Genomic DNA, 72,089 nt, shown 5'->3' on the forward strand with positions numbered 1-72,089 from the left:
GCCAGCCAGTTGGTTCCCATATAATTACCAGTACTTCACTAAGAATCCGCCGCACCATGGCACGACTGCCTGCTTAGAGTTTTACCTTGTCCGTAAACGTATTATCGTATCCTCAATACGGGATCACAGCAGAGGCATACAGCAGGAACAAAGCTGGTAGCGACATTCTTTGCGGCGCATCGTGTATACATAGAGGACATAAAACTGCATTGATTTTGCATATTGTACTTATGTACTGGCGTAAAATATTCGTTAGCGGCATACTCACTAACATGCAATGTTTTAAGTATAATGGAAACACGGAGCTAAAAGCGGTGTCTGCGTCGGAACAGCGGTAGCAGGAACTGGACGGGCGCGGGCAGCGGTGCAGCAAACGCAGGCTATGCAGCTCCAGCTCGTGCATTGCGCAAGGCTGGCGATGTGGCTTCAGAGCTCGGCATTCCTCTTCACTACAATTCGTCCCCGTCAGAAAGGAGCCACCCTGGCGACTCGCGGTGAACATATTACGAGCGGAGCGTAATAAGGCTTCAGACGCTGTACGTGAACAGTTTCACAATCCCGAAAGCGTTGGTATGTAGATGGCGTAACTGGTTCGACGATGTAGTTCACATGTGGCGTCTGCGCAAAACCGCGGTAGGGTCCCTGATATTTGGAAAGAAGGTTGGAGGAGAGTCCAGTTGGAAAAACTGGAACCCAAAGCCAAGCAACGGAGTCTGGAAGAAAGCGGCGATGGGGGTGGTCATCGTCACGCCAAGATTTTCGTCTCCATTGGTCGACGGTTGTGAACGACCCTGCGAGCTGACGGCATTCCTCGGCGCTGCGGACAGCTTCAGAGATAGGCGTAGATGAGGATGCATCGGGTTGGTAGGGCAGAATGGTATCGACTGTGGTCGAAGGTTCTCGGCCATATACGAGAAAAAATGGCGAAAAGCCTGTAGTCGCCTGTGGAACAGTGTTGTAGGCGTACGTCACGAAGGGCAAACTTCATGCGAAGCAGGCAGTTAGTAGCTCTATGCTGCATTTTTTCGCTTTGAGTCAAGCGTTACGAGGTGTATCGGCGTGTTTTTGTAAATTGAGGAGTTTTGTGCCCATCGTAGACTTACCAGGCACGCCGACTACACTCACGCTTAAATCGTAAATGATGTGTGGCGCAGTATCAGCGCTCATGCTAGAGCGCAGACGTCTATGTTATCCAAATGAAGTGCACGCTACGGTTCGATGATGTGAATTTGACATGTAACTTTCGTAGCGTATTCCTCGGGTCGAGCAACGCTTGCATATAGCTTGTTGAATCACAGGCATACAAATGTAATGTGTATTATACTGGTATAAAAGCGGAGCCAATATTGGAACCACAAGTGACGTTAACCCGACATGACACCTGTATCATAGGAGTATATATTTAGTGTTTCTTGCTTTGTTATAAAATTCGATAGCCAACACTACCACCAGACTTCACGTTGCATGGACATTACGCCTGCATAGGGTCTTCTTCAGAAGCAGTTTCTGGAGCTGGCGTAACTCTGTGGTAGGATATCGGACTGCCACGCAGAATCCATGCGTCCGATTCCTGCTGGGATCCTAATTTTCATTCTTTGCATTCGTCGGGTGAACGCTGGCGGTGTCATGATGAATCTCCTTCTGATGTCGAGGGGAACGGTATCAGGATCGTGGCCCGATGGGAATATATGCAGGGACGTTGGCACCAGCAGTATTCCTTGTTCAATGACTTCTCATCGCTTCAAGCTTCTATCGTACCATGAGCTTCTGTCTTGTTTGGATTACTATTAGGTAAGAAATTTCAGCGGTCCTTGGTGCGGTAAATGAATAATTAAAATGCACGTATGTTGAACACATCGTGATAGCGAGTTACTATGTAGGTCACCATTGGAGAAGCTGTCCAACCCAGAGGACGCACCGACAGAACCACTAAGCTACAACGCGAGGCTGGAGTACTACCGACAGAGCCGTTACACATATCCTCCTCCTCATCCCTTACTTAACAGAGCAGATGCTGTTGCTTGGCGGCAACTGCAGACTAACTCATTTCCTTGCCTCTACATGCTCCATCTTTTTCATCCAACTCTATACCCCTCTTCAAAGTAAACAAGGAGAGGCGCAAAATAAAACAGGGACATAAAGAGGAGACCGACAACACATGTCCCTCGTTATATCCCTGTTTTATTTTGCGCCTCCCCTTCTTTACTTTCAAGACGAATCGATACCAACTAGCCCAAATGGTGGTTTTGCCTCTATACCCCTCCTACGGCCCCTCATATGGATCCGTACCAACAGTGTACCGCTCCACGTGGGAATGCCCTGGCCCACGGGGCGTCCCTCCCATCCCCAATCCGACCCCTTCCTCTTGGAAGTATGCACTGCTCAGCTTACGCCGGCACGAACAGCAGCAGCTGGTCCAGCGGGCTCGCAGGATCGCGCAAGGCAATGGAGCCCTGGACTGAGGGCCCCACCCAACGATGGTTTTCTGTAAATTCAATGATAATAAACGTTTATTCTGTCTCTATTTCTATGTAGGTAAAAAATTTTGATACTTCCACTGAGTAAAAGAGCCCTTATGAGCCAACCCAGTGAAAAGGATTTATAGGCATGTCGCGGTGGCAGGAACGGTGATCGCTGACTGTTTTAATTTATTCGCTGAGGCGCAGCTGTATGAGTGACACTTCACCCAAGAGAATTCGTATTCCTTTGGTTTACTGACTTGTGTAATTCTCAGGACTGTATTCTTTTTTTTAAATAGGAGCGACAGCTATAAGACATCGATTCGAGTATTGGAACGCGGATGAAAAGTGCGGAATTTTCACGCACAAACGTAAGTGGTGAATTCAAAAATATTTTTGAATTGAGCTCCATATATGCTTCGTCTGCTATTATTTTCCACAATGTGCACTGGCCGCACGTTGCTCTCTCCGCCAGGGTTGTCAGCAGAAGTTTTTTTTTTTCGGGGATGGGAGGGGGGGGACACCTGCTTGATCTGACGTGGAGGCCGGGCAGGCAGACGTGGTTGATTGCCAGTTTTTGCTGCGTTTGCCACGGCAAATATAAATTTCGCGGAGGGCACGGGCCCGGCGTGCCACCCCTTTGCTACGCCACTGCTCCCTGCACTGCTGTGGCCTTGTGCAACTGCGCACTTCCGTTCGAAAGACTCCTTGCAAAGCCGCACTGCTTATTTTAATGAAATAATTATAAATCAAGGAGCTGTCATTTCTTGGCAACTGCTATCCCTGTTTCACTGGGTTATTAGGTTCGGTGGCGCTCAAGAGCCCTCATTTTAACACAGCTCGCTATTAACTGGCACACGCAAGCACTCGTCGCAAATAACGGTGCCATCTAGGAAGCGTTGGAAGTCTTTAATCGCTTGATGGTGAACGTTTGATAGCACAGGGCCAGTATTTTGGATAGTGAAGATTTCATTGTGAGTCAAGTAAATGGAGCTCGTGGTAGCGTTGCTGTCTGTGTGCTGTCCGTGGGACAGTCGAGCAACATATGATAAACATTCTAGTCGACATGACCGCATGGTCATCTTGCCACGGGTTCAGGCTCTACTCTGGATAATCAATTGTTCGAGTAAGCATTTCCGAGGCGTAGACGATGCATGTAGGTGCTGATGCACAGCGGGAGCTGAGGATATAGTTGATACTCAAAATCGGGGCGGACTGCGCATAGGATTCATTCTTCTGTACTGTCTGTGAACCGTTTGACAAACACAGCGCGTGTTTAGTTCCTCGTAATATGTGGCGTGTACCATATTGTGACATGAAAATTGCACAGGTTGCGGAATAATTATGAGCAGTTTTCGTCAACACATCTGCCCTTTCACTTTCTTTAATTCGTCACTGGCTTGGAACCCACTAGAACGCCGCTTGATGGCTTGACCCGGCAGCTTGCCAAAGATTTTCTTGACATAGCTTGTATTACAGGTGAGTTCATTTTTACCAGATTCGCATTCTGAATACACTTAAGAGCAGCTAGATAATCACTGATGAAAAATCTTTTTCTAGGAGTCTCTGACAATTCGATGTAGCTAAAGGCTACAAACTCCGGTGTCGTTGAGGTGGAAGATGAACTTGTTGACACGTATATTGTTAATGCAACTTGGCAATCACGAATGCTGATATTGACCTCGTTTTGGTGACAGAGCTGTCGCTATACATTGAATGTAGCCTTCGTGCCTCTCAAATAGATGAAGTAAGGCCAACTTCAATGCTGATACGGCTGGCGCATCATGATAGTGTAAAGACCTTCTATTGATGTTTTACTAGGCGTTTAGTTTACAGGAACAAGGGCGGGTGCCATAAATACGGCTGCCTATCTGTCGATATTGGAAGCTGTAGAATATATTGTTGGTACACATAATGAATATGCGTTCCGGGGTGGCTTTCAATTCGTAAAATGAGGGGGTGTGAATGGCTTGTGTGACCACACGGTAAAGCTGGCGACAGGTCTCTACACACCGAATGAGGTAAAATGTGACTTCTCGTGCTTCTTTTAGTCTCAGCGAACTTCACATTACCTGTGGAACTTCCAGACATTGTGCAGGGTGCGTGCTTGGAGCAATTAAAGTCGGTGCAGCCATTTCTTTGATATGCTGTGCAGAAACGGCGCAGAGTTCGCAGGTATCTGTCTGAAGAGAGCGCAGTTTACGTAGAGCAGTCACGTTGATGTTCCGCCCCCATTGTCCCCTCCTTGGGACGTAGAATATTTATAGTGTCGGTGAGTTGGCCTTCGAGGCCAGGTATATGTTGGGTCCATCTGAACTGGCGGTGTCGAGTACACGAAGGAGGCGACGCTTGAGCACCGTGTCTCTTTCCTGACCGTCCAGAAGAAGGTTCAAGCTCTTCACTTTCAATCTCCTGAATGGCCGAACCACTGACTTGGCATGAGAAATCTGCATGCCTCGCTCCTCGAAGTAATCGCTTCTGCACTCAGTCCCTGCTCGAGGCGATGTTTGGTGATTTTCAGAGACCTGTGAGACTTCTGGCACTAATAATACCTCTAATAATAGTCACCACTAATAATAGGCACTTCTGGCCTATTATTAGTAGTGAACGTTACCTTTAAGAATAAGTGCGCAAAAAACTTGGAGCTGACTTAGGCTCACTCATAATATCTATTTTGCCCTTAGGGTTCACTCGGACTCAGACCTAGCAATATTTTACTCAACCGGACTCACTTGGACTCAGACTCACTAAAATTTTCTTCAGCGGGACTCACTCAGACTCAAACCCACCAAAATATAACTCACCCGGAATCACTCAGATTCAGGCTCACGGCCCGATCTGAGCCAGAGAGTCTGAGTGAGTCGACTCATGAGTGAGTTTGCCGATCTATGCCTTTAAGATATTTTAATTTTGTTTTAAAGTAAGCGTGAGTGCACATTTGAGTTGGCAGCACCTCGCGACATCACCACTCGTATGACGTAGACGGAGGCCCCATGTGGCGTTCCACGAGAAATGCGATTACTGTCGACCTCGCAGAGTATTCTCGGGTTGCACACAATACCACAACTGGCACCCCACAAGGGCTCTTGTGAGCTGCCCCTCTCGCTCTACTGTCGGGCTGCTCTCAAGGTGATTTTGGCTGCTTTCGCCAGGAACGCTTTTCTTTTTCCTGAGGGGACATGCTCTTAACATGCCTAACTCATATCGAAGCACTCACAGCGTTGTCACGTTTGAGTTGTGGACGCCACCGCCAGCGAACTGCGGAGCCGGTGATGCCCGAAAAAATAGGCGTTGAGTGGGTTCTTTGCATTTGCGGCAGAAGACCACGGCTGTCGGAATGCCGGCGTTTGGTTTGGAACCAGCTCGGCGAAGAGAAGCCGAGGCCCCTCGCTGTGGTCAACCAGAGATGACCGGTCGTCCGCCGGTATCGCACGTCTTCGTTCACTGGCTAAATACGGCGGGAATCCTTCAAAAGAAGAGAACAGCTTTAGAAATTTTCAGGGCGGACGCAACGAGGTTTTTCCTCCTGGACATGGCACCCACTCGGCTACGCTCCGGACACGCTCGTCAAGACGCTCCTTCGGCTGTGCTCCGAAGGCTCCTAGCGGAAGCCTCTCAGCGATCCTCCTGCTTTCGAAACATTGCTGTTCTCCATTAGATAGATTGGACTTTTCCGACAAAATTAAGGAATTGCCATTGTTAGTGCATACCTCATATGCCTGTTTGTTTGTGTCAGGAGCATTTCGCAGCTTGTGTACGTTTTTGTGTGCTGTCGTAAGGCAGTATTAAAAGTGTTTGTGTGTGCAAAAGGGTTTTGCATCCTTCTGGCCTAATTCACGGTACGAACATTCACGAAATGGTGACAATTGTTTCATTCTTTAACACACGCGGGGCCCCGATTTGAAATGTGCACTGTCGACGTCGCCAAAGTTTGAGCGCACGTGGTTTTAAGCGTTCCCCTGCTGTGGGGCGCTAGTTTCCTACAATTTTAGGCGTGCGCTTCGAAGTTACGCAAAAAGTGGACACAATTAGCGACTCTAGCATTAAATATACGATACGTTAAAGCATTTACGATTCAATTTCCGCATTAACAAACACAAGGCTACAAACACTATTTAAAAAGTCACAAACAAAAATTTTGTTGCCAGGGGTTCTTTAAAGTACGAAAAAGACGAAGCGAAGCGGTGTTGAAGAGTAGGCGCGTGTGAGGCAGGAACAAAGTGATGTAGGTCGAGTAAAACATTTGCGCACTAAGCGAATTCACAAGCAGTCTGAACGCACAGGCAAAAACGAGTACATTTCACTCGAGGACCCCGAACATTAACCCGAGCTGGGGTTATTAATAACGAGAGAAGCGAGTAAGCCCGTTCAGTTTTTTCCCGCTCCGTTGGCATATTTGGAAACGAAATTTGTTCCTATACGGTCCCCAGGTCCGCGCAAACTCACGTTTCTGCTACCCCTCCTGCGAGCTCGGAGCGATCCCCGCTCACCGTAACCCGACACCGCAGTGCAAATGCCGGGCCCGTCAGCCCAAGGAAGACAGGCAAATGCCCGTGTAGGCGAAGGCATTCCGTAGATTTCTCTAGCAGTTGCTGCGACCACGGTATACTTGTGCGTCGCCAGATTCATAGGAATGAGACGTCACTGCGATTTTATTTCGATAGCAATTTTATGCTGCTCAGCACAACACAAGACACATTTACATGGCATGTATTGCACGCATTGCATAAGCACGAAACTCAGCAAAGGTGATTAAAGCCCGATGCATACAGAATGTTACCTAAGGTCGCGCAAAATTCTGAATGATTTGTTTATTTTTATCGCTTTCAACAGGGAATCCGTAATTGAAAAGAACAGAGTACGCCTTGATATCCTGTATACAGCCGTTCTTGTGTGATCAGACGTCAGTTCAACGTGACAAGTGCAAAATAGGTTCTCTTTGACCAATCGAAATCGGTAAAAATTTTTTGATAAGTCGACGGCTGTATGGTATTTCATATTTTAAAAAGTCTAGAAGATTTTCAAACATTTTCTAGTGTGCCTTTCTTGTGTGTTTAAACGACCTGCTCTAGCTCTCAACTTTACGCCGAAGATGCTTACCGAGGAGTACTTGCAGTTTCTTTGCCTCATTCCTTTTCTGAGAAAAACGCATTTGCTGCAAGTTATCAACCGAGATAAAAAAAAACTACAAGGAATGCTTAGAAATGTCTAATACTGTGAAGGTGAAAGCTTGGTTGGACCAATTGCTATGTGGAATGAAGCTCTGAATCCACGCGGCAATGTATGGGCATTGTGCAATGAAGATTCTGAAATACGATAGCAACACAAGACCCTCAGTCTAGCGAGCATAAGCAGCCTTATCGAACAAGCGGGGTGTCTCAAGAGCGACGATGCTCTGCGCCATTCCAAAGCTATCGTGACCAGTCGAATCCTCTACTCGACACCCTACCTGCATCTACGCAAATGCGATGGGAACGCGCTCCAAGTCATTGTTCGCAAGTTATACAAACGCGCCCTCGACGTCCCGATCTGGACGTCTAAGCAGCGTCTTGCAGATTTGGCCAACACGTACGGGGAACTCAAAGACGCCCATCTCATCAACCAGTACCTACGGCTTAACAAGTCGCACGCCAGTCGCACGGTGGGAGATGTCTCCTACACCGCCTGCATATCTCCTTCACCAATCAGGCGGAAGAGTGGACCACGAACCCAGAGGACTGGCGCGATGTGTTGCTTATCCAGCCTCTGCCGCAAAGCATGGCTTGGGGGACTCTCGAAGGCAGGCGGACTGCGCGGGTTACGGCCTTGCAAGAACGCTATGGGTCCTGTCTTGGAGTCTTCTACACGGACGCGTCCGGCCCTCACCACGGGGTGGGGTGCACGGCAGCCGTAGTTCATCAAAACGTGCCCGTTCAAGGGCTCACTTTTCGAGCCCCGGACATCTTAAAATAAATAAAAGTGTCATTGAGCTACCGGAATTCAAAAGAAGCCGTGATGCAGTTTTGCAATATTTGTTCTACTACTATCTGGGTTATAGCAAGTGAATTTCTTTAACCCTTGATTGAAAGTCACGAAGTTGAAATCGTTAATATAATGATTTAAGTTTGCAGCACATTTTCGGCAGAACATGTGCCTTAATCAACCACAACACTACATTGCCCAATCAACTTGGACCTTTCAAGTGACATCTTGCCGCTCTGGTTACAACTGCTAGGAAATCGTTCGTACACACACCTCACTAGTAAAGTGAAGTGCCATTGCGCTCTCACTGTTCTACAAAGAAGTGCATTCCTCTCTCTCGCATTTCATGGTGAGTCTACAATTGTTTTTTTTTTATATTGTCATTTGGGTCCACAACGTTCCTTATTTGTAAATAGAATGCGCAACCTGGGCTAATTCTGCTAATTCTAACCAGACTTGAAACATTGCGTACACATTTGAGAGTACTAAAAATGTGGCTTCAGCGCGCTTTTTTGTTGCATACTGAATTATAAATAACATAACTTGTTTGTCTTGTATCTCTCATCTTTTCTCGAAGTATGTGTTTTGTCTTATAAATTCGCGCCTGATGTACAAACCCACACGTTCTCACTATGCGTAATTTAGCGGTATTTTTATGCTGTCATCGTAGAGAGAGAGAGAAACATTGTAAATAAAAACCTGAATATGTTTGCCTGGCTATTCGCCTGACATGCTACTCCAGGTGCTGGGTGACGATTATGATATATACACTGATAAACGCATAACACATACAGCCACACACAGGTAGACTACACTGTTTACAAGGTTTCGTTCAGGCCCGTGACCCGCAAGAAAGTCAACAGCGTTGTTGGTTTGTCACCTATATTCACTAGCGTACGCACTCGCTCTCTTATCGTCTTTATTTTTATTTCTTTATTTATGTAGTATTCCTAACATCGAGAGGTTACAAGCAGAATTGAGGGTACAAGCGTGGTACGTGATTGTTCATTGAAACATGTAGTGAGTATTGAAACACATTAATGAATACAGCACGCACTGCCGCTTCTACGCAAAAAACACAGGTACAAAAGACAAGCTGTGCTGTGCTACATCCTAATACATTGCTAAATAATGGTATTTTGTTTCGTGCCCGCTACTGACACCCCCAATTCACTCATGAACGCTTTGTGCTTCATTGAATTTAGGTGAAGTTCGAATATCTTTCAAACGTATTTTATGCTCATTCTTTCAGGTGGTTGCGAGCAGTATGTCTGGGATTCCTGTGTTATCAGCGACGTTCCGGCTTGTGACTGCGCGTATGAGCAAATTTGTGGCAGAAAGCAGTACTACCCAGCTTGCAAGCCCTATGTGCCAAACATGAAAGCTTTCTCTCCGAAATCCCGTGAAACATCGTTTACCGATTCTCCACAGTCAAGAAAATCAATTTTTTAGTGTTCTGGAAATGTGTTTCTTTTGACGCGTAAACAATTTTACTACGTTGATGTATATTAAGTTTATATATACACCGTGCTTTATAGGCAATACAGATTTCTTTGAGAAGCTAAGACAGTGAGGCACGTGCGGCCTATTCAAACTGCTCCTCGAGGTAGAAATGCTTTACATTACCTAAATGAACACAGGAATGAATAATTCACAAAAATGTCTTGATCTTTATATTTACCAACTTCGTGGCTGTTGTTGGCTGTCACAATATGTGGAAGAGTAATATTTAAGCGATTCATGAAGTCGTTCATAATTGGAGATATTAAAAGCTCACATCTTCCCTCATGCATCCGCCTCCGTGGACTCGAAGGCGAAAGCCATGTCCTTATTTTTCTTCTAAGTCAATGTATTGAACCTCCGGCGCGCCTGTCCGAAAGCTTTCTGCAACTAACGTGGTTTCTCAATGCCTCCAGAGTCGGAGGCATTATAAGCTTTCTGTACCTCACCTTGTACTGCAATGCCTCCGGGATCGGCCAACCTTTTACCAGATTCTTGTGCATTTTTAGTAGAACGCCATCGATTCTTCCAAGGATAGTTCAGATGTGCAAAATCAGAAGCAGAATATTAGCGACCTTTTTCAGCGTGGCAAACTTTTCCAATCACGCCGCTATGACAATCGCCGATGGCGGCAACATATACGAGAGGGCTATACTCTTTGTTCTTCAATGTCCCAATCAGTCATGAAGTGAAATAGCCATAGTACACATCAAGGCTATTTTACTTGGAGTAGTTATATACACTTTTCAACTACATCCATACATCGCTGCCGCTCTGTTTGAGATATTTTCTTTCGTAGTGCGGTACCAACTTTCCTGTATCCTTGTTACGGAAGTCAGTAGGCTGGGCTTTCAGACTTTTGTGTACGCTGATCTGCAGCTCGTTCTCTGAGTCAGCCTCTTGTACTCCTAGTCAGTGTTGCGCACAAAAAAGAGATGGTAATCAGAGGGAGCCAAATCCGACTCTGAAAATAACTGAGGAGAGCGTCAATATAACTCTCAGAGAGATATACTCTTCTGTATTTAGCACCTTTTTAGAAAGTGTGGCAATGTGAGGGGCGCCAGGAACAGTCCCAACGGAGAAACCAAAAAAAATAGTTATATATTTGATACTCCTCGCAACCTCATCCATAGTACAGAACATGGAAGTAGAGTGTTTTTAAAGACGATAGTCTTTCTTGGGGAACTTAAACGCAGAAATTTTGGTCTGTCTTTCTGTCTGTCTGTCTTTCTGTTTGTCGGCACGTCCCTCGATTCAGCCACTCGGCCAAAGTTGAACCACTTGCCCAAGGGCCAGCCTTCTTGAACTGGTAGGGCTGTTCATACTTGTGAACGTTGTCGATCAAAAAGTAAATATCATGCATATCTGAGGTGCAACATCACTAGGTAAGTATTAGGTGGCGTGTTCCTTTAATAGAAAATGCATACATACGTAATTTTAAGGACCCTAGTTTCTTAAGCTGCGCTGAAAATCCATAAGAATGGAAGCTTGAGCGAGTTGGTATGCGTTCATCTTTGTTGAAACAGCGCTCACTAGACGACGACGAAGGAAAAGAAGGCACAGGACAGGCGCTGCCTGTCGTGTGCCTTCTTTTACTTCGTCGTCGTCTAGTGAGCGCTGTTTCAACAAAGCTGAAAATGCTACTGCGCTGAAATTTGCCTTCCTCCGTGCCCTTCGCACGAGTTCATTGTTGTGTTTCGGTTTCGGTTCTGTATTGCACTGTACGAATGCCATGGGTTGGTGTTGAAAAACTTTAGTTTCGAGAAGGCCAAGAAGGTGAAAAAAAATATTTAAAAAATGAAAAAGCAGCGTTGTGGGCGGCCTTCAGGCTGCCGGTTGGCGTTCCTGTTTTACCCAGGCGACGTGTAAATAAAAGAGTGTGTGGAGAGTACTCGTTGAGTGCGGACGTTTCTCTGCTTCAGCGCTTCGCGCCAAACCGCGTTTTCGGGCTGGCTGGCGTCCCCGCGCGGTCGCGTTGGTCACCGCCGGTCTTCGCCTGCTGCTGCGCCGGGACTACCAGCACGCAACGCAGCACTCATGTTTCCCGACGTATTGCCAGATGGCGTCCATATCTCACACAGCGCCTCTTCTATCGTCTTTACACGACATTTGCAGCGAAGCACGCAGATACGCGGCCAGTTTTCTATGAGGGTTATCGTCCCAAAGTGGCTCAGGCTACAAATAATTTGCGGAGGTCCCCAAATAATTTCCAATACCTAGGGCTCTGTAACGTCCACCTAAATCTAAGCACACGCGCATCTACACTCAAAGAAAAAAGGTGTCCTTTGACTCTTTTATGCTGCACGTGTGACTGACATGTATCTCTCTCTTTAGAGAGAAATGTTGACTCTCTTTAGGAGAGTCGTGGGATGTGCAACTCTCTCCTAAAAAAACTCGCTAACTCTCTTTTGTAAAGTCGAGCGTCCCACGACTCTCCTAAACAGAGTCAACGTGCCTCTCTAAAAAGTCATACATGTGAGAGTCACGTGTGTTGCAAAGAAAAGTCAAAGGACACCTTTTTCTCAGAGTGTAGCATTACGGCCCCATGGAAATGCTACCGTCTCAGCCGGGATCAAGCCGTGCATTTCAGGTAAGCAGCCGAGGACCATAACCAGTGAGCCACCTCGACGGCACAAAAGTCGTAAATTTTGCTGATCATCTACAATGGTAATGGCGAGGAACTCTCTCAGCCAGAAGAGAAGAACGCAATTATTATAAATAAAAAAACAAACTAGGCTAACTCTAGCCAGAGTAAAAGCTGATTATTCCAGAATTCCGCTTGCGAGGAAATAAGATTTCCGAAAAAGAAGAAAATCCCGACACTAAGGGAATGAACGAAACCGTAACTAGACGGATCTATGAAGCAGAAATTAAAGTTGAATGTGAAGTATGAAGGCAACAAGTAAGCAAGCTCTCAAAAGCAACGAAAGCCCTACCAACGAAACGACAAGTGAAATTCACTCTCTGCAGATAAAATGGGAATTGCTTAACTATAAAAGGTGATCAGCAAGAAGTGCAATAACATTCAGAATCACAAAGCCTAAGGGATGTGCATTAGTGAACGTACAAGCGAAACAATGTTATTTCGGGATTTCAATTAGAGTGAAATTGGTAGAACATTTCTATTCCGGAATGTACAACTCCCAGGTGAGAGAAGACAGACGTAGAAGACCTATTGAAACGTAATAGGCACAGGCTATCACTTTCTATAATATAGAAAATTTTCGCGTAGGTAATCTCCAGTACGGAGCAAACACTTGACTCTAATCAGTCCGTGTTATGATCATGATGTACAAGACAAGCGTTATGAAAGCCTGCGCGCCATTCACGAGAGCCTTCACGATAGATTCGTATAAGGCAGTGCAATGTTTCACCCTACAACCCCGCTAGCAGCTCTTTTCGTGGAGATTTCAATTTTGTCTTTGACTCCGCGAGATGTACTAGAGTACTGCGTTTCCTGGCTCTGAATGTCACGCAGAGAGCCTGGCAAATTTGTTGCGCACTTGCCGTCGGTCGACACTTGTGTTGCTTGCAACTGGTTTTCAGCCACCGTGCATGTGCAATCTATTACAGCTTATGGGGTCGAGTATACTTCACGAAAGATAGACTACAGTTGGGCAAATGCTACCACCACCTCACAAAACCATTACCAAAGCTGAATAGGTTAGGTGGTGACAACTCGAAGCCAACGCTCTCCCAAATCCGGTAAGGAAACATCACATGAACCCACATGAATTCAAACCCGATTGCCCAAGATGTGAACATGAAACCACAATGGAGCACATCTTTTGGGATTGCCCGGCAGACCCTCCACCCGAAGGAATCAAGACGCTTGTAGGCTCGCAAAACTACTGGGAGACCCTTCTGACCAGCCCTGCTCCGGACGTGCAAGTCCGGGTCACAGCAAGAACCCAAGAGGTCGCCTTCAGCACCGACGGAGGGCCATCTGGTGGGGTCGCAGAGCCCATCACTCCCAGTACCTATATTAAAGTTTTGTACTGCTACTCGCCCTGCGCTCGTGACATGCGAAGTCGAGCAAATGTTTCAACGCTGCTCGGATATCCGTGAAACAAAACTAGTAGTGTTCAGCATGCTGGTGCACACTGAGCGTTATTGTCTGTGATAGGAATTTAGAAGATTTGAAGTGCGCGGCCGATTGCGCGTATGCGCCGTCTGATCGGGAGAAGAAGAGGACGAGGAGCATCGCTCGCACGGGAGCGGTCGGCGGAGTGCTAGCCTGAGCTGCATGGGCGGGACCCGCGTTCCCGACCAAGTGTGCGGCCACTGAAGACTTGTGCCTGGGTCTTGTGTACCACGGGCGTCAACGGGTTCCGGTGCGGTCAAGCCGTATCCTGGGCCCCTACCGTGCTGGGCGACGTTCCAGACCAACCGGCGCCGGGCCTTCGTTCCGACGCACGCCTGGACCGTCGGTGACAGCATCGCCGCGCCGATAGACGCTACTCACTAAACGCATAGACCGAAGTGTGTGTTATGTGTATGTGCTTGTTCAACGTGCTCGTCAGTTCCGTCCCGCGTCCACATTAAAGCCTCGACGTTTCTGTGAGACCTTCTTTGTGTGCAAGAGGCCTGAGCCCACTAACATCACAATTTTGGCGAGCCTGCCAGGATACTCAAGCACACAAGAGGGAATGATCGAGTTTGAGAGGCTATACGCCATAGGCAAGGATCTCGGAATGACGGGAGCGGAGCTCAAGCGCTGGGTCGACGCGGAAATCGCGAGGGAACGGGAGCAGCGTGCCCAAACTCGCGAGGACGCGAAAGCGCAGGCCGAGCAAGACCGCCTGAGGTTGGAGGCCGAAGAACGCGTGCTCAAGCTCAAGATCGAGCTCCAGGAAAAGACTGGCAGTACGCAAGGCGCGGCGACGGATGCCAGTGCGGGACAGGCGCTTGCTAGGGCAGCACCCGACATCTTCAGCCCCCACAAATTGATTCCGCCGTTCAACGAGGAACGGGATGACCTAGACGCTTACTTGAAGCGTTTCGAGCGAGTTGCGACAAGCCAAGACTGGCCCCGCACGAAATGGGCACTCTCCCTCAGCCTGTGTCTGACCGGAGAGGCCTTGACGGTCATAGGGCGACTCGACTCTAACGCAGCCACAGATTACGACCAGCTGAAGGCTACCTTGCTCCAGCGTTTTCGGTACACGGCTGAGGGGTACCGCGAAAAGTTCCGAAACGCGAGACCCGAAGACAACGAGACCGCCATGCAATACGCCGGAAGGATATCTGGCTACTTCGACCACTGGATTGAAATGAGCCAAACAGACAAGAGTTTCGACTCCCTTCGCGACGCCATGATTGGCGAGCAGTTCTTGGAAAGCTGTTCTATGCCTCTACGAGTATTTTTGAAGGAAAGGAATTGCAAGACCCTCGACGCGCTGGCGAAGAATGCCGACTGCTTCATAGAGGCACAACACCTCACCAATATGAGCAAGGAGAAGACCCTCAAAGAGGCCACGGTGGAGCATTCCGACAAGGCGGAAATACCGAAGACGTCTAGGTCAACTGACCAATGCTTCCTCTGCGACAAGGCGGGTCATCGAGCTTCGGAGTGCTGGTCTCAGAGTAAAGGACATCCTGCAGAACGCGGATGGTCCCGCAGAAGCGGTCCAGGGGTAGGACCCTCAAAACAAGAGACAGGACAGGCTTCGTGTATGATGGCACCATCGCCGCCCAAAAATCCGACAGACGAAGGGGATGGGTACGTCGTACTGCAAAGCGGCGAAACGATTCCCATCGTCAATACGACATTAATGCCACCAACCCCCGGATGCGACGTCGCAAAGCTGCCAGTGCGTAGGGGCTTCCTTGAATCGCAACCGGTATCGGTCCTACGAGACACTGGTTGCAACACGGTAGTTGTGCGCCATTCGTTGATACCTCGGGAGAAAATGACAGGCACAACAAGCCCGGTGTTCCTGTTGGATCGCACGATTCATTATCTACCGGAAGCCGTGGTATTTCTAGACACGCCATTCTTTACAGGCCTTGCGCGGGTTAAATGCATGCGGGACCCCTTGTATGACGTGGTGCTGGGGAACATTGAAGGAGCCCGGCCACCTAATGACCCGGCCAGTTTGTTGTCGCCAAACAGAACGCGGAGCGATACGAGTCCCCCTTCCATGCGGGGGCCACCTACTTCGCAATTAGGGCGGCCAGACATAAAGGACAAAGGGACGAACGAGGCTGGAAACGTAGCCTCAAGCCAGACACAGAAGCTGGCCGTGTGCGGTGCCGTGTTCATCGCGGCTGAAAAGGGTACTGAGACACCGTCACTGCCAGCGTTGCCAGTGCTGCAACCCACAATCACCGGGGTAGATCGATGCAAATTAAAGGACTTGCAGAAGAACGACGGATCTCTCAGGCGCTGCTTCGAAAAGGTCGGCAAGATGCTGATATCGGGTGGCAACGAAAATGAATATTACTTGCAAGATGGCATTCTATACAGGAAACACAAGACGACACGAGGGGAAATATTCGACCAGTTGGTGGTGCCCAAGGACCTTAGAATGAACGTAATGAGGATAGCTCATGAAGGGAGCCACGCTTGTCATCAGGGAGTGACGCAAACGCTCAGTCGAGTCGTCACTGAGTTTTACTGGCCCGGAATGCAGTCGGAGACCAGACGATTTACCAGGTTGTGTGGCACGTGCCTAGGAGCAAAGAGTCCCACGCCACCTATTCGGACGTGCTCCATCACACAAAGACCTCAGACTTGCGCGAACTGTTTGCATCATCAATTTATGCCTCGCCGAGAAGTCTCGGAGAAGTGTTTCTGCAAGGACACGAAGAACTTGGAGTAATGGCGTGATCCTCGACGAATAACGTGCGGCGACTTGTGCTACGTGTCATCTACGTCGCTTACGTCGTGTGGTGCTGCGTCGCCTTTGTGCTCCTCCTCGACTTCTTGAAATTGGGGGGAAATGTGATAGGAATTTAGAAGATTTGAAGTGCGCGGCCGATTGCGCGTATGCGCCGTCTGATCGGGAGAAGAAGAGGATGAGGAGCATCGCTCGCACGGGAGCGGTCGGCGGAGTGCTAGCCTGAGCTGCATGGGCGGGACCCGCGTTCCCGACCAAGTGTGCGGCCACTGAAGACTTGTGCCTGGGTCTTGTGTACCACGGGCGTCAACGGGTTCCGGTGCGGTCAAGCCGTATCCTGGGCCCCTACCGTGCTGGGCGACGTTCCAGACCAACCGGCGCCGGGCCTTCGTTCCGACGCACGCCTGGACCGTCGGTGACAGCATCGCCGCGCCGATAGACGCTACTCACTAAACGCATAGACCGAAGTGTGTGTTATGTGTATGTGCTTGTTCAACGTGCTCGTCAGTTCCGTCCCGCGTCCACATTAAAGCCTCGACGTTTCTGTGAGACCTTCTTTGTGTGCAAGAGGCCTGAGCCCACTAACATCACATTGTCACTTCTAATGGACGGATCCCACTGTTTTGCATGATGACGAACGTGGTAAATACGTGGGAATAAAAGCATGCGTGTTTTAGACCCAACTACGAGAGGTACACTTAAAGGTCGGAAGTGGACGATTAGGCAATGATCGGGAAAGAAGAGGCACGTGCGCGTACTGAAATGATACTCGTCCCTTTATTCATATTGCATAGAGGGTGACGAAACTTTGTTATATTCGCGTAAAATTGAAAATCGACAGTAAACCAAGGCAAGCTACACCAGCATCTCTGTTAAGCGACAAGAGTGGACTTACTCGCCAGCAAGAGATATTTCTGAAGAAGGTTACGGCCAATGCAGCATACACGCTACATGTACTTGACGAATGGATTGGACCCAAAAGAGCAATTGCAAACACTTCTGCTCGATGCCCACACTATCAAGAATTATGCAGAGCATATTTACACCCCTCATTTCGATTTTCTCAGCTTTCTCGTGACGAAGAACATACATATAACACTTGCCACGCGACAACACAAGAACTTTAGGAACCGTACTACAGTCGAATGAGGAAGCACAAACAGCACTTGCGAACTATGCTAATATAAGTGGCCTGTTTCGAGTGGTGTAGAAGGGGTCGACCATCTCGCTGGAGAGCGACTCCACTGACCCTCTACCGAAAACGGATTCACACTAGCTGATGTTAGCCTATTGTGCTTATGCTGTTCACCCAACAATCCCTTCCCCACATATTCCCTAACTGTGGCCGAGAACCTCCCTCTCCTGCGAATTAAAGGTTCAATTCATTCATTTTACAGCGAAAGCTGTGATGAAATCACAACAAGGGCCGTTTTTGGCGCCGTAGTTGTCCGCCGCCACCCATGTCCGTATCCACTAGGGCCCTCAGTGTGTGGGCCCAGTATTCAACCTCAGAGGAATGCCGGCTTTTTTTTAAGCCAGTCCCGTAATTTATTTTTATTATTGTATTTCATTTATTTTTTCATCTTGACACATTCTTGTAGCAATGTGTATTATTACGGTAAGTGGTGTCTGTTATTGATTTACATGTGACATTAATAAACCGGCAATAAAGAAAAAAAATCAGAGCAATGCCGGTGCTTGCAAAATGACCCTATACAAGCTTCATGTCGGGAAGGAACCACAATAACATATGTAATGTGGCGTGGTAGAAGAATAAAATAACAACCAAGTGTCACACAACGCGAATTCTGTAAGTAGGCGTCACACAATGCGAATTGCGCAACGAGTGGGTTGTTGAATGCTTCCAACCCATTACAAAGGGCTCTGCCATAATTCTTCATCGTCATCAGCCACAGCATCAACAAAGTGCACATAACGCCTTACATGTGTTTAGCAGGTACTACGGTTCTGCGCAGAATGAAGAAAAATTGCATGGTGGCTTCTTCCCTACTTCACAAAAATTATGATGATTTATAGCGTAGTGGGTTCCTCGCAAGTGCACTTCTATTGTTTGCCAAGGAAACCCATGAGGCCGCCATGGTCCATTTGCTCAGGGTCTCAACAAGGTTAATTCCTTCTCTCTATCTCTTTCTCGCGTTAGCGTATGTTATAAAACGTGGTGGGAGAATGAAATAACGACCGGGCGTCACATAATGCGAATTACGTAACTAGTGGGTCTTTTAAAGCTTCCAACCCATTACAATGGGATCAGCCGTAATTCATCGTCATACCGTCGAATCAACAAAGTGAACATAATGCCTTACAGATGGCACTTCGCTTCTCCGCAGAATGACGAGTAATGTCGTGGTGGGTGCTTCTCAACTTCACAAAAATTATGATTTGTGACGTAGTGGGTACGTTCCTAGTGTACCTGTATCAGTAGACACAAGAGAGTTTATAACGGGCTCTAGAAATGCCGCTCTTCGAGCTTTCGCTGTGACTGTGCTGTGCTTTCAGCGCAGGCCAGGCGTTTTTTTTTTTTTTTGTCCTTGCAGGGGTCCAGGTAGCGGGGGGGGGGGGGGGGGGGCGCCTTTCTTCCTACCGCCCTAACTTCCGCCATACCGGAGCCCCCTTCCTCAGGCGGCGGTCAGACCTTGAGTCTTGGTGGAGCCTTCGCGCAGCCGGACTGCCCCGAGTTGGTCCTTCGGGCAGTGGCAGCATAGCCTCCGACTGCTCGGGCGTGGTTATCTTAAAGGTAGGGTTGGTGCTGTGTGTTCTCGCATCGGGACATAACCAAACGCGAAAGACAGAATGGTCACGCATAGTACCCACCTCCTGACAAGTCACTAAATAAGCATCAGTCGACAACATGGCGATTATTACAGACACGGACATTCTCCACCCCACCCTGTGTAGTCGCAGACGTTTATACACCACAATGCAAAGCTTGCAAAAGGGCTCGCACCAACCTCGATCATATTGCATAGAGTACAGCTACGCCTACACAAGTGAAGTGTGATGAAGTTTACGCGCTAAACAACTGTATTTAAAATTATAACGTAAGAAGGCGAAGGCCTCTAGAATAGCAGACAACGCCTTCCTAAAGAAGCAACAGCGCTGCAAGATGCGACGCAAGAGAAGAGCAACAAGCACACTGGGCTCAAAAACGAGTTCTCGTATTCAGTTTAGATTTGAATATTATGCCGTCCCTAGCGCTTGTCTGCGCAGGTTTTCAGCGTGTGATTGTATTTTTCATGGGCAGCCCTGCTGGGGCAATGTGCCACACCGTCTTCGGTCTCCTTTGCAGCATGTGCAAAAAAGGACCCTCTCGTGCAACTTCATAAGAAAGGTTGTCCATTTGTGTTAAGGCATCATCATCATTTGTGATGATGTTTGTGATGCGTTTGATGATGCATCATTTGTGATGCATCATCAAACGCGAGAAATGACCGTCGACGTAGGAGGCGTCGGCATTAAGGTGAGTGATGCAAAACAATTATCACGTGATGACGTCACCATGACGTCACACATCGTGAAAATTTGTGATGTCATCATTGTGTAACTACGACGTCACATGACGCGGTATCGCATGACGTTTTCCCTTGGTTTAAGGTCGGCCGATAGCAGAGGCAGTACAAAGCCACGTTATGTGCAGAAAGCTCTCTCATTCGAATACATCGACTGAGAAGAAAAAGAAGATGGCTTTCTGTCGTTTTACGCGTATTGATAAGGGACCCTGCGAGTCTTTTGCTGTGGCACATCCCGCCCCGACTGTTAGACCTACCTGCAGGACCTCGCATTACCGACGGCTCTACATTTCAACACTGCACTACACAGCTGCGTGTTTATTACCTTGCAGAGCCTTTCACAAAAAGACACTGAACTCCCCTAAAGTACCGCCAGCCTCGTGGTGACACCACGTAGTGGGTTGCGCCATAGCACGTCGGACTGAACAGCCAAGCGGAAGAAGACGAAACAAAAGAAGCCTAAATATGGCGGCGAGCGTCATACCGATCATTCAGCTGCTCTTCAAATTCCTGCTGTCCACTCTGTTGAGCCCGGACAGCCAAGAGGTTCCGCTGCTGACCCGTCGCGCTGCGGTGCGGCTGTCGGCGCTTCGGAAAGTGGGTCCCCTTGACCCCGTCTGCGACCAGCGAGGCCGCGAGCGGAAGTTCTGCCGTCCCGAACTCCAGCAACCCTGGCAACTAGTGGGGGGCAACGTTCGCGGCGGTCCTCAACCGAAATGCGCTCTCGTGCCGGCTGATCCAGGCTCACCGGAGATGCACGCGGCGAAAAACGAGTCCTCATTTTCGACGGTTCACTTCGACGCCGGTGACGCGACGTTCACTGACCCATCGCCGACGTGTCCTAAGGTAGGTGTAGCGCACGTATGGTATCGCGAACATCCGAAAAAGGGGCATCTGCCTGGCGACTACTATACAGCAAACAAGCTTACACAACTATGCGTCCTACACAAACGCGGTACTTCAAACAATGTTTAACACGTCCTCTGTTTGTAGGAAATGCGCTACATTTTATGGTACTACCTTGGTCTGCCGTGCAGTCTGGCGGTTCCCGCCATTCCGATTAGTCGTCAGTGAGTGATGCACTGGTCGTTTCTAGCCAGGATGACTAGGCGGAAAATAGCTTTTGTAGTTCCCCATTGACGGCGGAAGGGAACTTCAATGAGGAAGCTTCCATATGACCATATGGGAAGACAGTCGTCAATGGGGAACTTCAACAAGAAAAAGATGTTATAAAACTTCACATATTAAGACCTATTTATTTCCTTTCGACTCAAGTATAAAGCCGATTTTTAAACATCACATGGTGTAAATTGCGTCTTAGTGTGGACCAAAACAATGATTTTCTCGAATTTGTGATTTTTTTTTCTCGCAGAATTTAGTAACTTCATTCGTTTGAAAAAAAATTTAAGGCAAAATTTACCTTTCGTAGAGACAGAATCTACCTTTCGCAATATTACAATGGAAAAAAAGGTGGACATTGAACATTTTTTGGAAAAAAATTTCTGGATGCGCACATGGCAGGAAAATTGCAGTAATATTATTGAGCTTCTAACAATCTACAAAACCGCCTTTGTTAAATATGCCAACCAAAGTTGGCACTGAAACGAAACATAATACTCTCATAATAAATTTTCTCACAAAGCTCAAACAGACGATATTTTACAAAATTCGGAAGGCTCCCGCGTGACCAGAAATCTTTGTCCGCGAAATATTCCAGCAATTCACTGTTTTCGGGGCAATAAAGCCGCACGATTTTTTTCGAGCGCAGTTGAGGTGGTCGCCAAAGTGGCTGGGACGTTCCTCATGGAAATACTCTCCTGCGAAAAGCCCAGCCAAATCTTGCAGTCATGCGTAGCAAGGACAGTTCAGAAGTGGAGCGCGAAGTTGCGAATTTCTCAAGCGCCATCTCATCATACTGAAAACCGCAGACGCTCTCTTAGAAGAGCTGTCTTTGTCACACAAGATATTACTGCTATATGTCGTTAGCTGGAAAACCAAGTGCAGAATTTCGATTAGATGAGCTTTATAGTGTGCTAAAACTACACAGCTGCAATACTAGCCCACTCCGGAATCACACCTGGAGAGAGCAATCAATTGTTTCCTGACCCGCGCGTGACGCTGCTTCTTTCCCCCGTGTCATCTCTCCCAGTCTATCTTTGAGCGGCTTCGTCGAGACAAAAGAAAGTGTTTAAGCGTACGACGAATCCCGGTAACTGCGTTTCTTGACGAATTCGCAAAATTTTGCAGCGATAGATTCGTGAAACAATAGACTCCGATACAAAGGCCACTGGATGATAACCTGAAAAAGTGGTTTAGGACCCTTTTAAACGCCATTGGTGTATTGTTACGAGTGACGTAATGTTCGCCTTCATTTTATATAATGTATAGGTAATACCACCTTACGCATTTCCAACTTTTACAGGAAGTGCGACCAAACATCTAAATCCACATTACCCTGACTACTTAATCCGAGGTTCTTTTGACATTGAGTACGACGTCCATGCGGGCTATTGGGTTCATGCTTTGAGTGACGTTTAAACTGCGCAAAAATGCGATAACAGGCGAAAGGAACGAGCAAGACATCACGGGCCCAGACTGCCAACTGTTTGTGTCAAACAAACTGTCGGCAGTCCGCAACCGTGGTGTCTCGCTCGTTCCTTCTGCCTGTTCTTGCCTGTTCGTGTAGTTTCAACTTCTTTTGACAGTTCTTTACTTTAGCGCCTCCACCCGCACGTTTATAGCGAACAAGTATACAGAAAGTTGCGGATTAACAAAATGGAGATACTTGTATGTATACAAAGAGTTTAAGCACTTTAAATATTTATACAAAGCTTCTTCTGAGATCCTGTCCAATACAGGCCAGTTAGTTCAAGTCAACGTGCTCTTATAACAGGACCAGCCGCCTCACTGCGATAAGGATTTCCTGGACGTTGGAATGAGAGTGGCGATGGACGAGGACTGCCTCAACGGCCCGCAGAGAGTAGTCGCCGATGGAATGATGAGCCAGGAGGAGTGTGACGCCCTGATAAAATTTGGCGTGAGTATTTCTTAATGCGCCATAACGGCACCCTTCAATAGCTTTTGAGGAATGACGTGTGATAAGGGCTACTGAAATTAACCACAGAATTGAATTTGGTGCGTATGAGTATGCACACGTGCGTTAGAAATATAATATGTGAGCGTGGTCCATAATGCGCCTAAAGAAGCATGACTAATAACCTCATGAAATCTCGGCTTATGGGAGAGGCAGAAGTATGGAGGCTTAAGAAGAGGCTTCAGCTTAAATTATGGACGACGCAGTGAGCCATGCATAGAAAATCGACAGCTGCAACCTTACGTGACAGGAAGAGAGCAGAGTAGGTCAGGGACAACACCTTAGTCAATATCAAGAAGTGGGAATGTTAGGGCATGTAACGCGAAGGCAAGATAACCGCTGGTCATTGAGAGTAACAGAGTGGATTTCAAGAGAAGGCTAGCGCCTGAAGGGGGAAGCAGAAAGTTAGGTGGGCGGATGAGATTCAGAAGTCTGCGGACATAGCGCGGACGCACCGGGCACAGGGCTGGCCTAATTGGCGAAACATGGGAAACGCCCTTGTCCTGTAGTGGACGTAGTCAGGCTTGTGGTGATGATGATGAATAAATACAGCACTTCGAAACTACACTAGTGGTAGGAATTCTAGGAGTGTTTAAAACTGCCGATCTTACGCGCACAGACGTTCTTTTGCCCAAAACGCGGTTCAGCTGCCCACCGAGAAGGCAAGTGTGGCAAGGGATGAAAAGAGAAAGCACGAACGGAGCCCGATCATGCTCCCAATTAGGGTTGCAGAAGTTGCGCCTTTTCCTTTCCTCAACCTCTCCTCCTCCTCCTCCTCCTCCTCCTCCTCCTCCTCCTCCTCCTCCTGCTATCGAGTTTTATTCTTGAAGGCAAAGCTCGAGCGTCCTCTATATTTTTAACAGCGAAACTCTAAGTCGGCCGTAAAAAGTTTGGTGGGTACAAAAAAAACTATCATCATCATCATGAACGGGTATGGGTCAGAAATTGGGCAAATCCAACTATTCACCACTGGTCCGATAAAAAATGAAGAAAAGGCAACAGACGGGCATTATCATGAACGAGGATACCACGAAGCTGCGAGGACAACCCGAAGCGATGGAAGCCCTACGAGAACGACGACGTGCCCGTAAATCTATGGAAGGATTAGACGCTCGCTTGCAGCGCGAGTTTGTCTCTGGAGTTTGCACACCCGTGTCGTGTCTGTGGCTGTTGTTTAACTCCTACCTCTCTGCGCTTAGAAGCAATCTAGAAACAACCTAGCATCACCTAGCTACAGCCTATCAGCAACCTAGAAGCAACCGGATTAGAATACAGAATCGTTCAGTTTCGCTGTTTCAAGCCTTCCGTGACTTAGTGCAAGCTTCGCCGTATTTCCATCTTGTGCTCGGTTTTCCTAACTACTGAGTTTATTTGACGAATAAGCTAAGAAGAGTCCATGCTGCTTGCAGCAGTTCTTTGAGTCTGCCTCATTTTTGGTGCCACTTGCTGTTCCTTATTCTTTTTCTGCCAATGCTTCCATGTTTGAGTACTACATAAAAATGAAAGCTCCAATCATCTGCAAATATGCGTATCACAAGAATCTATGTTATTGAGTACCAGACATTCATTTCAGACTACTGTAATATCGCTCAGCGCAGTATGGCCGATAGGGTGCACGAGATGCAAACGTGGCTGAATATTCAAGTGTTTTACTCATGCGGCATTACTCCCAGCAAATGATCAGACGTCGTAATAGTTTTTTTTATAAAAATCGAACATTTATTTCTAATATTTCATTTAGGCGTACCGTGGGACAACAACCTGGATAAAGTACTAAAGCCACAGTAAGACGCGGCGTATGGAGCCTCAGGCGAGCACAATGAGCTTTGTGCAGAGCTTTACGCAAAAGTAACACAATACGTGAAGCATCTGTCCTTTTTTTTCTTGATAACATCGCAGCTCCTATTACTTTTGATGCCAGAACACTTATGGCATCTTCATGAAATCGCATCGGTGCGCACCGGGGCGCCCCGGTGCACCGTTTCATCCAATCATCGTAGCGCCTCGGTGCCCCGATGCGCACCGGGGCGATTTGCCGAAGATGGCACTAGAAATGTCACTTACACAGCACATTTCTTTCTCGCAGGGAGCCGGTATTCCTGGTAACGGTTATTACAATGGCCCCCATCCGATGACCAAGAACGAACTTTTTGTTGGCTTCCGCGCCGGCGACGTCATGGAGGTACATGCGAAAAAAAATCGCAGTCGCTTCAATGTGCACAACAATTTATACCGATTTAAAGATAACTTGAAGCATGCATATTAGATGCGAAGTATCTCTTGCTCGGGGGTATATAACGCGGCGTGGTCATCGCACGCAGCGTTGTAGTCCGCACTCACACTACGCATGCGCGACTCTCCTCCATCCCTCTCCCCAACAGCTGCGCGTCACTCTGTCCACTTCTCTACCAGCACCTGCTTGCGCTTCTCCTGTGTTCTCGCTTCTGCTCTCACGGCGCATACGCTACTCTCCTCCTGTAGTCTCATCTCCTTCAAGTAGGAGAGCGCTGCGCGCGTTCAGTCCAGCACTTGCCTCGGTTGACTCCTCTGAAATGCGGGCTCGACATGCCGAAATTCTCTCCTGCGTAGCGCCGCGATGAGCGCCAGCGCATGCGCGTCCCCTCCCCCTCTCTTTCCTTTCCTACGCTACCTCTCGCGCGCCTGTCGACGTTCCCCGCACGCCCTGTGAGAATTAACGGCCAGGCTAGAGGGAAGACACGACGCGCGTAGTGTTCCTCTTCGCGTTCCACGACGCGATGTCGGTAGCATGCCCAGCGACCGCCACCGGAACGTCATCGTGCAAGTGCTCCGGCTTCGCATCGCCTCATTGTCCCCTTTAGCGGGAGAGGGTGTAATGTTTTTTTTAGTGAGCTGCCTGTCCTGCCTGAAAGGACATGAAGGAAAGGAGAGCTGCATAAAGCAGAACACACATCGCCCAGGGGCGTAGCCAGGGGGGGGGGATGGGGGGTTCAACCCCCCCCCCCGAAATTTTCCAGTTTTGCTTGCGTGTATATACATGCGCACATACAAACGCACGCACGAACATACATAAAGTATGGTTGAACCCCCCCCCCCCCCCCGAAAAAGATTTCTGGCTACGCCCCTGATGTCGCCCGACAGTGAAGCAAGGCTTCTTTAGCAGCTCATCCTAGGTAATAACAAGAAGGCTTTTTTATGAATATTTGGCAAACCGGAAGTAAACGCTCAACCGGACGTGCTTGGAAGAGAATCAAGAGTGTCCCTCGGTACTCCTGCTACTAAACAGTACATAGCGGGCGTTTCAAGAAATGTGTCCAAAATCGTCCAAAATCAGGAAAATGCGGTATTTGCCCGCTGCCTTCACAAATAGCTTTTCTGTAGTGGCGGGCATGTTAAAGGGACGCCAAAGAGAAGAACAATTTTTTGTGTATTAGTAAATTACAATTTTACAATACCGAAAACACCACTCTAACCGCGAGAAGACGCTTCGTGAGCGAGAAAACCCGCGAAAAGAACATGCGGTTGGCGACGCCGCTTTGAAATTCCCGCACCAAACGCCGTGACGTCATAGATTTTGACAGCGTCAACTAGGCTATACGTAGTTTCTCGTCGGTAAAAATTAGGTACGTTGTCCTTCGATGAGGCCATATAAATATACCGGGTTTCAGGAGATTCCATTGAGCCACTGTCGCCGAAACACAAAAAAAATTGAATTTGAAATCCGTGACGTCATGCGCGGAGATTTAGGCGCGAAATTTAAAAATGAAATCTTGACCTTGATTTTTTCCTCTATTAGTAAACGTATGATGGTGAAACTAACGCCATTAGAGTTCCCAGAAAACAAAGTATCAATCTAAAGCGACTCTTTGTTTCACTATAGTGTCCCTTTAAGATGGTAAAAGACATCATTTGCGGCAGTAAATAAGAAAGTTAATTAACTTTTTATTACTGGAGTTCGGCGGTTATGTCAAATGGGAGAATTTAATTTCTTCATGCGAAGAACCCATCGCAGCCTTGGGATATAGAAAAAGCGGTTTCCAGTAATTATTGTAGCGTAATGAAATTCAACCAAATGCAACGACGAAGCCAAAACCGAAGCACCGATGAGCGGAACCAAGCCAACGCCTCCTAGAAAAAAAAATTAAGGCCTGCTCAGTGCCACCGTGACGTCACGCGTCTTGACCGAGCGAGCGAACGCGCAGGAGACAGTGAAGCCATTGCCACAATCGTCTCCTATTGTAAAGATAAAGCGTTCGCGGCGAGTTTGACAAGCGTAACAGCTTTATTTTGCCTTTTGCGTTGGCGCTGGTTTAAGGAATGTGTTACGCTTTAGAGTCTTTCGTGATTTGTCTGTAAGCGATTTATTATTCCACTTAAAAATAAGAAAACGACTGTGCGCTATTTAACGTGCGACCGATTTATAAATGCAAAGGTTTACTGCCCCAAAAGTGACAAAATAAATAAGGTAACTTCGATTCATACTTCATTCTTTATTTGCACACACGTCACACCGTCCATAAGATGCGCAAAAACAGTTCCTATTCTTTTGGCAAATTGGTAAAAATTGTCGGCACTGCGTCCAGAGTAAGCCGAGTCAGCGACGCTCAGCTAAATGTGCCTAATGTCAAGGCTTACGCTAACAAGCCAGAAGCACACACGACATCATTATTTTATCGAAAGAAACGAACGTGTTAGAGGTGGTGCCTTTAAGACATCTGAAAAGCTATAGACATACGCATACCTTCGAATCACGGAGAGAATGCATATCGATGTCATCCCGATGAACGGCACGCTCTCATTTCTCTTTTTGGTCACCTTGGGAGAATGAAAACACTGGAACCTTCGGTACATTGTCAATATCAGCCACACTTGGGCACACAGCACTGCTATATTGGGAGAGCTTGCAGGTGTACAACGCGAACATTCACTGAACGAAGCACGTCACCACGCAGCGCTTCACAAGCGCAGAGCACGGTCTTCATGAAGACGTCAAAAGTAACACCAGTATGGCGCGACAGGCTTCGTCAGGCTTAGAAATCCTGCTCTCTCGAACGGCGTGAGCATGCATGCGCACGTATACTCGGCAGGAGACGAGGGTCAAAAAAGAGTGACGTCAGAGGCCATGCCCGGAGTAGTGAGCAGGCCTGAAAATATTCTAGAGGGCGCTGAACAAGCAGGCAACCAATATGACCTCACTATTCAAGACAACGATTACAGAGGTGTAGGATGCTTACTCATTCTGGGCGTCTCAAAAGAATATGGCAGTGACGCAGTTCCATATTTCGCTTGCGGTTTCGCAGCTGAACTTGGGCGAATTTCATTACTTCGCAATTATTACTAGAGGCCGCTTTTTCGAAATTTCGTAGCTGCAACGGGCTCTTCGCAAAAAGGCCTTCAATTCTCCTATTTGACATAACCGCTAACCCTGTAAGTTAGAAGGTTGACTAATTTAACTTTCTTAATTACTGCCCAAAATGATGTCTTTAGCCATCTTAATATGCCTGCGGCTACAGAAGAAGCAGTTGTGAAGGCGTCGTAGAAATATCGCTTTTCCCTGATTTTGGGGAATTTTGGAACACATTTCTTGAAACACCCTTATAATGAGAAAAGTTGTCAATGCAGATTTGCAGTCATGAAAACACATAGAGAAATATGAGGAATTAGAATGCCTGTGTCACTGGACATACATGACCATCCTTGCACGTTGTCCAACAAGCTATTGGCACTCTTATGCAAGTGTCAATAGCTTGATTGATTGACACCCCGTGTGTGTTCACACGAGGTGTCAAACATTCGTGGGTAGCGCTTAATTTGCCCGCATTTTGCCATTCTGCATTCATACAATTTTGCCACATAGCGAACTCCTGATTTCAGAGTGAACGTAGCGTCGAATATCAAAACTTTCAACAAATGTGCAAGTTCGCATAAACCTATACTTGCTTCTCGTGCCCACATAAATGTCACTTTTTAACACGATAATGTTTTATGCCGGGGTCCACCAAGACTTCAGTGAAGTATTTCCGTCACGGAAATGACGTCGAAAAAATATACACAATCAGACAACAAAGAAAAGTTCCCGTCAACGGGCATCGAACCCACGATCGCTCGGTCCGCAACAACAGATGCCGGGCACGCTACCGACTGCGCCACGGTCACAGACTCTAGCCACTTTACACAAGCGCCTTTTATATCTACCACTCTCCCGGTTGGCGGGGTGGCGTTGCCCTCTGGGAGCGGTAAAGTAATTCGTCATTTGTCACTGCCTTAACACTCAAGTAAGTAATTCAATTTTGTCACTGCCTTAACACTCCGCGAGGTGGCAACCTTAGCCAAGCGTCGTAGAAGTGTCGGCCTCGCTCATAGCATCACGCTAATCAAAACCAAAAAAACTTGGACCATCTCCCCGAAGGCAACCCTGATGGGATGCGAAGCAGCAGCGGTGCGGACGCCGTTGACCCGGTTGAAACGGGCGTCGACGCGGGTGCTGGAAGAACGGTTTGAAGCGAAACTCGGTGTAGCGTTTACTCGAGTAAACGTTTGTTTGAAACGAAAAGACACGGGAGGCGGATTGGGTTTCCTGTAAGTTTCATTAAAGCATTTGGCAAGACTTCGTAGTCGTTGTTTCTTCGTAGTCGAGACACGGGCGCTGGACCGGAGCAGGCGCGCGTTTCGCCTTGACTACCGCGGCCTTGTGATCGGTGAAGTGCACGCTGAGAGGTTCCTGCAGACACGCGACGTCGAAGTTGGCAAAGACCAGATCGATGCAAGTACCCCTTATTGTGGTGGGTAGTTTCCATTCCGCCGCCGACACGCACTTGAGCGAGTACACATCACGCATGTAATCGACGAGCCATTCTCCTCCTGCTCCTCCGCTGACGTCATCGTTGAATCCTCCCGCGACTATAAGAGGCGCGCGCGGACACGCCTCGCCGCGATCAGTCAGCGTCTCCTCCAGGCAGCGCCGAACCTGTTTCTGCGACAGGTTTGGAGCGAGGTGAAGCGCGATGATCGCGACGTCGCCGACGCGCACGGCAATGCACCCGGGAGCAGGAGCTTCGAGATGTTCCCGATCGTTTTTCCAGGTCGACGTTAGACGCGCGTAGCGCACGCCGGCTCCGAACGTAAACAGCGACTCCTCCCGCCGCGGAACGTTCGGAGGCGCCGTGCGTTACGCCGTCGAAACCTTCGATCTTCGGGGCGACAGCATTTCACGTTTCCACGAGACACAGCACGTCGATCTCGGCTAGGACGACGTCCCTTTCGACGTCCCGGGTGTGAGCTGTTTCCACTCGACGTGCGGTCGAGCGTTGCGGGTGGTGGAGAGGGTGAAGCGAGAGAGAAGTGACACGTTCAGAGGTGTTGCGAGCGGGCGGAGCAGTCGGCAGCTGCGGGTGCTTCGGCGAGCATGCTGCGGATGAGGAAGAGAGTGACGTCAGCGCACACCTGCGAGGGAAGCGTGCGAGGGGAGCGTGACGTCAACGCCGAGCTGTGGCGTGACCTACTTGGCAACGCTCCAACACCTACGGCGAGGGGAACGCGTTGCGGCGCATTCGTACGGACGCACGTAACGTACGGCGTTACACACGTGAGTCAGCTGCTTCGCATCTAAAATAGCCATGCGACGCGCGCGTGCCTCACCTGACTGTAACACCGCGTTCCCCGCTCACGCGCTCCCCCTAGAAAAATCGCGACCGGGCTACCGGGGCGGCACGACGCGCTTTGCGTTTCCCTCTAGTCCGGCCGTTGTGTTCAATCACATTTTAACATGCCGCGGGAAGTTCTGCATGCAATATGCGTCGCTCTTCTCGCTATCACACCTAGTTCTCTGATTACACTTTCACCGTTAACTACTACAGCTACCAAAAGGGTTTCTTTATTCATTTAGCAGGGACGTTAGTCGTCGGGATGGAGATGTACCACCAATAATCAAAGTGGGCACATTAAGCGGCGCTATAGCTACCAGACATCAATATACATTGTGCAAACTGTCTTATATCAATGTAAGGTAAACGTTCAGTTACTTCGGTAAGGGCACCCTTTACTTTCGTGTTATTCCAATTCCTAAGACGGAGGGATCAACCATGTTTTTTTACAGCGAAAGCTGTTATGAGATCATTTCACCGGCCGTTTTTGGCGCCGTAGTTGTCCGCCGCCGCCGCCGCCGCCGGTGTCCGTAACCAGTATCGCTCGAAATAAGAAAAAAATACGAAATAAGAAAAATTCCAGGATGGAACGAGGTTCGAACCTGGGAACTCTGCGTGGGAGCCCAGTATTCAACCTCTGAGCCATGCCGGTGCTTGAAACTGCTTTGCGAAAAGGTCCTATACAGGCTTCATGTCGGGAAGGAACCATATTAGCATATGCACTATAGCGTGTTGGAAGAGTAAAATAAGCACCAAGCGTCGCACAACGCGAATTCTGTAACCAGGCGTCACAGAATGCGAATTGCGCAACGAGTAGGTTGTTGAATGCTTCCAACCCATTACAAAGGGCTCTGCCATAATTCTTCTTCGTCATCAGGCACAGCATCAACAAAGTGTGCATAATGCCTTACATGCGTTTAGCAGGTACCAACGCTTTCCGTAGAATGACGAAAAATGGCACAGTGCCTGCTGCCCTACTTCTCAAAAATTACAATGATAGCGTGATAGATAGGAGATAGCGTAGCGTAGTTTATAGCGTAGTGGGTTCCTCGCAAGTGCACTTGTTTCCTCGCAAGTGCACTTGTATTGGTTTCCAAGGAAGCCCATAAGCGCATGATCCACTTCCTCGGGGCCTCAGTAAAATTACAATGATTTATAGAGTAGTGGGTTCCTCGCAAGTGAACATGTATTGGTTGCCAAGGAAGACCATAAGCGCATGATCCATTTCCTCGGGGTCTCAGTAAAATTACAATGATTTATAGCGTAGTGGGTTCCTCGCAAGTGAACTTGTATTGGTTGCCAAGGAAGCCCATAAGCGCATGATCCACTTCCTCGGGGTCTCAGTAAAATTACAATGATTTATAGCGTAGTAGGTTCCTCGCAAGTGCACTTGTATTGGTTGCCAAGGATGCCCATAAGCGCATGATCCACTTCCTCGGGGTCTCAGTAAAATTACAATGATTTATAGCGTAGTGGGTTCCTCGCAAGTGAACTTGTATTGGTTGCCAAGGAAGCCCATAAGCGCATGATCCACTTCCTCGGGGTCTCAGTAAAATTACAATGATTTATAGCGTAGTGGGTTCCTCGCAAGTGAACTTGTATTGGTTGCCAAGGAAGCCCATAAGCGCATGATCCACTTCCTCGGGGTCTCAGTAAAATTACAATGATTTATAGCGTAGTAGGTTCCTCGCAAGTGCACTTGTATTGGTTGCCAAAGAAGCCCATAAGCGCATGATCCACTTCCTCGGGGTCTCAGTAAAATTGCAATGATTTATTGCGTAGTGGGTTCCTCGCAAGTGAACTTGTATTGGTTGCCAAGGAAGCCCATAAGCGCATGATCCACTTCCTCGGGGTCTCAGTAAAATTACAATGATTTATAGCGTAGTGGGTTCCTGGCAAGTGCACTTATATTGGTTGCCAAGGAAGCCCATAAGCGCCATTCATTTCCTCGGGGTCTGAGTAAAGTTCTTCGCCACCCACCCCCCGTTTCTCTCCCACGTCAACGTATGTTATACAGCATGACGGGAGAGGGAAATAGTGACCGGGCGTCACCCAATGCAAATTACATAACTGGTGGGCCGTTTAAAGATTCCAACTCATTACAAAGGGCTGAGCCATAATTCTTCATCGTCATCAGTCGGCGCGTCAACGAAGTACACATAATGCCTTAGAGACGTGTAGCTGGTGCCTCGCTTCACCGCAGAAGGCCGAATAATGGCTTAGTAGGTGCTTCCCAACTTCACAAAAATTGTGGTTAATGGCGTAGTGGGTACCTTTCTAATGTACTTGTATTGTAGCCCCAGGAGAGCTTAACGGGCTCTAGAAACGCCGCTCTTCCAGCTTTCGCTGTGACTGTGCTGCGGTTTCATCGCAGGCCTGCGTTTTTTCTTTTGTATCTTTCGAGATACAAAACAAAATTTTAGCCGCAAATATTTATCAAGTCTTTGTTGCATCTATGACTGAAACAGTAGCTGAATAACGGAACATACAAATTTTTACGAGAAATGCTGTGGTAATTTTGTAGAATCCCTTTGCGGGGCTCACAGACACATCTTTCTGCTGCGCTCCAGTCTCTCAAAAATGTTTAACAGTTCGAGAGCGGCTTGATTACAACACTAATGTATTTTCTTGCTGTCTGACGACATGCATTTTCCGAAAGTGATGCTAGTTATACGTACTTCAAGGAACAGGGAAAAAAATGACAAGGCATATACAAGGCCGCACACAGCACTGACGCACACAGCACTGAATTTCATTGTGAAAAACAATGAACAGCGTATATACAGGTCATGCGAGTGCTCACCCTTGTTTGATAGATGTACTATTGTGAGCAAGCATAGGCGAAAGAATGGAAGCTACAGAGATTGCGCAGCTGGGTGACACCTGTGTCAGCGCCCCGTCAGTAGCGCTATCATCGAAGGAGCTAGAATTCTAGGGTAGGAATTTTTCGTAATCTGTCTCGCCATATTAGGTACCGCTGGTGGCTGTTAGTATGAACGTGAAGCACTTCCTAACTGCGGTAACCTTCGTCATTCGGTACTTTATGACTGGTTACCTTGAGTGAACATGGTATACGCAGTGCGTTTCAAGAAATCCGTGTCCAAGATCCTCAACAATCAGGGAAAGGCAATGTTTGTTCGATGGCTTCACAGTTGCTTCTTCTGTAGCCGCAGGCATATTAAGCTGGCTAAAGACATCATTTGGGGCTGTCATTAAGAAAGTCAGATTAATGAACTTTCTAATTACTGGAGTTAGGTAACTATGTCAAAATGCGAGAATTGAAGTCCTTCATGCGATGAACCCGTTCCAGCTTTGAGATTTTAAAAAAGCGGCCTCAAGTAATGCTTGCGAAGTAATGAAATTCACCCAAAAATTTCAGTGGCGCGTGCGCGCGTCTCTGTGTGCGTGTGCGTGTGTGTCCGTGTGTGTGCGTGTGCGTGTGCGTGTGTGTGTGTGTGTGTGTGTGTGTGTGTGTGTGTGTGTGTGTGTGTGTGTGTGTGTGTGTGTGTGTGTGTGTGTGTGTGTGTGTGTGTGTGTGTGTGTGTGTGTGTGTGTGTGTGTGTGTCATTTCTGCTACCCAGCTGCTAGCTCGACATAAAACAGGGTGTGCAAAAAAGTATAGCTGTGACGAGATATTCAAGTTCAGAGCGCTACTGCAGCGATGCGATTGCTCTTGGCATCAATTCGCGTCGTTTTAGATGTTGCACTTCTGACTAAACAATGCAGCTTTCACTGATCACAATTTGTTTCTGTTCGCAGGAATTGCAAAGCTCGCTGAGGTCGCGACGGCCATGAGGGTCATGCTGGCGGTTTCGGACAGGGCTCGTCTTTATACCGAAGCCTATTTCCGACTTAAAAGAAGGCTCTACATGCATCTAGTCCAGGTGAATTGCAGAACTGCGGAAGAAGGTTGGTCCCAGTATAGATCATTCTAAATTCAAAGTATAATGCCGTAGACTCAGGCCAGAAACATATTTCCATTGGCGGTTTTGGGCATACCTTGTTTTAGCACAACTAAACTATTGCACAAAAGCTTAGTTGATTAAAAATGGGGGCTGGTGTTCTTTTCTTTTGAAAGTGCTGCGTGGGAATTTAAGACACTGTCATTAACACCCTTTCATGAGCCTAAAATCAACCCATTGGGTAGCTCTTTCGAGACATAATGCTATTAAAGATAAGTTGAGATTCAGCAACTTTAGTTTGGTGACTCGGAAGGGCCCTGCTGCATCAAAGCAGAGTTTAAACGCAGAATGGAGGTTGTGAACAACATGGTGCATACAACGAGTGTCTTCATAATAATTCGTTTCTTTTATGTCCTCGGCGTTTTTAAGTTACTTCACGCATTAAGGCATATTCTGGTCCATACACACCTCTATTAATACTATCAATAACAATTCTGGTTTTCTGCGTGCAGAAGCCGTGATATGATCATGCGACACGTCGTAGTGGACAGCTCCCAGAAATTTTGGCATTCTTCTGTCTTTTAACGTGCACTGACATCGCACAGTATACGGGCCTCTAGCATTCCGCGCCCATCTAATTGGGACTGTCGCGAATAGGATCGAACCCGCGATCCTACAGGACAGCAGCCGAGCACCGAAACCACTGCTCTAACAAGTGACCCACTCATTAGTTTATCAAATGGCCTGTTTCGCATACATATCCGTATAAACTTTCTTGTCACAAATGTATTGTATATTGGCACCCATTCTCTGCACTGCCTAAACGATATATCTTTAAAAATTGATGGAATATGCTGACAAGGCCTGTTGAGACTGTATTCAAGAAACACGTTATTTGAACACCTGATTGAGGCGGGCATACAGGAGGTGGAACGACCGCCGCGGTTGTACGGTTGTTACGGTACTCTATTGCTGACCCGAAGGTCGCGGGTTCGATCCCGGCTGCAGCGGCCTCATTTCGATGGAGACGAAACGCTACAGGCCCTTGTACTGCGCCAAGTCAGTGCACGTTGAACGACACAAGGCGGTCAAAATTTCAAGAGCTCTCCATCACGGCACGCCTCATAATCATACAATGGTTTTGGCGCGTGAAACTCAAAAATCATCATCAGGATACGGAACATAGGCAAGTACAAAAGAAGGCTTACTTTGTCGTGTCTCGTATAACCATATATAACCAATTACCGTAACACCTGCTAATGCTTACGCAGATTCGACCATAAACAGGACCGACATGAGCCATCAGATACACGCGGACAACTGTCAGTACCAGGACAACGCCAGCTGCCCAGTGTTGATCTTGGATTTCGGGTGGCGCGACTTCAGCGCCGCTGTTTACCTCAACGACGACGCACACGGCGGAGAGCTAGTGTTCGCCACGACACCTCGCACGAGCGTACGGGTGCGTGAGCCTCAAAAGCGGTGCCGCACATAACTGCAGAATTTCCGTTTGTCTTCAAGCTTCTTATCGTTTGCGCATTACCGGGTTACTGAATGCCAAAACGTCAGCGGCCCGAATAGGCGCGCAAGCTTGCGGCGTAGAGCTCAACTAGGCGAACACATCTCTTAATAGAGGGTTTTAGCACTATTATCTTGTTAACATGTTATGTTATCTTTTCGTCCATTTTACTTTGTTCACATTTACAGTCATAATTGCTACAAATAACATACCCTGTACTTTCTCTGACTTTCTTGTCTGTTAGTCTTAATGAATGCTGTGCCTAGCAAAGCAAAACGAGCCCTTAAAATTCCCCTTCTTTCGTGAGTACTGTGAAGTGACACTACCCACGCATCACAAGAGCGTTGTCCAAAGGGGCCTGCAACCCTTTTTCAACTAATCGCCAATGGCTTCATTAAAACAGCTTAACTCCTCACGAATTGACTGCCGCAATTTTTTTAGAATACGTCACGTGAGATCGGTGTTAAAAGGATTTGCCGCACTCTTTGTGCTTCCTGTCCTTTCGTACCAGCGAGCGCGCTGAAAGCTACGCAGGCATGACAAGGGGGCAAGAAGATGCGTCCCTGCGTCAGTGCGCGTCATGACATTGAGCACATTTTTTTTGTTTTTTTTTTCTTCGAAAGCATGGCTTACTTTCAGTGTGATCGCGGGCAGCGCGAGCGGACACGTGGCAGCATCCCGCGGCGGCCACAGTAACTATGGGACTCGCGACGCTCAAATCATCCAATGACCATGAACCTTGGTATATGGCGCAGCAATTTGGCTATATGGTATTATATGTACGGAGAAGAGAGAGCGATTGCTGCCTGACTTTCGATAATTAATTGTAAATTCCAGGCCACTCGCTATAATGTTTGGCTCACATGTTCTCAGGAGCCTCGACTACCGATCGGCAGCGTTTCCTGACCATGCTGAAAAAGTGTTGCGGGGCCCCTTTAACATAGCATCGCGTGCCAAGACAGTAAACGACAGTGCCCACGTACGTAATGTACATGAGCCCCTTGCGTGATCTGCTAGGCCTTTCACTACTGTGGAGACGGAACCCAACGAGGGGCGATTACGGTGGTTTTGCTATAGTCAATTTATATATCTCCATTATTGACAATACTGAGGGAAAATAGAGAATGCGCTGGAAACATGCGACAGATCTCTAACTCCTCTAGTATTTGACCGATTCTAAACATTCTTGCGGCACTCAATTCGCCAGGCAATAAACTGCGATAGCAAGGTCATGCGATTATTGTTTTAAAATATGTGGCGAGGGCCTTTAATGTCTTTTATGCCCGGCTTTACAAAAATTACGGCAGTGCAGCACTAGTGGTGTCAAGCCCCAAAGAGAGCGCTGCTTTGTGGTCTTGTTTCTCTATATTTTTTTTATTTCTTTCTGCTTTTTTTTCTCTTTCTCTCTGTTTCTCGTATCTCTTTTTGGTATCTGTTTCTTTCTATTTCTTTCTTTCTTTCTAGTTCCTTTCTATCTCTCTATCTATTTCTTTCTCTTTCTCGCTCTTTCTATTTTAATTTTTCTTTCTTTCCTTTCTTTCTCTCTCTCCTTCTTTTTTGTTCCTCTTTACTTGTTCTCTTTCGTTTTCTTTCTCCCTTGCTCTCTGTTATTTCTATCTCTTTTTGCGCCTGTTTCTTTCTAACTCATTTTCTGTCTTTCTATATCTTTCTATCTCTTTATATCTTTATTCTCTTTCTCTATCTATCTCTCTCTCTCCGTTTCTTTCTCTCTATTTTCTTCTATTTCTTTCTGTCTCTCTCTCTCTCTCTCTCTCACGTGTTCGTTTTCGTTTGACACTTGCACCTGCTGTCCACGGTAGTGCGGCTTGCCCAATTCCTGTGGCGCATACCCACCTGAGGATTTTCGCACTTCACTGTAAAGACAATGAAGAGAGTGCGTGCGGGTTAATGATGATGATAGTTCTTCACGACGGAGCACATGTTACCGGCAGCCTAAACAGCTCCGGTGTTAAAACTTGAGAGACAACAGCTTTCTCGTAGCTCAAATAAGACACAGTACGAATGTAGGCACACATGGACATACAGAATTCATGTTTGTCCTGTCTCTTAGCGGGACAAACATTTGTCCTGCCAGGACAAATGTGTGACAAAGGCAGGACATTTGTCCCTGTCTTTTATATGCGCTACAAGGAAACCGGAAGACGTTTTACCACCAAGCCCGCATCGCATCCCTCGTGGACATATTCGCGGTCACGGACAGAACGTAAGTGAAAGAGTACATTTGTTTTTATGTTTGAGGACAAACACAACCTCTACAATAAAGGGTAAACGATACCGCGCACTCTGCACTCTGCTTTGGGAGAGCTGTCCCAGGGAACACCTATTCACGTTGGCAAACGTGGTGATTGGAAGAAAACGTGGACGATTTTTAGTGCTTAGCACTCAACGATAACAAAACTGTATGGAGCTGTGCCTATACGTCGCTGAATGGGTGTGGCCTTTAGAAAACAGCTTAGCGATTCCGTGTCTACGTGTTATACTGCGGGAGTACATGAAGGTGTCCGCGCGTGTTTCAATCGGGTGCAAGAACGTGAGCTTAGAAGAAACTCTGTATAGATACTTAACCAACGAAGCTGAAACATCAGGCCGTGACGTTTGTCGCGAGTTGGGATCTATGGAAGTGTCTTCTATTTTAGTTATAGATTTCTGGCGTGGCTTAGCGTCTTATCGTCCCCGTCGCCTTTTACACTAGGAACCATGTCATATTATTATAGATTTCTCTATCACAACATTTAGGAGATGCATGCTTCAAATTTTGCGTTTGGGGGCAATAGCTTAAGAATGTTAAGAATACTTCAAGGACTTCAAGGATAGCGATTCATGGTGCGGCAAGTATAATCCCTAAATCCTAGCTATATATACACCTGAGGGACAGCTATGGAGAAATTTCCATTATATTGGACAACTCATTGTCGTCTGCTCCAGCCCCAGCACCCACTATTTGCCAATGAAAACTATTTTTTTAGTTTTTTCAACGTCTACTAGCGCCCTGTGTCAAGTGTGGGCAAAATCAATGCAGCGGCGTGCCTGGAATACTAGGCCAAAATGGCAGTGGTCAGCAGTAGCGTGTTCTACGGCCGCACTCGTCAGACTACGCAATTTGTCTTGCATTTCTGAAGTTTGTTTGCTTGCTTATCAATTTTAAATACCTTATCATATTTAAAGTACCTTTTAAGTACGTTATTTTTGCCGCGTTATTTGGTCCTGATGTCCAATATAATAAACAGCAGGACCAAGTCAATGCCTCGTGTCCAATATAGTGGATATTGCACGACATACAAACACCAACTTTTGCTAAGCTATGCTTTAACACTTTTTGCCTGCGTGGTCTATTCGAGCTATATTGAACTTCCTGAAAAAATTCATGCACCTAACTTTAACCCAGGACTCAGGAGGATATGCCGACAAATACTAAACAGAAGCTAGAGCAAGCGGGGTAACCTTTCGATGTAGCGGATGCTGGCATTGGTTCTTCGTTATAGTTTCTGCGCATTCTCGGATCGCCACATTTTTTAGGGGCGAAGTTCCGTAAAGCGGCACCCTGTTCGTCCCCGTCGTAAGTGCGTAACCAGTCTTAGCGCTTGCACCAGATCTTGACCTCCAAGGTGGTGCCGGTGGGAGATTTCTCCTGTGCGTTGTGGAACAATAAAAAATTCGCAGCGTGCGCGTTAACTAAAAGTCGACTTCTTCTGTCTCTCATTCCCCATTAGCAGCCATTGGCATGTTCCAGTAGGAAACGTTAGTAGAAGTAGAAGTGTAAGTGTTAGCTAAAAGCCGACTTCTTCTGTCTCTCATTCCCCATTAGCAGCCATTGTTTACCTCCAAGGTAGTGCCTGGTGAGATTTCTCCTGTGCGTGATTAAACAATAAAAATTCACAGCGTACATGTAAAATTAAAGTGAGCTGCAAGGCGTCATGACTCTCATCGACCCTTTAGTATAAACCGGCCTGATCTCACGTCGTTGATGATGTACTGGGCGTGAAGCTGCGCGACGCCGCCGCCAAGATCCTGCCGTACGAGAGCTTCGCCCCACTCATCATCATTCACCCCGTGGATATGCTGTAGAACTTTTTCTTTACCTCCTAACCGGATACAGCTATCTTGTAAAAGCCCAATAAGACAACTCCAGCATTACTTATTTGAAGTCAAGGTGTAGTTCGCAGCAGTATCAATATGCCACTCTACACATCCTTCAAGCTTGTGAAAGCCCCAATTGTTCATTTTGTGAGCATCTTCTGTGTAGCTATTGCACAGTTTCATTTTTATCAAGCTACGTCGAAAACGTTTTGGCCGCTGCGTATGACTTTTAGCTGAGAGTTAGTGATATCGTTTTTGTGGAAATACAAAAATTATTTCATCGGCTTATAATTTCGGCAAGCTGCGCGCTAAGGATGCTTCGGGATACGAGGACCCTGAGATAGGCATTTCAGATGAGTGTTTAGCCAGTTTAGCGCAAGAAGGTTTGCTCAGCGACGCTGGGACGCTGCTATAAACTAAATAATAAAAACAATGTAGACAAGTCATTCATATTACACTCTGTCCAAATTTATGCTCGTGTATTCCAGATCCCCCAACAAAGAAGGAAGTGCTCCTACGAATGTACATTTTACTTTCGTGTGATAATTCGTTCCTATGAAGCAGGTGTAAACCGTCTTTCTTCAACATGCGTCACTTTCTACACAGAAACAACGTTAGACATTGCGAGTACAATTTGTAGACGCCAGGTTTAGTCAACTTATGTAATAATTAAGAGGCCTCCTGCGCTCTGCATGCGACGTACTGTTCTGGTCGGGAGCGCACGTGGTGTGTTGTGGCCGATCGTCGCGGCATTGTCCGCGATTTCGGCTACAAAATGCACCAACTGTGCAACGCAGAATAACGACACATTTTGCGGTATGAAAGTATCAGAGTTACGTTTTGATTCTGCGAGGCATACTGCACGTTTCTTTCACTCGCGGTGTAGAAACCTTGATGCCTCATCAATTGCGAAAAGTTACTGTCGGTGTCCCGCGTCGGCGTCCAGCGGCCTCGAGGACGAGTGATGAAAGAAATCATCAAGTGATGGCGTCACCATATGACGTCATAATGACGTCACAGGTCGTAAAAATATGCGGCGTCAATATGACGTGATCATGACGTCAATCTGACGTCACGTGACATAACGTTGATCACGGAGGCAGTGCGAAACCAGGTGAGGTGCCTGTGATCCTGGAGGCAGTGCAAAAGCGCGTTAGGTTAAAAAATCTTTCGGGGAGGGAGGGGGGGGGGCAAGATGAATACGTCGACTGAGAAGAAAAAGAAGATAGCTTTCGCCTTCTAGTCGTCTTAGGTGAATGCATAAGGGACCGTTTGGGCCTTTTTTTTTTTTGCTTCGTAAGATACCATTTTCACTGCTGAAAAATAATTCAACAGGGAATGTCGCTCGCACCAACAAGTGGACTTGTCTTCTTCAGGGCGTGGCCTCAGGGAATGTCGCTCGCACCAACAAGTGGACTTGTCTTCGTCAGGGCGTGGCCTCCGCGATTAGCTCTGGCAGAGCGACGACGCGCTGCCTGAGCTAATCGCGGAGGCCACGGTCGGGGCAACCAAGACAAGTTCACTTGTCGTAATGGTGGCTCCAGCGGTATTCCCTGTTCAGCCTATTTTTTTCATCGCTTAGAGCCTCCGTGTCCCCCTGAATAAGGCTCCATGTGCCCTGAATTGAGCTCTTTTGGACTTTAATTACTGTATTTTGTCCCCTTTCCAGTCTTGCTATGGTTTACATTTCAAGTTGTATTTTCGGTTCCGTATTTGTTATCATGGTTACCAAACATTTGCGGCGAAGCTGCATACTGCTAGGACACTAATTCTCGGCGCCCCTCGCCTATCGCCCCCTCGCCAACGCCGATGCCTCTTTCACGAGTGTCGCGTTACTCATAGGCGGCACTTTCCACCAGTCGTTACGCCCTTTTGTCTCGCGACTTAGGGATTGCGCTAGCGCTGTTATCAGTTCTTTCGATTCGCCATGGGACCGACACGTGTCGTTCGCTCGGAGGAATATTTGAACGAGCGCCAGCGCGCACAGAATACCGAATGGGCGCTAAAACGAGATGAAGCCACTGCCAAAGAACGTGTAGGCGCAGCCGCTACCCTTGCTGGCTTCGATCTATACAGTAGTGGAGGGGCTTTGATTTTTTCTATTGCATATGACGCACATTCACCGTGCACAATGAGAAACATGCGTGCGTAGTGCGATGTAGTTCGCCAAGCTGACACCTGTAGCCGTATCTCAATAGACCACAATATAAGACGCACAGACGTGCGTTCTCATGAAAGCTTTGTGAAAAACAAAATGCTAGCTAGAATCCCTCGCCTTCGTAGCCTTGCTTTTCATGCACGGAACCGAGTACAGTTCTGTTTGGCCGATGTTGATAAAAAATGCTAAACGGTAAAAACGCACAAAACAAGGACAGAGAAGATACACACTTGCGCTGACTTAATACAATATTTTATATCGAAACAAGCAACCACTTACATTGCGAACCCGGCACACTAGACGAGTGCACAGCCCGCAGATATCCTTCTTAGAAAGGGTGATTGACGGTGTACAATGCCTGCTCAATTGTTAGCTGATTGTAGTAATCACTTAACCATTGAAATCATTGAAGCAGAACTGAGTGACAGGTTGGGGCAGGCCCGTAGCCAGGGAGGGGGAGGCTAGGGCCCCCCCCCCCCCCCGAAAAAAATTCTGGCTACTGGCCTGAGTTGGGTGACAGCTGTGTGTCGCAACCGTTCATTGTTCTATCTAGGAATGAACTGTCCTTCTTGCGTAAAGAGAGGAATTATCGGCGGGTGGTGCACACGAGAAGTGTCACGGGTTTTTCTCCATATAAGTGGTTGATTCTTTCGAAATGAAATATTAGGGTGAAAGCCTTAGATGCCTCGGTAAACGCGAAAATTGGCCGTCGGCGTCAACACGAGCGATGCAAAAATCATCATCAAGTGATCGCGTCAGCGTGTGACGTCCTCATGACGTCACAGATCGCCAAAATTTGTGAGATCATCCATGGAGTCACATAACGTGACGTCATAAACATAACACCGTCGCCTTGGTGAAGGAGAGGCATATTTTCCTGCTGTATATATTCTTGGGCGTATCGGTGAAATAAGCTTAGTTGCCAGTCGGCGTTCTTTCTGTCATTCGTAAGTTTTCCTCCCACGTAGTTTTTTGCGGGAATACTACGCTTCAGGGGCGGGCCTATCCTGGAGACTGGCGAAACCGCGTTAGGTGCAGAAAGTTTCAAGAGGGGTGCGGTGGAGGATCATTACATCGACTGAGAAGAAAAAGAAGAAGACGGTTTTCGCATTCGAGTCGTCTTAGGCGAACGCATAAGGGACCCTCGTGTAGTTTTAACGCGATAGCGTTAAAGAGTTCGTTTCGCGGAAATTCCGGTGTCCGCGTCGGCGTCGGTGTCGGCGTCGTTGGTTGTGAGCGAAAAGTCATCGTCTCCGTGACCGAAAAATTGAGAGAGATGCAAATAAAATAAATAAAAATCTTCGGGTTCGAGTGAGTATCGAACCCAGGTTGTCTGCGTAGCTCAGAGGTGTTCTACCACACAGCCATGATATTTCTTTTTTGTTGTAGGTCAGCGTTCGCGTGTCTGAAGTATCCTCTCTGTCCTCATTTTGTGCGTTTATATCAAACTATCTGTTGTTGCTGCGGCGGTGGCTACAAGCTCCCGCCTTTTTTTCAGTCCATCGTCCGGCCGAAGTGCGGCAGAATGGTGTCCTTCAACAGCCGCAACCCTCACGGCGTCCTGCCAGTGTTCTCCGGTCGCCGATGCGCAGTACTGGTGTGGATGACGCACACCAGGGAGCGCCAGGAAGCCAACAGGGTTGAGATCGAAAACGCACTCGGCTACAGCGTGGCTAACAGCAGCCACCGATACGTATGAGTACTCGCAACGACTCTGCTTCCAAGGATACCGCTGGGCGTCTGCAGTCCGTACTGCGCTGCTGCCGATACCCTGACACCGGACAATGCGTGCCCATGCTTAAACTTTACTTTTGTTGACCTCGTTTTAACTTTTTCAATATCTCGCTGCAAATAGCTCACCTTTTGATGTGTGTCATTCCCTTTATTTTGGGGAGATTTATGCGTGATTGCGTTAAGACTTTCTTTTCTACATAAACGTCCTACAGAAGCTCACACAAGACAGTGTCATACGTGTATCCACTGCCCCTGCCTTCGCTGAAGGAGAAAAAACTAAAGGCCGTACCTTCATCACGCTGTCTGTGACCGCTTCTTTCTGCGGCAATTATTTGTTGCTAACTTACGAAAGTTAATGATTTAGCTAGTTAGTTGTGAGTTAGTTCTATTACTGAAAACAGACCAATTTATTGGCTGAATGACTGATTGAATAATTCTATGATTTATTGACATGGTAAACTCGAACACACACAAAAATTAGTTTGTTTTCTTCTTAACGGAAGATCGATTGATCGATCGATCGATCGATTTATTTATTTATCGATGAAGTCGGTCGGTCGGTCGGTCGGTCGGTCGATTGATTGATTGATTGATTGATTGATTGATTGATTGATTGATTGATTGATTGATTGATTGATTGATTGATTGATTGATTGATTGATTGATTGATTGATTGATTTATTTATTTATTTATTGATTGATTGATTCGGTTAATTTCAACAGGCGCAACATTAAGCTTTTTTTTCCCTTAGCGTTTCTTAACGGAGCCAAGATATGGTGTGTCCTTATCACGAATGGCAGCTGCTAAGGGACCACAACTGAACGTAAAGCTGGCTCGTCTGCGGAAGTGAGCGGTGGGTGCTGCGAATTTGCGAAAAAGATCAAAGCACACACAAAAATTTTTTAGTCATGTACGTGCACTGCAATCAACTGCAAATGCTCAAACTATTATAAAAGATGAAAGAGGTAACGTCTTCATGGGAGGCTGTGCGTTGCCTTACATAGATGACCTTAGCAGCGACAGCTTTAGTAACAATAAGTCGCGTGGTCTATACTCAACGCGATCCCGAAGCAAAGAAGTCTGAGACCTCCATGGAGGCCATTTATTGGGAAAAAACAAAATCTCCGTAACTACACGGCAACGTAGTTAAAGCAGCCAAGTCGAAAAAGCACAGCATAGCTAACTATTGCATATAGAGCATGTTTCTAAAAAATTCAAACAGGAAGGCTGGAGAGCAAGATATAATTCATATATGAAAGCAAAGGGGGATAAGGAAGAGTGAGATTAGTATAGGCCAGTTAGATTAACGTCGGTGGCATACAGATTGGCAAAGCAAGCCATAAGATTATAGTCGTGGAAGTGGGTGGGGAAAATGCGGTGTAATATTGCGGATCAAAATTAGTTTTGAAGAGCTATAGGAGTATGACTGAATAGAAATGGGCAGCCAGAATTCAGAAATACCTGAACCTAAAAAGCGTGGACACGAAATAGAGTAATGTTTTATTTTGCTTCTGCTATAGTGTCCGCTGCTGGGTAATGGGAGGTGGGGCCAGTCAAGCTACTTGCACGTAGCTTTTTTCCCACCTTCCCAACCACATCTCAAGTGCAATTGTTTTTGTACTTTGTGTGGCAAAATAAACCAAACTTCAAACTTCAAAAAGTCAACAAATTTGGTGACCTAGTACAGGTCAACTGAAGGTATAAGTAGACGATGTGGTATCATGAAAAAAAGAAAGAGAAGCGGAGATGGCGAATAGAATACACACAATAGAAACAATAACAGACCCTGTAGATTTACAAAGGCGCCAAGGAAATTAGAACAGTAAGTTTGGACAATTAAACACAGTGCCGCGTTTTGGCTATTTGAAATCCGAGTTGGTTGACTGTTCACAGAAACATACCGGAGGAGGACAAGGCATGCGTCTCCTTCGAAAACAAAGCCTCAGAAACTGCTGAACATCCTGCAATGCCACGCCAGGAAAGTCGCCCAACAAGAGCAATGGAAGGCTGCCACTTTTCTACCTGCGCTGGGTTTTCGGAGTGGCGAGAAGTGTTGATATCAGCAGTGCATGTTACAATACCAGCGGGGGAAAAGCAAAGGCAAGATCGCTACGATAGCAGCCACCGCAATCGTAGATCGCATAAATACATCAAAACAAAGATTATTAGGGCAATTAAAAACGAACACCGGCTACAAAAGTTCAAAAAATCAAAGACGATTCAGCTGCCGCACGGGAGACTTCACAATGAAGATGAAGGCGGAAATGTTCCGGTTATGTTTGCTTCAACATGTGACGTGAGCAACGTGCCTACACGTGCGGGAAGATACCGTTATTACAATTAGGCGAGTGCTCAGTAGTTATTTATGGATTGCCAGAGATTCAAGAAAAATCCAAGAAGTCCTGTTCTCTTCTTCTGGCGTTATCTTTGCCTTATCCCAGTTTGTCTCACCTTTCAACATCTTTGATTTTGATCTCACCTTCCAACAGTCTTTGAACATACGAGACAGGTCGGCACCGTAGCATTCCAAAGAGGCCACAACGGTCCATTGTAAAGGTGGCGCCAGCTTTGCCGTCACTCTGCTGCCTATCGGAGCTCGCGCGATTCTCTTCCTTTTGTTGGGGCGCTTCCCGCCGCGGAGGGTGAGTTATGGGAACGCTTCTTCAGTCGACTCTCATCGACAACGCGTCGCCAGCGACGGTCAGTGATAACAGCACTTTGAATGAATTTTCATTCACGAATCAATTTACATATACTGCCCGTGAGGATAATGAGGGGTAACATGAATAAAGTAATGGCTCTAGCGTACGTTGCTTCACAGCCAAGTTACTTTATTCATTCTCTATTCGAGTCTTTTTTTGGCATGGAGTAGGAACTGAGCACGGTAACATTTAAGGGACCTTGCGCAATTCTTCATTGAATGTGATATGGTGAGTAATAAAATCCGAACGCAACAAGAGGACGGCAAAGAGCAAAGGCAAGCACACACCGTCAATGGCGAGTAACAAAAGCTTGTCCACGAAAAATCGGCCCACATTCGAATTCTCCTTAGGCTTCGCAGTAAAACAGCTATGCTTATTTTCCGCCTAGTGTGATGTTGGCATCAGAGCTGTTTTACCGATTATGCATTGTTCCATATCTACGCTTAGATTCATTACAGAATTTAAGCTTGTCCGTGGAGTTTTTATTATTTATGTTATTATGGGTTCAACAGACGCTGACAGGTTCAAGAAACCAGTGGCAGTACCGCTGGCACCATGTTGTGGCGTTTTGTCCAACTATAATATCTTTCGAAAATTTTCTGCCACATCAGTAATCTCCTCGAAAGAAAATAAATCGGAGTACTGTGAGTTATTGATAATGTAATTCACAATGTCTCACACCAGCCGATCACCAAAACATCCAAGTCATCTGCAATATCCTCTTTGTGCGTCTCGGGTTAGCCTTTAAATCAACAGGAGACGCTACTAGCGTTGCCCATCACTTATTCTCCTCCGGTAAATCGTAACGCAGAACTGTACGGACAAGCTTAATTTCATTACCGCATATAGAAAACAAATACCGCCCACAAGTAAGACGCAACCATTGAAACGAACATACAGTTAAGCCAAGAAGAACAAGAAGATGTTTAATGACAAGGAGGAGGAGGAGAGGATGGCCTTGAAAGCGGATTTCTAGCCTGTTGCTCCTCACGAGCAGGGTGTCGGAACGGAACAAAAACCGAAAAAGAAAAACGAAAAAAAAAAACGATATTTTTGACCGGAACGAAAACGTAACCGAAACTTTATCTATTATTTCGTTCCGGAGTGAAACCGAAATTTTTTCAATCATTTTTCGCTTAATGAGAGAACTTCGCAATCCCGAACAACTGAGCTCATGCAATATGTGCATATCTCGGGCAGGAATTCCAAAGAAAATATATATTGAAATTGTGCGAAAAGCGAAAACAGTGGCAACCAGAGATATTAACGTAAGTGGACTTTGCGCGCCTGTCACGCAGGCCAAAGTGGAGAGGGCATTGTCGGCACTGAAGTTTGTTACAGCGAAAGCTGTTATGAGATCACAACAGCTGATTTTGGCGCCATAGTTGTCCGTCGCCGCCGGTGTCCGTGTCCGCTATCACGTGATATAACAAAAAAATTAAATGAGAAACAAATTTCTGTGATCGAATGGGATTTTAACCCGCCCCTCTGCGTGGCAGTCGGGTCTTCCACCACAGTGCCACGCTGGTGCTTGTAACTCCTTCGCACAAATACTGTGTACAGGCGTCATGTAAGGCAAGGAATCGTGTTAACCTATGTAATATAGCGTGGCAGAAGAGTAAAATAACAACCAGTCATCACACAATGCTAATAGCGCAAAGAGTGTGTGGTTTAATGCTTCCCACTAGTGTTGCGGAGTTGCCCCACCAGAATTGGAATGACTCCTGATCATTCCACATTTTCGCGACCCCGGAATTCAATGGGGACAACGCTTGGAGGAATTCAATGGGAATGTTATTAGGCGCCTTTTGCACGGAATGGAATGGGAATGGAATTACGTTTCTTTCCCGAAAATAGAGCACGTTTTCAAACATTAGGAAGTCAGAGCCTCGAAATTAGCAGTAAAGCAGTATTTCTTAAATGGCTTGGCTGATTACAAGCACGGTACATTTATAAGCAACGCGTCTACTATAAACCGAGGCATAAGTTAGTGTACAAACAAATGGATTATCCCAGCAGATACCAAAGGGAGAAGCAAATTGCCCCTGCGCGTTGGTTCGCGTTGATGCCCCCACAGGAAAGTGGCGAATACTCTATGCACAGCCTGATCTTTATCTCACGAGTAGTTTAGTACCTGACACACGTAAATAACCTTTGCGACAAGGAAGACACCGCATACCTGCGCACAGGCGAACACAAAAAGTTCTCCTCACCCCATCCATGCTTGCGAGGCTCGCTTGACAAGCGTGAGTGCTGAGGAGAAGTGCGGCCCAGTGTTTTGTATTCGATGCAAAGGCACAAGATGCCCAAGCGTTGCACTGTTCCAACTAATACCAGTAGATCTAGAGGGTTTTGTTCCCCATTAACGAAATCTTAGATTTCTCCATATTCACGACCGCTCCAGACGCGTGGCAAAACTTAGTCTTCTTGAATACTACTTTTGCATAAAAATACGCTATGTCGTCATTTTTGCATTAACACATGCAAGCTTAAACAATATTACAACATCACCATTCGTTCAAACATGCTGACCATGCAAATACTATAGGTAGCGGGAGAACTGCCCCTATGGGAATTAGTAGGGTGGTTTGCACTGCACGAGATATGTCGCTAAGCTACTATCCCTCGACCTTGGTAACGTGTTTTGCGTACTTTTGCAGTTCTTAATGCATCTGATGACATCAGCTTTATGGGGCGTTCATTCTTAACTCGATAAAACTATCAAGATGCCTTTCCTACATTGAAGATTTACAGGAATGGAATTGAACTGCCGGGCTATTCCCAGAATGGGAATGGGCTACGTTTTTTTATTCCGAGGAATTGAAAGGAATAGAATTGCGGTAAGTTCTAATTCCCCCGAATGGAATTGGAATGAAATGGAGGCGCCCATTCCGCAACACTGCTTCCCACCCACTGCAAAGTGCTCAACCATATTTCTTCATCATCATCAGGCCACAGCACAAAGTGCACATAATGGCTTACACATGTGTAACGGGTACCACGATTCTCCGAGGAATGACGAAAATCGCACAGTGGGAACTTCGCTACTTCAGAAAAATTGCTATGACTTATGACGTAGTGGGTACCTTGCATGTGTACTTGTATTAGTGGCCCCAAGAGACTCTACAACGTGCTCTACAAAGTCCGTTCTTCCAGCCTTCGCTGTGACTGTGCTGCGCTGTTCCGCGCAGGCCTGGCGATCTTTTTATCAGAACAGCGATCGCACACATGAGAGCGTACACTCAATTACGTGCTGCTTCTGAGATCGTGCTCACTCCCTTGACAGAAAGAATTGAGCCTACTAAAAAAATTCGTATTTGTCTTTTGAGAAAATAAATACTATGACTTTGAAATTAATACTGGTTTCTGCTAATTGGTAGGAACTCGTGGTACAGTTACGTCCGCTCCTCTGAAGAACGTGTTTTACCCTTGTCCCACTTTCTTAATAGGAGGGCAAGTAACTACATCAGAAATCCAATGCGTTTTATGATTACCTGAACTTCAAATTTCTGCATACAAAAAAAAAACCGTTAAGAACCGTTACGGAACATTTATTTTTCGTTCCGGAGCAGAAACAGAACGGAACTTTTTGCGGTGGAACGAAAGTAAAACCGAAACGAAAAACATTCCGTTCCGACACCCTGCTCACGAGGATAAGGAGAAAAGAGAAAGAAAGAAAGAGGGAGGTATGATGGTACGTGACTATGGTCACTGTACTGTAGGGAGTCACTGTACACTGTGCTCTGCGCGGGGACAGTACACGCGCGAAAGTCTTTATCCCGCACATGCTCTAAAGACGAGCTTCTAAACGTGTCTCGCTTAGGACTCCTAATAGGCACTTTAAACTAACGCTGGGCGTGGTCTGCATGATCCCAAGCATCCAAAAGCTTCTCCGAAAACGGTCGGGAGTCCAGACGATCTCCGACGCACTGAAGTGACTGTATTTCGGTCGAGTTATTGAGGGCACAAGCACAGGCACTGGTTAATAGTATCTGACGTGTGACACACACTGCAGTTAGCGTTTTGCTCCTGTCCAATCTCACAAAAGCATCGTCGTGTATATGCAACTTCTAGCCGCAGTATTTGTAGTAGTGTTTCCTGGTCTCCGCTCTGCCGGAATGGAAGCCCAAAAGTATGACCAGAGTCAAGTCCGTAAAGGCGCTCTTGGCGATAATCAGAGTCATCCCATAATCGTGTTATAGATGTTTTCATAGACCTAGACACCAAGCCGTTGATGTCACACCGGGAAAAGAGAATTGATATGACTTCGCCGCTAGTGTGTGCCGTTTTTGCTTCTGCACCAGCTTGTTCTCTCCAAGCTATGCCACAGTGACTGGGAATCCATTGCAATGCAACGGTATGTCTGCATTGATACGCCTTAGTTAACATATTCATTATGTCGTACACCAGAGGATTGTATGTGGTTGCTCGCTTCATTTAATTGCAGATTAGTTGAAGTGCCGGCTTGGAGTCGCAAAATAATGTCCATTTCGCTGGACTCTGCGGTACAATATAGCGGGCAGCTTGTCGGACGCCGGTCAGCTCAACCGCAGTAGACGATGTTCGATGCGCTACCTTGAAGCGTTTCGTGATGCCCATGTGGTGTACCGTGAAAGCTGCTTCTGAGGAGGTATGCCTGACAGAGCCATCAGCAAAAATATGCACAGTACGGATAGTACCTATAGTCAATGTACAATAAAGCGAACATGCTTAAGTCCAGCGTCTGGTATTTTCCACTTCTTCGTTATGCCAGGGATCGCGATTCGCACGATCGGCTTACGCATCGTCCACAGATGTATTCCGGGTGTCACGTGTGGTGTATAATTCGAAGGCAGTGAATCTTGCTGCGACATCACAGCTTCCGAGTATGCAGTATTGGGCCGTGCGTTAATAACGACAAGATCCAGGTAACCAGCGTCAAATCTTCCGTTAAGCCAAGGAAATCATAACAGGCATTCTTTGTTGTTATTGACTGTGGTGTAAATATTATGGCAGAAATAGAAAGAAATTACAGTGCACCAACGAAGAACCATTTCCGACGGTGGGAACTGAACCCCATATCTTTAAAATTACGTGTCTGGTGCTCTCCCACTTGAGAATTGACGGAGTGCTGTCCCTCGTCCACTTTGTTGGGTATTTATGTGCGTTTTATTCCTGGGAGTGCAAGCGAGCGGCGCCTTGTAGCCATGTCGGTGAGTGTGGAACACTAACACATAAACGAGCACCTCGAACAATGCCCATTCTTTCATACGGCCCCATATACGCCTTATTTTACGACTGCGGTGCCCTCGAGTTAACTCCTACGCGTTTGAAGTGTTTGCGGCCGTTCCTAAGAATAAACGCATTTTGCAAGCGAATTGACGTGCCCCTTGTAACTGTCTCCGCTTCTCGTATTGTTCACAATTACAACGAACTCTAGAGGCTGGCTTTCGGAGTTGCAGCTAGGCTTTGTGTATGCTCTGCAATATATTCCTGGGCATTCTCAGTTCAGTTGGTTTTGTGCCTCGGGACGCACGACATCATGGCCTTGTTCCTCATACTCGCCCTCTGCTCTGTGGCTGCTGCATATAGCTTCGTAGAGCTACCGATAGAGGATGATCCTCGGTTTGCCTTGTCGCAAAACGTCAAAGCTGTAAGAAATAGATATTTTTTTTTTCTTTTCTCCTCACTGACTAATCTCCGCCCTCGCGTCATTTCGTTTTTCTTTTTTTTTTGTTCTTATTATGGATCAAAAAACATGAACTACTTGAGACAGGCCCGTAGCCAGGAATTATTCACGGGGTGGGAGGGGGGGGGGGGGAGGGGGGGCACTTGCTGCAGGCCTTGACCATTTGAGAAAAACACCTATTTCCTTATTCATTTTCGCTAAAACAACCCCCTACATCAATATTTTGGGAAGGAGCGGGGGAGCCCTAGGGCACTCTCCCTGGCTTGGTGCCTTACTTGAGATCTTTAACACGGTCAGGGAGATAACTCTCTCTCTCTTAGTGGCATGAGCACCGAATGACACTATTGTTTTTCTTCCAAGCACTTCCGGTTGAGTACTTACTTCCGGTCTTCCGAATATACAGAAAAAGTCTTCTAAAAATAAAACTGGTAATAAATGCATGATTATGGCTCAAATTAAGTGTTATATATATTACATAAATATGATATGGTAGCATAGGTTTATATAAGATAAGGCCAGTTGATTGTTAGAATCATTAATGGCAATCGAATGAGTTCATTGAATGAGCAAGCGCCTTTCTTGTGAGCAGCTGCGACAGTTGCGTCACCTGGCGGAGCAGATTTCAAACACGCGCTCTTTTCTACGTCCCCTTCGGCAGCGCGACGAAACAGAGTCAGCTCAAAGAATACACTAGGGCACACTTATGCCGAAGTGTGGGTGCTAGTACCGGGCGTCTAAGTCAAGGATCGGCGTCACCTACTTTTTTTTTCGGAGCTTTCGAAAATTTAAGCACCATTTCTTAGGGGTGCTTAGCGACCCAAGATTACGGTCGTTTTTCGCGTTTTTTACTGAGGCAAGCATTCATGGCGCATTTATCTTATGAGTTAACAAGTCCGACTACGTATTCACGTGCAAAGAAAGAATATCGAATCAACAGCGACTTAACTTGAGAGAATTGCCACATGCATGGGTGTAATGAAAGGAACAGCGCTTCAGACACGAAATAAGACTGCATTCATATTTTGTGGAACTAACATCGCGTGTGCGTATTTTCCATATTGTGTAAGCATGTCGTGCATGTCGTCATCCATGCGTCATCCTTGTTTGCTGATGTTCATCTCATTCTTGCGTAGCTTGTGTACTTTTGTGCGTAAACATTGTATCATTTTATTCATTTTGTATTAACGCGATAGCGTTAGAGAGCTTGCTTCGAAGACATTTGTGTGTCAGTGTTGGTGTCAGCGTCGGTGTCGGCGTCGTTGGTTGTGAGCGAAAAAGTAGTGTTGTCCGTGAGCGAAAATTTGAGATAGATCTAGACTTGCTGCGCAGGCAGAAATAAGGAAGAATGAAGACAGGATAGAACGATAGAAACTTTCCTATCTTTCTTGAAGGCTGCGCTTTATGCTGTCTCTCTTCTTCTATCTGCTTGCGCAGCAAGCCTAGATTTCAGTATGAGCCAATTAGTCTGCAAAGAAGTGTTGCGGCGTCGAGGTGGATGCAAGCAAAGCAATAATAAAAAACGCCAGGCCTGCGCTCAAACCGCAGCACAGTCACAGCGAAAGCTGGAAGAGCGGCGTTTCTAGAGCCCCTTGCAAGCTATTTTGGGTCTACAATACAAGTGCACTAGAAAGGTACCCACTACGCCATAAATCACAGTTTTTGTGAAGTTAGGAAGCACCTACTAAGCCATTATTCGTCATTCTGCGGAGAAGCGAGGCACCAGCTACACGTCTCTAAGGCATTATGTGCACTTTGTTGACGCGACGACTGGTGACGATGAAGAATTATGGTTCAGCCCTTTGTAATGGGTTGGAAGTTTTAAACGGCCCACCAGTTATGCAATTTGCATTGGGTGACGCCCGGTCGCTATTTCCCTCTCCCATCATGCTGTATAACATACGTTGACGTGGGAGAGAGACGGGGGGGGGCGAAGAACTTTACTAAGACCCCGAGGAAATGGATCATGCGCTTTTGGGCTTCCTTGGCAACCAAATACAAGTGCACTTGCGAGGAACCCACTATGCTATAAATCATTGTAATTTTACTGAGACCCCGAGGAAATGGATCATGCGCTTATTGGCTTTCTTGGCAACCAATACAAGTGCACTTGCGAGGAACCCACTACGCTATAAATCATTGTAATTTTTTAGAAGTAGGGCAGCAGGCACTGTGACATTTTTTGTCATTTTACGGAGAACCGTGGTACCTGCTAAACGCATCTAAGGCATTATGCGCACTTTGTTGATGCTGCGCCTGATGACGACGAAGAATTATGGCAGAGCCCTTTGTAATGGGTTGGAAGCATTCAACAACCAACTCGTTGCGCAATTCGCATTGTGTGACGCCTGGTTACAGAATTCGCGTTGTGCGACGCTTTGTGCTTATTTTACTCTTCTACCACACTATATTAGATATGCTAATGTGGTTCCTTACCGACATGAAGCCTGTATAGGGCCTTTTTGCAAAGCAGTTTCAAGCACCGGCATGGCTCAGAGGTTGAATATTGGGCTCCCACGCAGAGGGCCCAGGATCGAACCTCGTTCCATCCTGGAATTTTTTTCTTATTTCGTTTTTTTTTTCTTATTTCGAGCGATACTGGCTACGGACACCGGCGGCGGACAACTAAGGCGCCAAAAACGGCCGGTGAAATGATCTCATAACAGCTTTCGCCGTAAAAAATATTCGGCTAATTGGGAATCGAGCCCAGGTCTTCTGCGTGGCAAGAAGGTGTTTTACCACAGGGCCACACCAGTGCTGTAAATTGCTCCTAAAAAACGCTGTATCAGTGTTATGTCGCGCGACGAATATATCTAACAAATGTAATATCGCGTGTCAGAAGATTAAAATCACACCAGGCGTCAAAACATGCGAATTACGCAACTAGTTGCTGGATTAAAGGCCCACCAATTACAAAGCACACAGGCATAATAATTATCATTATCAAAAACAGCATCAACAACGTGTGCAGCTACGCAGCTGCGCGCGTGTTGCCGCCTTACGCATGTATAGTGGGTACCTCGCAAACTCGCAAAAGGAAGAATTAGGTCGTAGCGGGCGCTTCTCAGCTGTACTTGCAGTCGGCACTCTCGCATAGTTTAAAAGGGCCAGTTTACAGACGCACAGATGTTTCTTACCTTGAGGCACGGTTGAAGTGTCCTCCGAGAAGCGAAGCCAGGCTAGCTATTGAGAAAGCGATGCAAACAGGGCCCGATTGCGCTATAGCGTCCTACTCCTGAAGGAGAAGCTAGAGCGTGCTCCAAGTTTCTTTTGTTCTTTTTCGCCATCTTTTTTACTTAATATATTTCGCAGCCAATAACATCAGGTCCTGCTACAGTTGCCAACTGTGGGGCCTCTTTCTGTATGACTTCCCCTGCATCTACAAGTGTCATTTGGAAATAAGAAAACTGAACTTCAATGCTTCCAAACATATATTAAATAGGTACAAGAAAACGCAGCAGCTGCCGACGGAGCAGCGTTCAATCTACAAGTTCTCTCCTGTTCTGTATTGAATGGCTTGCTGTGCTGAGGTTGAGGTTGATGTTACCTCCGCAAGTTGTTTTGGCGGCTATCGCAATCACACTAAGTGACCCGCAATGAAGGGGAAAAAAACGTAGTGAAAACAAACTGTCTCACTGAAATAAAATGTATTTGAGCAACCACCTACCTACGATGATTGCCCAAGTAACGCGAAGGGCCACCTGCAGCGGCCCATATGTTGTAAGGAATATACAGACTGAACTTTTATCATTTTCATTTCGCATGAGCTTTTTTCATAACATGCAGTACCTATTTTCAGCCTATTGTTTCAAAATATTTCGCTGTCAAGCAAGCACCAGAACGAAATTCCAGATACAATGCCCTGTAGTGAAAGACTTCTTGAGACTAGCATAACAATAGCGCCAACATTTCGCGCTCGCTTAGCAGGTGTTGCGTAACCGCGGCACAGCAGCTGCACATAGTATAGCGTTTCGATCGGGACACTTTTCTGTCGACTCGATGCGCACCTAAGTGTTTGCGCTTAGATCGCGATAAACATGGTTGATCCCTCTGTCATAGGAATCGGTATAACACGAAAGTAAAGCGCGTCTTCACAGACGTAGTTGAGCCTTTGTTGTGCATAGTTTCGCCCCAAGGGCGAAGGAATGAATGCTATAGCAACAAGTTGTAATGTCACGCGAAGAACGGCAAGCAGCTCGAAACTTGCAATGCGCTGCTCAAGCAGAAAGGACGCACGGAACGAACATACACAAGATGAGCGCGAACTAACAACTGTCACAGCTCGACAGTTAAAGCGCGCTGGTCAAATACAAATGAGGACGCACGGAACGAACGCACAAGTATACACAGGATGAGCGCGAACTGTCACAGTCGTAACTTACTTGTTTGTGAGCAGCGCGCTCCTTTCGCAAAAGCGACCGCTGCAGTGAGCGAAATGACCATCGTGCTCTCTGTAACTTGAGCGCAAACTTGCGGTGAGAGCGCAAGACGTACAAGATAAGCGCGCGCGCAGGAACGACCACGCCCTGTAGAGGCACACGCTCATCTCAACGCCGGGGGCGACGACATTTAAAGCGCGCTCTTTGAGCCCTTCACGCCATCTCGCTAGTGATAACGAAAACACGCTGATGTACCCTGATCTCTGAGTACCGCCACTGACAAATGGTGTATATAAATATCACACCGTTAGTACGACGAAGAACGTGCCGTCTTGTGGCGGAGTCGTTTCGCGCTGCGCGCTTGGGATCGAGCGGTCGTAAGTTCGATTCCAGGTGACGGAACTTTCTCTTCTAGTTTTTTCTTTGCCATGTGTTAGTCTTTATATTTTACAACGTCATATCCGTGACGGAAATGCGTCAGTGGAGCACTGGTGGACCCCGGCATAAAACACTTTCGTGTTAAAAACTATCGTTATCATTAACAGGTGTGAGCCACATAAATTGGGAAAATCCCTCTAGCTATTGCTCGTCCTACTAAAAATGAAGGCAACAGACGGGCGGCCAACCCCAATTAAGATTTCAAAACAGGCGTAACCAGTCATCGAGCAAGGCTTTAATAAAACGCCGATATTAACCCAGGGATAAACACCGCCGCCACACGCTTTCGGCTTCGGTAAAGCACCTGTGCGGACTGCTTCAGTGGCACGTACGAGAGAATTCCAGGGAACGACATAGGCAACTCCGCCTATGCCGTTCCGCCGAGAAGGCGCCGGAGCGATGGAAGCCCTGCGCGAACGACGACGTGCCCGTAGATCGATCGAAAGTGCGAACGCTCGGTTTCAGCGCAAGTTTCTGTCTATGGAGTTTCGGACAACCATGTCGTGTCTCTGACTGTCTGTGGTTTACCTCGAACCTTTCTGCGCTCAGAAGCAACCGAAAAACAACCTAGCATCACGTAGCTAAAGCCTAGCAACAACCTAGAAGCAACAAGATTAGATTTCAGAATCGCCCTGCTACATTGTTTCAAGCCATGCGCGACTTAGTGGGAGCTTAGCCATTATTATTCATTGATTTTTGTCGTCCCAAGGAGGCGACGTCCAATTTCAAGCTTATCGGACACTAATCGCCTTGTGCGCTACGACGTTACTCAAGTTGCTTGATTTATTAACACGTATTTTTTTAGTCAGTTGACTACTTAGTAAATTATTTCTTGCTAGTTATAGGTACTTATCTGCCTAAAGCAATGAACATTGTTCGAAAAGAGATAAGGGGGCTGAGACAGGCTGCCGGTGTCAGGCACCTTACTCCTGTTGGTACTACTTAAGTTAAGGCAAATGCCTTAATTCGGCTCAAATCAATCAATCAAATTTTATTCATTCATAACACAATGTACAAGATAAGGATATACAGAAGGAGGTCCCGTAGTGTAAACTGAAATGGGACCTCCTATGCAATATTAACATTAATATTTGATTAACAACGACAGTAGCAAAAATAGTAAGATTACAAAATTCAATAATAATGAGATACAGATACAACGAAAAGGCGATGTTATCATCAACTATGTGTCATCGGTAATATAAACTAAACTATAAGTGCAAATAGCATAAAAAGAGACAAAATAAAACAACAGTTTGAGGAGAGAATGACAAGTCGCAAAAACCAGTTACACAGAAGAATGAATGTCACATAACAAAAGCTTTTTGAATTCATGTTGAATCTCGTGTCCACGAGAGTTGCGCTAGTCTTTACGGGACCTCAAGGACTCGTGAGGTTTTGCACGGCTTTCCAGAGGTCTCGCAAGCCTCGCGAGACCGGGCGAAGTATGGAACTTTGTATATCCACCTAATTCAGATTCCCACTATCTTGTCCGCTCTATACAAGATGTTTTTTTTTATTTACACAACAAAGACTTTTGATAGAAATGTTGTGAAAGTAAAACTCGCTTCAGTGTAAAGTCTGGCGTAACAGAGTCGTCCCGCTTCCTGCCCGCCGAGCGCAGTCACGCTCCAAATCGCCACATTTTTTTCAGATTGCGTGCAACTTTTGTGATTTCTAAAAAAACTGGTTTGACGTAAATTGTCATGCACTACAACTATTCAATATAAAAAAGCGGCCCTCAACTCAATAACTAAAAAGTTCATTTACAACTTTGTATTAATTATTCGTGTCTATGTCATTTTAGCCTGCGGGCGAAGTATTTCCGCCTCGACTTAGAGTTTGTGTGCGAAAAGGACAGAAGACTCACTGTCGTAGGATTTATATTAAAAATGGCTATTGTCTAAAAAACACCCTGTATATATCGTCGTTTTTCTTTATCTTTCGGTACCATCCTTACTGGGTTTTTCTTATGTTGTATTTAACATATCTACGTATTTACAATTGGTTCATTGATGTAGCTTTTATTTCCCGCGAGTTTAGATTGTTGTTACCATGTGTTGTCGCTGACGCCGGACAGTCCCACTTGTGTTGCATGAGGCATTTGATACCCTAATAATACAATTGAAGAAAGTTACGTGCAGACACATATCAAGACAATTAGGTCACGTATTTCGACAAAAATATGCAAGACAGTTCTAAGCAAGGCTATTAGAAACACTGAAAAATGGCGGTGATGTGTCCCACGGCATTTGGCGAGTACATGATCTTCTACATGTCGAAACATGCCAATGTTACAACAACAACAAATACTACTACTACTACTACTGCTACTACTATTACTACTACTACTACTGCTACTACTACTGGTACTACTACTACTACTTACTGCTACTTACTACTACTACTACTACTACTACTACTACTTACTGCTACTTACTACTACTACTACTACTACTACTACTACTACTACTACTACTACTATTACTACTACTACTACTACTACTGATGTCAAATATTTGCGCATTCAAACACAGCTGGGCCAGAATCGCTCATTAATGCTGTTCTCAAAAAGTAACGGCATTAGTTTGCACAAGTACAATTAACGAAGGTAAAACGACTACGCACGTCGCAAACGCCATTGCTGTGATTGCAGTGGAAACAAAGGCCTAGTGACGACGAGCTTATGAATACCTCGCGTCATGTAGGTCAGTCGCCTTTAGGAACAGCAATAATGCATTATTAGCTTCGTGCTGCGACAGCTTGCGAGGTCGGTACTTCAAAACGACTTCTGACAATGGTCTGTCGTCATCACAAGCATATGAAGTCCAGAGTTTTTTTCTTTCCGAATCATTACATCAAGAGCAATAGTACAATACGTGTTGATGTAACTCCTCAAAGTGACAATCGTCCCAGCTAGCGTTTCTGTCTGTTCTGAACATGTCGGTCAAGGACGTCTTCATTTCATACAGTGAACGTGGCACGTTACAGAGAAACCACTCTATCTCCCGCACAATTGAGAGGATGCAACGGTTCGCGCAGCCTCGTTATACAACGTTCTTCAGCTGTTCAATTCGCGACGGCGTCCAAGAAGCGTCTATACATAGCGGCACTGGCCGGCGCTTACATGGCGTTGTTCTAGCACAAGGAAAAGAGGAAGGAAAGAGCAAGGAGGTTAGCCGCTTCCTAAACCAGCTGCTGTTCCGTCCCGGGAAAAGCAGGCAGAGGTAATAAAATATAGCAGAAGGAGCCGGTACAATTCCATAAATAAAAGGAGAAAGAACAAAGAAGCAAAGTAAAGGAAAATTGCTTAAATTTCTGCCTACGACAACTTGTCCGTAAGAAGCGCAATAAAGTTCAACGCCTTCTACCCTGAGGACGGCCTCAGCCTCAGTCCCAGGGCTCTGTCCTCCAAAAACGTCAATTGTGGAGTCTTCAAAACGCATCTGAAGAAGACGAACAAAACATTATTTGCGCAAAAGACTTCGTTGTCACTAAAACAGGGCAATATCGTGTGGTCGGGCCGCTATTCCAAGGCATCGCTGGCGCTTGCCATCCTATTGGCCCTCCGGACCAGCCTGAGGGCAGCGCTCGACCGCAGTGCCTCCCACGTGAATCTCCTGTTGTTCTCTTCTTGCTCTTCGGTGTGAGCCGTACACTCCCATGTGATGTGGTAGCGCGTCTGTGTGCTCCCACACCACGGGGATGTGTATTTGTATGCTGTCGGGTAGCATATACGTAATCTATGCATGTTTCTATATGTGTCGGTTTGGAGCATACGTAACGTCGCAGAATCCACGGCTGAATGCTCCTTATTCGGTGCTGGGTAGAGTCTTTTCAATTCTCTGTAATATTCCTAGATCGCTTTGTAACTGGGTTCGATGGGTGTCGAGTCCTCCACAATGTTGCCCTCGGCCGCTCGGCAATTGGTGAAACCTCGAGCCGCCTCATCTACACAGAAGTTCCCAGTAACATTCTCGTGTCCCGGATCGTAGTTATTGTTTGGATATAGCCAATGTTCAGTTCTCTGCTGGTTTCGGTAAGTATCCGGTGTGCCTTCGCGCCGATTTTCCCTTCTGATAGTTCCTGCATGCGGCCTGAGACTCTGTGATTATTGTATGTGGACCGATGCTCTCTATGCCTTCTCTTATAACTAAGGCAATTCTGCTTCAATAATGGTGGCTCTAGAAACCGCAGCACAGGCTGGGACTTTACCTTTTCTGTTTACAACAACCGCCACCATTTTCTTTGCGTTGGCCCAGTATGGTGAAGCATCCGTGAATCTTCCATGTTTAAGTACTCTGTTGTTCTGTCTATGTAATCCACTCTAGCTTTCCTCCTTCTTGTGTGTAATATCGGATCCATGTTTTGTAGTAGTGTTGATAACCCATACAAATCTCTGTCCTGGCAGGGTAGCTCTTAGGTTCTTTGGTGTGCTCGTATGCGTTCTGAATGTTTTTATCTGGGCTCGCTAGAATTGGGACATTTACAAGAATGTCGGGTAATTATTTTCTCAGCGCTACAGTTGTCAGGTCCATCAGGGCCACGTAGGTAACGCTGTCAGGTCCAGGCGATGAGAATCACTTGCCAAGGCGCTTGAAGTCCTTCTCTAGAAAGCACGTTGTGTATCAGGAAGTTTCCTGAGGTTCACACATTCCTTAGATTATTTGCAGTGAACGCGAATCCCTAAATGGCACCCCTACTGCACGAATCTTCTGCTGTTTCCATTTCGCTCACACCGTGGTGAACAGCAATGCACTTGAAGGAATTACGCTGCAATGGCGTTATTCGCGAGCCGCGGACGAATGTGCACATAGATTGAGTGCGCCTGTGCCGTCATTCGGTGTGACCACGGACTACTCGCAACCGCTACAATTCCAATCCATATCCATAAAAATTTGTATTTAAATGTAAACTGATAAGTAGTGTCCCGAGCAGCTTCCTTAAGTGTGCTGCCTAGGCTCTCAAACCGACTTCATTTTTCTTAAATCAATATTCTATGCGTGACATCTAGTTTGAACAGTCGATGGAGGCGGAAACTGTGCTTTCTACATCTTCCATAGGCCATTGAGTTTATATAAGTGATAATCTTGTCGCTTCCATAGGTTTGCTTGTCCAAAAATTGCTGTACCTTGCCCTACATAACACAAACTTTAGTTCGAGCAGCTGCTGTATACCAGCTCTCATAGAAACGTAGGACGGACTTCGTTTAAGCAGCACAGTTCAAGTTCTGACGCAAAGAAAAATGCTAGTCTTCCCCTACGATCTGCTTTTGCCTTCCCAAACAGCCCTACAAGTTTACGTCGTTGTCTTCAGAGCCGCGTATGCTTGTTCTTCTTCCTTACCAACAGTAACTAGGATTTGATTTGGGCTAAACAGCATCTGAAAATTAATATGCATAAAACTAAAGTAATGTGGAACAATCTTGGCAGAGAACAGCGCTTTGCGATAGGTGGAGAGACACTGGAAGTTGTAAAGGAGTACGTCTACTTAGGACAGGTAGTAACCGCGGAGCCGAACCATGAGAGTGAAATAACTAGAAGAATAAGGATGGGATGGGGCTCATTCGGCAAGCATTCTCAAATCATGAATGGTAATCTACCACTATCCCTCAAGAGAAAGGTATATAACAGCTGCATCTTACCGGTACTTACCTACGGAGCAGAAACCTGGAGACTTACAAAGAGGGTTCAACTTAAATTGAGGACGACGCAGCGAGCGATGGAAAGGAAAATGATAGGTGTAACCTTAAGAGACAGGAAGAGAGCAGAGTGGGTCAGGGAACAGACGGGGGTTAAGGACATCATAGTTGAAATCAAGAAAAAGAAATGGATATGGGCCGGGCACGTAGCACGTCGGCAGGATAACCGGTGGTCGTTAAGGGTAACTGACTGGATTCCAAGAGATGGTAAACGCGTGAGGGGGAGACAGAAAATTAGGTGGGTAGATGAGATTAAGAAGTTTGTAGGTATAACGTGGCAGCAGAAAGCACAGGACCGGGTTGATTGGCGGAACATGGGAGAGGCCTTTGCCCTGCAGTGGGCGTAGACAAGCTGATGATGATGAAACAGCTTTTTGGCTATACAACTAAACAGCACGTTCTCGTCTTCTTCGCGCTGCTTCAAGGTATAGTCGGCAATTATTCTTTTGTATCAGGGTTTGGCCAGGTGTTCTGTTGGACCGCGGCAAATACATAAGGTTGAATCACTGCAGTTGAATAGTGGTCGCCATCATTACCCTCTGTATAACGACGCAATTAAGACTAACATAGTCTTATTAAGGAGATCGGCATGAAGTGTTATCGGTATCTAAAGGTGACATCGTTACTTGCGGCCGTGTTTCAGATGACCAGCATAAGAGAGAGAATGTACATCGTTTCCCGGAACTACAATATCACCACCCCTAATCGCTGCCACTCGGCGATAAAGACGGCAGCTCTCAGCCATGACAAGATTGTAGTCGCTCTGCGAACTCACTTGGGAGGAATCGGCGGTCCACCGTAAGTGATTTGTCCCTTGGCAATCTTGAATTTCTATAAAAATAAAACCACGCTTCAGAGCATTGTTAGAATGCAAATAAAACCAAACGGACACATTTTTCGCGGGGGTAATTAAATTCTACACCACTAACACTGATCCATCGAATCACGCTTCCTTCTGTGCCATCTAAATGCTTAATATCGTGCGATGCTTCAGTTGCAACTTTTTGATTCACCACGTATCGATCAACCTAGGTGCTGCCTCGTAGCCCGAAAGAAAAAAAAGCTAGGCAAAGTAACAAAAACAAGAAAAAAATTCGGCAGATCCCACGCGCTGTGGGAATCGATGTAATGCGAAGCAGCCAGCAAACAGCTGCATACATCGCCTTGTTTGTCTTTGAGGGAAATGTAATCATTCATGCCATGGCATCTAGTCCACCATACAATCTAGTGTACACCATGCCAATGAAGCGCATATTCTGGTATATAAATGCATGACCTGTCGCTTATGTTCATCACGCACTCGTGGCATGCCATACCAATTATGGTATATATCACGTTAACAAAACGGCCGGAAGCGCACCATGACAGTGACATGTAAATCATACCGTACATGACATGCATAACATGATTCGCATGTTAAGACCTCTCATTTATGTTCGTCATACAGTCACATCGCGCAATACCAATTTTGGCGTATATCAAAGGAGCGAAATGGCCGCGAGTGCACCATGAGTAGAGCATGTAAATCATGCCATACATGATATGCATATTATGGTTTTTCATGTTACCACCTCTCTCTGTCCCGACGTGGGAGCGGCCCGCTGCACGCTAATCGCGCGCACCGAAGGACTAAAATAAAGTTGTTCATCCATCCATCCATCCATGTTACCACCTGTCACTATTGTTCATCATACAGTCGCATCGCGCAATACCAGTTTTGGTGTATATCAAGCTATCGAAACGGCCGCGAATGCACCATGAGCGTGGCATGCATGTCATGGTTTTCATGTTACCACCTGTTATTCATGTTCTTCATACAGTCACCTATCGCAATACCAATTTTGGTGCATATAAGTCTAGTGAAACGGCCAGAAATGCACCATGAGCGCGGCATGTAAATCATGACATACATAACCTGCATGTCATGATTTCCATGTTACCACCTCTCATTTACGTTCGCCATACAGTCGCTTCGCGCAATACCAATTTTGGTTACATCAAGCTAGCGAAGTGGCTGCGAATGCATCATGAGCGTGGCAATTCAATCATGACATACATGACATGCATGTCATGGTTTTCATCTCACAAACTGTTATTCATGTTCTTCATATAGTCACATCGCGCAATACCAATTTTGGTGTATATCAATCTAGTGAAACGGCCGCTAGCGCATCATGAGCGTGGTATGTAAATCAGGTCGTACATGACTTGGATGTCATGATTATCATGTTACCACGTCTCACTTACGTTCGTCATACAGTCGTGTCGCGTAACACCAATTTTGGTGTATATCACGCGAGCGAAACGGATGCGAATGCACCACGAGCGTGTCATGTAAATCATGACATACATGTCATGGATGTCATGGTTTTCATGCTACCACCTGTTATTAATGTTCTTCATAAAGTCACATCGCACAATGCCAATTTTGGTGTATCTCAATCTAGCGAAACGGCGGCGACTGCGCCATGAGCATGGCATGTAAATCATGTCATACATGACATGCATATCATGATTTTCATGTTACTACGTGTCAGTTATGTTCGCCATACAGAAATGTCTCGTCATACCAGTTTTTGTATGTATCCCTTCATTTAAACGGCCGCGAACGCCCCGAGACCATGTCATGTAAATCATGCTGCACATGACATGCGCGTTATGATTTGCATGTTAGGACCTGTCATTATGTTCGTCATGAACTCTTGTCACGCCGTACCTATTTTGGTATATATGAAATTAACGGAACGGCCGCAAGGGCCCAAAGGCCGTGGAATGTAAATCATGCTGTTCATGACATGCGTGTCATGATTTTCATGATATGACCTGTCATTTATGTTCGTGATAAGGCCATGTTATGACACACCAATTTTGGTATACATCCGATTAACGGAACGGCCAGGGAGCCCAAAGGCCGTGGAATGTAAATCATGCTGTTCATGACATGCGTGTCACGATTTTCATGATATGACCTGTCATTTATGTTTGTGATAAGGCCATGTTATGACACACCAATTTTGGTATACATCCGATTAACGGAACGGCCAGGGAGCCCTAAGGCCGTGGAATGTAAATCATGCTGTTCATGACATGCGTGTCATGATTTTCATGATATGACCTGTCATTTATGTTTGTGATAAGGCCATGTTATGACACACCAATTTGGTATACATCCGATTAACGGAACGGCCAGGGAGCCCAAAGGCCGTGGAATGTAAATCATGCTGTTCATGACATGCGTGTCATGATTTTCATGATATGACCTGTCATTTATGTTCCTAATAAGGCCATGTTATGACACACCAATTTTGGTATATATACGATTAACGAAACGGTCAGGAGAGCACAAAATCGTAGGCGGCTAGATAGATAGATAGATAGATAGATAGATAGATAGATAGATAGATAGATAGATAGATAGATAGATAGATAGATAGATAGATAGATAGATAGAAGATAGATAGATAGATAGATAGATAGATAGAAGTAGATAGATAGATAGATAGATAGATAGATAGATAGATAGATAGATAGATAGATAGATAGTAGATAGATAGATAGATAGATAGATAGATAGATAGATAGATAGATAGATAGAATAGATAATAGATAGATAGATAGATAGAGAGGATAATACGCTCAAAGTCGCAGAAGTTCGCTAAGAAATGCTTCGCATTTAAAATCAAACAACGAGGAGTGAGAGGACTAGGATTGCCATTAACTGATAAGACGCAATTCATGAACGAGGTATCAGGACTCAGATACAAAGAGAGTGCCTGCAGCAACTTCCACAAGGCAAATAGAGGTTTGCGGACTTAAAATCATCGGCACAAGCAAATAAAGCATAAAGTACAGAGGCCCTATTAACAAAATGTAGCAGTCGTCAACGCTTTACTTCAACCACTCTCGCCTCATCATTCGTACAGACTATACACGAGCTATCCGCGACATACGTAGAGTATATCGACCTCCTTCGAACTCCAAGAGCTTTCGCCACCTCGCCGCCTGTACAAGTGTCGCGGGTACACGCTCAGTATGGGCCTTGAGGGCCTCGCCGGACCTTGTCAATGCAAATTTGGCAACACACCTACAGGTTATGCAACATCGCCTTCCGCATCTTCTTCAGGGCGTCCACCTACAGCATTTCCGAAAAAAGAATGTCGCAGTTTCGCCACAAGGGCGAGGTAGTAAATGCGATAACAACAAATGGGTAAGTTATATGAAGTCAGGCAAGCGGCTGAACAATATGATCCCATTTGGCGTAACTCTACAAAACGCGGGCGTAAGGGAATACGGCCGCTCCAGGGAGCGAAGCGGTTTTCGTGCAATCTGTCGCTTCAGCGAGACGTAAGCGGTGGTAACCTAGCACGTACAAGGGCTGGCGCTCTTTCTGCCCCTTCTTTTTTCTTGTTCGTAACGTTGCGTCACAACGCCCTTTTGACCAAAGTTAGCAGTTGTTGCCCGAGCGACGCAACCCCCCCCCCCCTCGGGCACCTTTCATGCTCCTTCGCCTGACAGAGCCGGCCGGCGCGTTTCATCTCTGCTTGAGCTGGGCCTGTCTGCAGGCTTCGCAAGCTTTCGCTCACACAGAGAACATACGACGCGCGGGCTGGTATTGTCGATTCGGACAGATCGCAGCCGGCTACTCGCCCCTTCGTGCGCTGGAACCGGGCGTCGGTACCGTCGAAGCCCGGTCGTTGAATTTGTCTAGCGAGGCGTTCTGCACGGGCGTTGGACTCGCGTCGTCTGTCCACAGCCGACGCGTTGGCTCGACGCTGACGCTTGGCTTCGACGTCGGCGTTGCGTATGGCGGGGTTTGCTTGCCGACGCTGGCCGTTGCGTTTCGGCATGTCGAGCCCGCGTTTCATCTGTAGGAGTTTCCCGCCTACGTTGCCGTTTGCGCTGGGCTTCCCTAGCCCGGAGCCCGGGGTCCGCTTGCCAACGTTTACGTTGCGCTTCGGCTCGTCGAGCCTTCCGCTGCTCCGCGATCTCGGCAGACGTTAAGGTATTACTGCAACTGGCGCTGACGTTGACGTTGGAACTCATGACACCGGCGCAGCTGGCGCAGTGAGCGTGTGTACGACCTAACGCGAGCCTTTTATCTAAACGAGGAGAGGGAGTGGAGAGGGGAAAGGGGAGAGGGAAAGTGGAGAGAGAGATGGTAGAGGATTGGAGAGAGGAAGGAGAGTGGAGAGGGAGAAATGGTAGTGTAGAGGAGGTGTGTGGAGAGGGCTTGCGCATGCGCAGTAAGGGCGGTCACACCGCGCACCATTTGAGCTCCGCCATAAGATGCTTCGCATCTAAAAGCTGTCTCGTGTAACAATGAATGCGAACAACAGTCAAGGATGGCATTCTAGTCAGTGCAGCGTAGATACTCGGTGGATTATCAGTCCGCGTTCGAGGCGAGTATATCGGCACCCAGCAAGGCATTCTGCTGCGGCTTTACAGCACTTCCAAAGGCCGCATTTCTGGCTCGACTAGCTTCGACCCACACCCACCTGTATCGCCTGCGCACAGCATGTGGTTAGTTTTCCGATAATGGACACAGCCACCCCGTCTTTCTGCGACCTGACCCTATCAAGCATCCGTTGACTCATCCCTACAAAGGCCCTTTTCGTGTGATTTCGCGTTAAGGGAAAGCCTAGCAGAATAACTTTGATGACAAAGAAGAGACTGTGTCTTGCTTCCGCGTGATAGCGGCCTATCTTGAACATTAACTGTTCTCTTCGTTCCTGCGGTTAATCTCTAGAATTCCGGCATTCTTAGGGAAGGGGGGTAGGGCGGGAGGGGGAGGTTTGTTCTGCTCATCACGAACGCTTGCCGCTTCCAGGTGGGAATCAAGTACCCATGGCCATTGCCTCGCAGGGCTCGTGTGCCTTGGCAAAAATACCATAGAGTTTCCTCAGTTTCTCCTTGAACAGGCTCCCTTCGCCTTGGGGACGTTAGTCTTGCCCTTTCTTGGTAGTGAGACAATGGTCCCCATCACCGGAGGTGCATGCGACGTGCCGCGGCTGTACCTCTCGTTGCCTGAGAATAAAACGACAGTCTAATCGACAATTCTCGAACTGTAAGCACGTATGCTATAAACGTAGCTCCCGACATGCCGCTTGAATGCGGGTCTCGTGACATTAGGCTTCTCTTCAAAGCTCCCCTTCTATAGGTTTGGAGCTTGTGATGTGCTGTGTATTTACGCCTTCAGTCCAGCTTAAGGCCTCCAAAGTAGGCCGGTAGTATGCAACGAATAAATACACAACAAATGAAAGAACAGATATAACGCTTCCTCAGTACACAAAGGTAATAATCCCAACCCTACTAGCATGAATCATTCAGTTGCTTACGGAGCTATAACAACGCTAACTGTAGAAAAATTATGAAGTCGTAGAGTCACACAAAAATCTAGCAAGTTGCTTGGCCATGCTATTATACTTGCAACTTTTACCTTCTTTGCTGAGGCGTTGTTTTCTGTACGTTATTTACCAACAGGGAAGAATCGAAGAGTCTGTTCGTTACTTTAAGAACCGGATTGCACAAGAGAGATAACGCAGTAATCTACAAGCTCCACCCACGTAAGTTCATCTTGTGTGACGTCTTCTGGATTACAATGTTGAAATACCGCTAATGCATAATTGTATAACAGCTCTCTCGCAATGGTAGTAATTAGGCTACAAGAATGCTCACGTCCTCGCTTTATACGACAATACAACAGCTTGCTCCTAACGGCGCTCGCGGGCGACGCTCCTTGTACCAGCGGCCACGCACTCCCACTGTCGCGTTTCAATACGAAGCTGTGCACACAATGGCGCTACTAACATCAATTTCCTTCACCAAGCCCACGTTGCGCATTTTATTTATATTTAACTTGTGTATTTCAACGGGCGTTTTCCCATCCAAAATGCAAGTTGCTCGTGTAGTGGCGTTATATAAGAAAGGAGATAAAACAGACGTTTCTAATTATAGACCGGTATCAATATTGCCGATATTTTCTAAAGGTCTCGAGAAAATCATTTATAATCGACTATACCCCTTTTGTAACAAGTACGTCATAACGAAATGTCAGTATGGATTTTTAAAACACCGCTCAACAGAACTTGCTCTTCTCGACCAGAAGGAGTACATACTAGACAAATTTGACGAAAAACAATTTGTCCTCGGTATTTTGTCTATTTTACGCAAGCCTTTGACTACATAAATCATGAAATTTTGTTTCATAAACTCGATCACTATGGCATTCGTGGGCTTCCCCTAACGCTATTAAAAAGCTACCTTTCAGAAAAACGTCAGTGTGTCTCCATGAACGAAACGGTATCAGAGAGAAAGAAAATAATCTCAGGAGTGCCGCAGGGCAGCATTCTCGGACCTTTGATTTTTAATTTGTACATACTTCGGATGTCAAATTTGTAATTTACGCTGACGACACCAGCATATTTATTTCGTCTCCATCAGATGACTATCTTTTTCACAAAGCTAACCTCGTGTTAGAAGAATTAAGCACATGGGCAGCCAACAACCAGTTAAAAATAAATACAAAAAAGACGAAGGCCGTGGTTTTTCATTCCATTGGCAGGCGGGTTTCTGCAAAAGACAACCTTGTTTATCGCGGCTCAGAGATAGAGTTGGTTGAATCTATTAAGGTACTTGGTGTGCATTTCTCAAAATCACTGCAGTGGGATGAGCACGTAAATGCAGTATTACAAAAGTTAGGTGCGATAACTGGTATTGTGAGTCGAAACCGCTATCTAATCCCTAAACCAGTGAAATTGTTGATTTATAATGCCCTTTTCGCGTCGTATTTAAACTACTCCCATTTAGTTTGGGGGACTGCTACTGAATCGAACCTCTTGCGGCTATTACTTATGCAAAAAAGTTTTTTGAGAATAATTGCAAATGTACCAAATGTGCATCCTTCTGAAGAGCTATTTAGAAGATTCAAAATAATAAAAACAGAAGATATATACGTGTACAGATTGCTCCGTGAATATCGAATACATTGCGAGCACCAGGATTCTCTTTTCATGTGATTAGTAAAGTTGCGTCCGAAAGAACCATCATATAATATACGAACAACCGGGACATGGGATGTCCCGCATTGTCGAACTGGTTACGGTCGGCAAATGGCTCGTAATAAGCTTCCGCGTTTATTAAATGATTACAGGAATAAACAAATTGATATTCGCGATGTAAAATTGTCTGAATTGTATGATTTTTTCTTAACTAAAGCCCTTCGTCTAAAATTGTTTGACTTTATATAAATAAACACTTAAACTGTCACTAATGCAATACTATAGTAGTGATGAAGTGTTGTGTTGGTCCATCACGCAGATCTAAACAGGATGTATGAAAATGCAGGACGTTCTGTAACGGGTAACTAACAATCGATGTATATTTTGGTGGTTCGTTTCCATTCATATTTTGCTGAACATGATTCATTACAAATGTTTGTGTTAACAGTGTCAAGAACATGCTTGTAACTGAGCTGCTGTCTTTGTACGGGGGCGAAGGGCTCCCTCAAGCCATTCAAATGGCTTTTCCCTTCGCCTCCGATCACATGTATTGTGATGAATCAATAAAATAAATCAAAATCAAATTTCGCTCACGACGGCCATGTGAACACGCTAAAGCCATATTTCTGCCACGATTCCTATTACGCTCAGTGACTATCAGGTGACGCATATCTCGATAAAGGAGGAATAACGAACGAAGCGCACCCACAACAGCTGGCAGGTATTTCTACATGTGTGCAGGCAAAATAAAACTCACAGGGTACCTTATGCATCTACTTAAGGCGACTCG

The 72,089-nt window shown here is 46.5% G+C and overlaps 1 protein-coding gene and 1 long non-coding RNA gene across 2 annotated transcripts; both read left to right on the plus strand.

The window, feature by feature from the left end:
• Positions 1-34,771: 34,771 nt before the first annotated feature.
• Positions 34,772-44,725, plus strand: LOC119404178 (prolyl 3-hydroxylase 3). The gene is made up of 3 exons (XM_037670757.2): positions 34,772-34,914; positions 36,179-36,369; positions 44,181-44,725. Exons 1-3 carry the CDS (start codon positions 34,797-34,799, stop codon positions 44,379-44,381), a joined length of 510 nt encoding a protein of 169 aa, XP_037526685.1. The 5' UTR covers positions 34,772-34,796; the 3' UTR covers positions 44,382-44,725.
• A 7,860-nt stretch (positions 44,726-52,585) lies between these two features.
• Positions 52,586-69,869, plus strand: LOC119404179 (uncharacterized). Its single transcript, XR_005186205.2, has 3 exons — positions 52,586-52,751; positions 63,946-64,100; positions 69,783-69,869. It is a non-coding gene; the product is annotated as an uncharacterized LOC119404179 (long non-coding RNA).
• Positions 69,870-72,089: the final 2,220 nt, after the last annotated feature.

The sequence above is a fragment of the Rhipicephalus sanguineus genome, chromosome 9, assembly GCF_013339695.2.
Source record: "Rhipicephalus sanguineus isolate Rsan-2018 chromosome 9, BIME_Rsan_1.4, whole genome shotgun sequence".
NCBI classification, from domain to species: Eukaryota; Metazoa; Arthropoda; class Arachnida; order Ixodida; family Ixodidae; genus Rhipicephalus; species Rhipicephalus sanguineus.

Coding starts and splice junctions, on each gene's coding strand:
- LOC119404178 (XM_037670757.2), top strand. CDS start 34,797: ATGAGGGTCATGCTGGCGGTTTCGGACAGGGCTCGTCTTTATACCGAA. Junction 34,915..36,178: donor TTGCAGAACTGCGGAAGAAG/GTTGGTCCCAGT, acceptor ATGCTTACGCAG/ATTCGACCATAAACAGGACC. Junction 36,370..44,180: donor CACCTCGCACGAGCGTACGG/GTGCGTGAGCCT, acceptor CCTTTTTTTCAG/TCCATCGTCCGGCCGAAGTG.